The sequence below is a fragment of the Macrobrachium rosenbergii genome, chromosome 2 (assembly GCF_040412425.1).
Source record: "Macrobrachium rosenbergii isolate ZJJX-2024 chromosome 2, ASM4041242v1, whole genome shotgun sequence".
Classification (NCBI taxonomy): Eukaryota; Metazoa; Arthropoda; class Malacostraca; order Decapoda; family Palaemonidae; genus Macrobrachium; species Macrobrachium rosenbergii.
Window position 1 is genome coordinate 75598563 of NC_089742.1, and position 72089 is coordinate 75670651.

Sequence of the window (72089 nt, forward strand, 5' to 3'; positions counted from 1 at the left end):
CTCTTTGAAGGCATTCTTTGTAGTGAGTGGTTTCTCTGGTGGGAGGCAGCATAACTTGAAGTGGTCTAAGGGACTGATTGTCTTGATAAAATGGATGTTGCGTTCTGCAGGTACACTGATGTTTTGACATAGTTCTGGTCTGATTATATCAGGGAACTCCTGTGGTAGGTGGTGTAAGGTTCATGGGTCCTGCCATTGAGATATGTGGCTACCTAGGGCCTGAGAAGAGCAGGGCCACTTGGAGGGAGGACAGGTCCAAGAGGTGGTGATGAGTGATGTCCATCTGCAGCCTGCAGCATCTGAGGAAGTCGGCAACAAGTAGGGGTGTTTGGACATTTGCAACAACAAACTTCCATCTGCATTTTCTTCCAATTTGGCGGAGGTTGAAAGTCCAATGGCCATATGATGCTATGAGGCTGCCAATGGCAGCCACTGAGTAATTGGGTGTCTGGTTGTCATCAGCAGTCTTCCTTTGATGATGGTAGTATGGACATGAAGGTGCCTTTTTCCACTACAAACCTCCTACCGGAGGTGCTTTCGGCAACATAGATTCGGGTAGTTTTCAAGTTGTAGTGGAGCTACTTGAAGTTCACTTTCTAGTATTAAAAACCATAACCAATTCTTGTTTCCAAATAAAGAATCAAAGCAAGTCAAGGCTGGATCCTGCTGGAATGTAATCCCTCAAAAGGTTTTAATGTTTTTTCATTGGTTTAGATTTATCTGGAAGAATCTCAAGGTAACTGCTCTGGGAGGCCCACCCAATTAACACCTTACCCCCCGTGGCTGAAGGGCTGTCATTCCATTGAGACTGGACCTAACATTAATGGGTGCGTGTGAAATATTGTTTCCCCTCACTCAGCCACAGCATGCATCAACCTCCATTTTCCATCAAGGGATCAAGAGCAAAAATTTCCATAATCCAAATAATTTCAGAGTCAAAGCAGCTGAGGTGCAAGACTTCCGGGACCTTGGTGTCCACTGCCTTCAAAGCACTGGAACATTACCTTTGAGCTCCCATCCTCTAAGCCCCCAACAATGGCAGTTAGGTAGGTTGAAAACTGCACCACATCACAAATATCAATGGAATCAAAATAAACCATGACATATCAAGGCTAGATATGAACAAAGGAAGTTTACATTTGATTGACAGCAGTAACATAGAAGAATATTCTGCTTCTGTGTAGCTGAAAGCCATTACAGTACTAATAGCCACAAGTTTGAGTCCTGCTGTCGCACTAATTAAAAGTTAACTAAACCCAAGACTGCAATTTAATCAGCAAATTACGTTTGTTGAACATTATAAGGCAGGTGAAAAAGATTTGTTTGAGTAATAATACTTAGAACAAGAAAACTGTTACAATGTCAGAGAGTTGAGAGAAGAGCACATAATCGTAGAAAGCAATGCAGCTACAGAGCAAAATGAACAGCATGAATTGTGCATGGAATACGATTTGCATGGCATTAAAAAGGGTGTGTGCTTACCAAGCAACAAAAATAACACATGAATGCTAATTTTGTTACAAATAAATCCAGAGGTACATAATACAGTAATCATAGATGTTACTTTCTTTTTTAAACTTAGATACCCACAAAAGACAAATGTTAACATTTAGAGAAAAACTGTGGCAGCTGTTTAAAATTGCTCTATCTACCCAAAAAACCAGCATGGTGCAGATGAAAACCAATCACAAAAGGATGGGAAAGACTAAATATAATGGCTATGTGATACAAACTTAGCATAAAACACTCATGTACTATCTAATGGAGTACAATGCAGACCCATTTCCCAACATGAAAATCAGTGTAACTCCCAGCTTTTAACATTTGCATCATATAATAAGACTATTTAACGGTTGTCTCAGCCACATTAATTTCCTGCCTTACACAGGTTTGGCTTACAGCAGATGATGTCCATTATCTAACCTTACTAAATACCAAATTCATGTTTCTACTGTATTATGATCTGACATGGAATAATCTCTTACTCTGAAGTGTTCACATGTCAAGTTACTTTAACTGGAAATACTAAAAAAATTTTTAGTTTGTCATTTGTCATGCCTAATGATGAGTTAGCAATGCAGTATAAACTTGTATGTTTTTAACATTTTGTTGAAAAATTTCACTTACATTAAAGCACTTCATGATCTACACATTTCATTATTAGAATTTGACTCACAGATTATTTGACTGCTATGTTTTGTTAGCAAGATGTCACTTACATTAGAGAACTTCATGGATTCCACACATTTCATCATTAGAATTTGACAAACAGATTATTTGACTGTTGTTTTGAATGACTGATCACTATTAGTGCTCTGCAGATACCTGTGCTGCAAGAAGGGAATAAACAATGAACTTTATCTGGGGTGTCACCCCATTAACAATGATCCCACAGGCACACATACAAATACTGCCTTACATAAAAAAACTAATTGAGAAGGAGCAGAAATAAGTTTGAAAACCTATCAACTTCCACACACACACAAAACTTATTTCTTAATTGATAAAATTCCTTTGGTAATAAAATGTTTCTCAATCTAGTAAGGCAATCATCTGCAAAACAAAAAAAAAAGGCCTTTGCAGCACCACACAATTCATGTAAGGGGTAATGCCTGATGCAGTGTGCTTTGCAGCATCCACTCAGGCCCAGCTGTGTTGCTTTCTGTCTATTTACTCTTCATGCCTTTGATCTCGTCTCATTCAGCTAACTTCAGCTTGAACTTGTTTCATACTCAATTTTCATTTAAGATAAAATTGTTGTAGCAAGGCCTGGGAGAGCTTAGAAACATAACTTTGTGGGATTGTGATTTTGGGCAATAACTTTAGCTGCTGCTGACATACCTTCAACTACATGTTAGTTGTTCAGCTTGAAATTTTCTGATTAACACAAACGGCATCTTTTAAAGTGAGGGTTTTACTATTGTATAAATTTCTAATTTCGTTTACCAGATTTTTCAGCGCTGCTTACCAGTCATAATTAACATAGTGCTTGAGGGGATGGTTCTACCCTGCCTCTCATACATGTAGGGATTATTCAAAGAGAATTATCATTGAAACCAGTCCAAAATACAAAATTCCACAAAAATTTGTTCTTTTCCTTAAATTTCTTATTGCAATAACTGATGTATATACCAGTAACATTAAATATCTCTGGAAGGCAAATTTATCATACTTTTTCAGATACAAAAAATTTATAAATCTCTACAACATTTTCTTTAAATATTTATTTTTATATAAGTTCTTAATCCATAAATCAGATAGTTGCTTTACCCAAATATATGAAATAAACTTTCTGTTTAGTAGCTCCAAATTTAAATGACTATCAAAATGGTATTTTCATAATAAAATTAAGTTTCATATATACTTACCAAGTAGTTACATACCTATACTGTACTTTCTATTTGATCGGCAGTTAAAAATTTGAAGTTCGTAGTAGCGATTCATTTGTTTTAAGTGTAGGTAACAACCCCGCCCTCTAACGGGGAACGATAAGTACAACAACACAGAGAAAATCACTTCTTTTGTGCTCAATTGTCCATCAGAGGGGAGGAGGAGGGCTCAGATCTGTAATTACTTGGTAAGCATACGAGGTGTCCCAAAAGTAATGAAACTAAATTCACAAAATATATTTTTACTGAAAATTTTTACAAAGGAACATTGCCCCCCACAAAATAACATCCCCTAGAATTATTACACCGGTTCCAGTGATTTTTCCATTCTTTGTAGCAGTGCTGGAAGTCATTTTCCAAAATGCTGTTAAGACTGGTAGTCACAGCTCTTTGGATGTTCTCTAAGCTTTCAAAACCAGTCCCTTTGAGGTGAGATTTCAGCTTTGGGAAAATAAAACAGTCACAGGGGCTAGATCTGGGCTGTGAGCTGGGTGTGGGAGCGTTCCAGCGGTTTTCTTAGCTAAAAATTCGTTGATCTATAAGGCGTTGTGACATGGTGCATTGTCATAGTGAAGGATCCAAGAAGTGGCAATCTCAGGGCAAACCTGCAAAACACTTTTTCTCAAACGTTCTAGAACTTCTTGGTAAAAGGTTTGGTTAACAGTGGTCCCTTGTGGTACAAACTCTTTGTGGATGAACCCTTTTGTATCGAAAAACACAATCAACATCGGTTTCACTAGAGATTTGGTCATGCATACTTTCTTCGGTTTGGGTGATGCTGGAGTGTGCCACTCACAACTTTGACGTTTTGTTTCGCGATCGTACCCAAACACCCATGATTCATCACCAGTAATCACTCTGTTTAACATTTGGTTCAGTAGACAAATGATTGACAATATCCTGACAAATGGAAAGACGAGTTTCTTTCTGTTCCTCAGTCAAGTTCTTGGGCACAAGTTTGTCACAAATCTTCCTCATATTCAAATCCTCGGTAACAATTCGATGGATAACTGTTTTTGGTATTCCTACTTCATCAGCAATGAGTCTGATGTTCATCCGCCTGTCAGTGTCCAGGACAGCCTTCACAGGGCCAACATTTTCAGGATGATGAAGGGCGACCAAATTGTGGTTCATCTTTAAAATTTTCACGGTTGTCCTTGAAGGCCTTATGCCATCTGTAGATTTGTGTCCTTGACAGTGCATGTTATCCATATGCAAAATTAATCATTTCAACCATTTTTGGAAAGGATTTCCCAAGTAAAGCACAAAATTTGAAAGTACAACGTTGTTCAATATATGGCTGCATTTCGGATTGAAACAAGACTGCCAGACACAGCAGCACATCCTAACACACCTACTTCTTCTAATTGCTCGTATTCAACTGACAGTAATTACAATGTCGCCTTCATATCCCTACCTACTCACCCGACTCCCTGATTTCTTTTGCGACATTTCTTTTGCGACACACCTTGTATATAAAACTTAATTTTATTATGAAAATACCATTTTCATATATGTAACTTACCAAGTAATTACATAGAAGGCAAAGCATCCTCTTCTATTTGAGAGTGTGCCTCTAAATTAAGGCTTCTACGAAAGAATGACAATACATTCTTTGACATAGGCTTAGACGGGTTTCTCACAGAACACCAGAGGTTACTAGCAGGGACGCTGATCTTTTTTGTCCTGTCTAAATAATACCTCAAAAGCCCTTACTGGACACAGGACTCTTCCCTCCTCTTCTGGTCCTAGAATATCCACATGGTTTTTAATGGGGAATGAGCGTGGCCAGGGATTAGGAGACCCGTTCTTTGCTAGGAAACGAAGTAAAAAGGAGCAGACAGCATATCCTTCCGAAAAATCGTGTTTGTCAATTGCTGCATCTCGCTCACTCATTTAGCCATGGCCAAGGCTACTAGAAAAAGTGTCTTCATCGTTAAATTCTTAAGAGAAATAGAATGGAGAGGCTCATAAGCAGGGCTCATTAACCATTCCAGTACCACGTCCAAATTCCATAAAACAGACACATCTCACAGCTGCTTAGTAGTCTCGAAAGACCTAATTATATCACTAAGGTCTTGATTAAAACCTAAGTCTACTCCCCTGTGTTTAAAATCTGACCCCAACATCGATCTGCAGCCTCTAATAGTCGATGAAGAGAGCCTCTTATTGTTCCTTAAGAAGAGAAGGAAGTCTGCTATTTGAGATATTGTCGCTGCACCACTTGCAGAAGATGCCCCACTTGGCCTGGTAGACTGCTGTCTACATCTGGTAATAGTTTCCGCAGCTTGCTTTGAAAACTCCTTCGCTCTGACAAGTCTCTGGATAGCCTGAATCCTGTCAGAGCTAGAGCGGATAGGCCTTGGTGAAATTTCCAGAGGTGGGGCTGTTTGAGAAGATGTGAACTTTGAGGCAGAAGCCTTGGAAAGTCCACAAGTAGCTTTAGAAGGTCCGGGAACCATTCCTCGATTGGGCAGGAGGGAGCTATCAGTGTCATTGACATGTTGTTGTGAGACTGGAACTTGTTGAGAACTGCTCTCACCATGTTGAAAGGGGGAAAGGGGTAAAGGTTTGCCCAGTTTACTAGCATGGTATCCGTATCCGTTGCCCATGCCTGTGGGTCTGGAAGTGGGGAGCAATATACAGTAGAGGAAGACGGTAATTCCTCGATGTGGCGAACAGATCTACTGTTGGTCTGCCCCACAACTTCCAGAGGTTGTCGCAGACTGTCGAATTCAGCGCCCATTCTGTCGAGAGGACTTGTCCCTGTCAACTTGGTTCGTCTGCCAGGGGATTCACCCTCCCTTGGATGAATCTTGTAGTGATCCTGACCTGATTCTGGTCCACCAAAATGAAAAGCTCTTTTGCTGCCTCATTCAGGGAGAACGAGTGGGTTCCGCCCTGTTTCCTGATGCACGAGAGAGCTGTGGTGTTGTCTGAATGAACCACCATGGTTCTGTCTGTTGCTAATTTCACAAAGTGCTTCAGGCCTAAATGAATGGCTGAAGACTCCCTGACGTTGATGTGCAACCTCCTTTGCTCTGGAGACCACGTGCTGGAAGTTTCTAGGGTGCCCAAAAGTGGTCCCCAATCCTGGTCCAAGGCGTCTGCATAAAATGAGAGGTCGGGGCTCAGAAGATGAAGAGACTTTCCCTCTGACAGTCTGTCTCTGGACGTCCACCACCGGAGATCCTCTTTTATCTCTGCTGTAATTGGAAACATCACTGTATCTGGTAGTCCCCTTTTGTTTCAGCTTGCCCCAGGAAAAACTGGAGGGGCCTCATGTGAAGTCTTCCTAGCTTCACAAACTGTTTGATGGAGGAGAGGGTTCCCAGCAAACTTATATACTGATTCGCAGAGCAAACTGGAAGAGAGAGGAGATCTTGAACCGACCGTAGAGAGGACTCTATTCTCTTGAAGGAGGGAAAAACCCAAAAACTCAAAGAGTTGATCTTCATCCCTAAATAGAGAACCTCCTGAGTTAGGACTAGTCGAGACTTCTGATTTATCAGAAGTCCGAGTTCCTTGACAAGGAGATAGTACTCACGTGAATACCTGAGGAGCAGTGGAAAGACCTAAACACAGCGCTCGAAACTGGAAACTCTGCCTCTTAAGATAAATTTCAGGTATTTCCTGGATTCTGGATGGACTAGAATATTGAAATATGCCTCTTGCATATCTAGTGTTATCATCCAGTAGCCCTGCTGGATGGAGGATAACACTGACTGATTTGTCTCCATCTTGAACTTCATTTTCTGAATATAGAAGTTCAATGAGCTCATGTCAAGGACAGGTCTCCACACACCCTGATGTCTTGGGGACAACGAACAAGTGGTTGTAAAAACCTCTTGAAGTAAGATCTTCCACCACTTCTATGGCTTTCTTCCTTAGGAGAGCTGACATTTCCTCCCTGAGAGCTATAAACCTCTTAGAGCCCTCTGAGTATGCCATCAATGTGATCGGCTGTAGTTACGAGAGGAGGGTACTCTATGAAAGGAATCGAATAACCCTCTTTTAAAACCTTTATTGTACAAGGTTCCGCGTGTCTGGCACTCCACTCTTCCAAAAGAGATAGAGAGTCTGGCCCCTACAGGTGCAAGAAGGATGGGAGAATCACTTTCTGGAAGAGGGTTTGCTAGAAGTCCTTTTGACGGACCTTGCTGGAAAACGCACCTTGGAATGGGGCCTAGAGAAGACCTGTCTGCCTCCTCGAAAGGGCTACTGCTGTAGAGGAGATACCAACTTAGATGAGAATGGAGTAGAAGGTTCCTTGGGGCACTTCGCTGATTTGAATTAAAAGGCCTTGGGTAGACTTTTTCTGTAAGTCGGTGGCAATCTCCTTAATCGCCGAATGCGGAAATAAGAAGTGCCTGTCCAAAGGAGAGTACAGAATAACAGATTTCTGGACAGACGTAACTCCTTTTGTGGTGAAAGAGCACCACAGCTCCCTCTTCCTGAGAACTCCTATAGCAAAGAGAGCTGCCAGTTCCGAGGAGCCATCCCTCACTGCTTTATCTGCACAAGATAAAACACCTAACCAGTCAAAAGACATCCGTCGCAAGAACGTCCTGTTCTTCAGTCTTCCTGGCTAGTGCTCCTATTGTCCAATCCAGAAAGCTGAACACTTCCAGGACCTTAAATAAATGTTTGACTAAATGGTAAAATTCTGATGAGGCGAGGTATACCTTTGCCGAAGAAAAAGCAGAATGTCAATCAAGTCAATCAATCCCGAGAAGTCACCTTGGGAAGAGGCAGCACCTCTCAAGGGTGGAGCTTCTCCTCTCGAATAGGATAGATATCTCTTGGTTGTAAATCTTGCTGGAGGTAAGGCAAAAGCAGCCTTCCCTTGCTTCCTCTTAATAGGTAACCAATCCTCTACTTCCTTGAGAGCCTTCTTAGCTGAGGAAGAGAGAACCATCTTTGACAGTGGAGAGCTAAAGACTGTCCGATTCCTCATCAAGAATGCACAGTAGAAGTGGGCGAAACTGGAGTGGCTGGCTGGAAGTGCGAGGGGAAAAAAAAAAGACGCTAAAAAGTACTTCAGAAGAGAAGCATAAGCCGTAGGTGTAGGTTCCTGGACGACCTCTTCCTCTTCAGAAGACACGGGAGACAAGGAAGCCTCTTGAGAAGGCTTATGCAAGGATGCAGCCTTGTGCAGCAAGCCAAGCACATCATCTAATTGCTTCTTAATGTGCAAAAGAGGTATCCTCAGACATTAAGGCAGGCACAGCAGAAGAATGTGGGTGCTCGGTTGGTGCCAGGCGCCGGGAAGACAACGAGCGCTTACAAGATGGGCGCTCCGGAGAACGAGATGGGCACTCTGGAGTCAGAGACGGGCGCTTGGGAGTCTGAGACGGGCGTTCGGAGACTGGATGCCGCTCTGGTGAATATGCTGACAGCTCATGGAGGTGCCCAGAAGATGAGCATTTGCTGGAAGAGCACTTAGGAACCATGAGCAGAATCTCTAGCGTGCTTGGGAGAGATGGGAGAGAGCCCTCTTCCACTACGTCTCTTTAAAGGACGAGACTCCCCCAGAAACTGCCACACATATCTCTTCTCCGGACTGGAGAGATCAGAATCCGATAACAGCTGGTGGACACTCACAGCGACGCCTTTCCAATGGCTGTCAGAACTATGCACCACAGAATCGGATGAGGGGGTGACTGCCCGTGGGCAAACCCTGCTGACCTCCCTTGGACCTCCGGTAAGTCTATTCCCAGGTTCAGGGGAGTGTGACAGTGACCTTCATCTGGGAGAATCAGCAGGACAGACAGCCACCTCCTCCACTGGCACTGACACTTGTTTAAAACTGAACTTCGCCCATCAGGACCTTAAGCGACTCGCCTAATTTAGATACAATGTTGGCCACAAGATCAAATTTCCATCGGCATTGGGATCGGAAGCATGGGAGCCAGGAACAGGAGTTGGTGGAAAAATATTTGGAGGACTAAGAATGGGGGATAACACAGGGGCAGAAGAAGGAGGAACATTACAGTCTGGGACTTGAATGTTAGAGACAGGTTCTAAACTTAAAGCTCTACCCTTGGCTCTAACAGCCACCTTCCTCTTCCTATCCCTATCCAATTTATCCAAATGAGACTTTAAAACTTTCCACTTTTTCTCACCCGATCCAATAAGACTTTCCACTTCTCATCCCATTCAATAAAACTTTCCACTTTTTCTCATCTCATCCAACACATTCAGCACACGTAAGATCTTTTGAGCATTCTTGTGATCTACACTTAACACACATCGTATGACTATCATAAGTCACTTTCGTCATACGAGTCTTACATCCTTCTCTACAATATCTAATACTTGATGAGCCAGAATCAGACATATTGTAGGAATAACAGCTAAGCTAAGCTGAAAAGCTACCAAAATCAACAATACTTCACCAATTCCTTGGAAAATCAATGAAAAACACTTCAAACCCAACCACCAAAACATTCGATGTTACGTCGAACGTCGGCAGAAAAGAAGTGATTTTCTGTGTTGTTGTACCTATTGTTTCCTGTTAGAGGGGGGTTGTTACCTACACTTAAAACAAATGAATTGCTACTGCGAACTTTAAATTTTTAACTGCCGATCGAGTAGAAAGTATAGCGATGTAATTATTTGGTAAGTTACATATATGAAAAATAACTACTTTTTCAATTTACCTGATACCTCCAAGCCAAATTTTAAATTATGGTATACATACCCATGTTTTAATCATTGGATATCTTTGAAATTTCTGTTAAACATTAGACAGCATATTTTGTAAAAGCATAAAATTGGACAAAATATAACAGTGACATCAATAAACAGAAGAAAATAATTTTGATAGAATTTATGACAAGAAACTTACACAAAATCTTATACACAATTTATTTTTTCTATTTACAAAATGATTTAAAACTCATTACATACAATTGTTTCAAGTATTTACAGAATATGTATAACTATGTATACAAATGATCACAAAACCAATTTCCCTTCAACCCATGGACAGAATTAAAGACCACATCCACTCACACCTCACACATTCATATGAACAGACAAGCATCCTAAACCTCACTTTCAAACTAACATCTTTATCTTCTCAGATCCACTTCTTTTTTTTTTTTTTTGGCTCTACAACCTCTACCACACTGATGAGGTTATTGAATGGTTTCAGAAATAATATTTACTTCTTTAACATTTTAATGAATATGATGCAAAATCATATCACTCATTTCTAAGGAAATTTTTAGATGTTTTCATGAGAATTCACAATGATTCGATTAACCATTTCATCACTCTAGAATTTATGCTTGCCAGTCTTATCAGTCATTTCCATAAAAACAGACACATCAGTACTTCTAATAAATTAGAAAAAATACACATCTCTTTAGGTTTTTGTCTTAGTACTAATAAAATTTTTATTTCCTAACTTTGCAGAAATATTTTATACATCACAACTGTTAATCAATTTGCCACCAATTAACTCCATTACCATTTGCAAATACTTCATTCTTATGTAAATTATTTTAGAAAATTCACATCATTGTATTTAATAATTTATGATATATATAACAATTAAAATATATTTTACTTCACATACAGACGCACTTGCTTACCATTTTCAAATTGTACATTTGCTTTACAATTGAGATAAATTTTAGTTGTTTAAAAAATAGAAAATAGACCAGTATATATACATATATGCATAATTAATTTCCCTCGTGCTACTTGTTCCATTCATTTTGCATTTCATATAAATACTTTTTTACAAAGTAATTTTGGTTTTTTTTTTAGCAATCAATAACATTTCCATTCGCCAATTTCTCTGTAATTGCTAAATTTATTTTCTACTCATTTATATCATGAACTATCTGACAACATTTGACCAAGTACATCACATTGAAGACTGCATTCAAGAACTTCATAACAAAGCATATGTTAAGTTATGAATTTGCATATAAGTAGTGATGCTGAGGTGATACATACACCAGAAAAAACTTGAAATATACATGTATGTCTTTCCATTTTTTCAGTTTCAAAACTTTATGTACTTTAATTTACAATCAGCAGAAGTCCTTAAATTGGTTTTCATTTACTTTTCAATCACAACTACATCATCATCAATTCCATTATCAGTTTCTGGAGGTGTTTCCACATCAAGAAGGACTCCTTCTTCTCCCAACAAATCAGAACCATTTTCCCCTACAAGATCCATAGATACATCCCAGAGCCTAGCCGAAGCTGCTTCATCCTGCGCAACATCTGCTAGTTTCTCAATTTTACAGTTGGCCAAGAAGGCCCATTCCACTTCATCAAGTTCCTCTGAGACAGCACTGTGGATCGATGTCTGCGCACCCTAGAGAAACAAAATCAAGATTAAAATCTAGATAGACTACAAAGCTGTCAATGAAATTAGTATGAGGCCTTTCCAAAACTATGCAAATTTTCTTTCTTTGCAAAATGAATATTTATCTGCATAGCACTGGTGTCAATATCTTTGCTGAACAAAAAATTAACAGTTTAGTAGTGGGGGACTCACTACATATGTATATTGAATTGAACTGAATTAATATCAATCAGGCACCAGGCCTTGGAGACCATATGGTGCTGTTGTGGATACAGTATGGTCAGAATTATTGGTTGGTAAGTTATATTCGATGAAGAATATATTTGTTGAATGAAGCAGATTTCATGTTTTATGAAGTGTTCTGTTTCAGTGGATGGGGGATAGAGGTTAGGCTGGTAAAGGATTATATGGGATATGGAAAGAAGGATACGACAAGTTGGACACAATGTTGGAGGGGATCCGTTCATCAGGTGGGAGTGTGAGGTTTGAATGGTCAATTCGTAATCGGGCAAGAGCTGTTTCCCATCATCTATTCTTGTGGCATGGTTTAACCATGGTAGTATGGTAGGTTTAACTGTGTGGAACTTGTTATTTGAGATACTGGACCAGAAAGACTGCCAGCAATTTAATAAGAAGTTATGGAAGAATGGCACCCCGACAAGGGCACAAAGTGGGCCAAAGAGTCCACTTGCTCATTGCCTAGCATGCCCACATGGCTAGGGGTCCAGCAGAAGCAGACTTGTTTTTCCTGGATTGAAATATGAAAGAGCCAATCTTGAATTTCTCAGATTACAGGGTTGGATGAGGGATAAAGAATTAGCAGTCTGTGAAAATAATGAAGGACGATGAGGGGTAGATTAGAAGTTGTTTTAGTGCAAGCAATATGGCATATAGTTCTGCTGTAAGTATGCTTACCCATATGACTTTAGGTTTGTATTGTGAGAGGAGAAATCTGAGATTGTGTCTGCAGGATTGGAATCCCCGAATGTTCCACTGGAGTAAAGACATTAAAGGGAATGAGATATATGATGTGACATAGTCAGTATGGTCGAGGCTGTGGTGGCATTTAGAAGTCTGGATTTGGGTGATGAGGTATTTATGTTGTTTTTTCTTTTTTGTTGCAGTTGATTGATGGATGGTAGAGCTCGCCTTTACCTGTAATAGGATTTCTCTTGGCAATTGCCAAATCAGTCAAACAACTGGAGAGGCTGAATCCAGCTGATTACATCTAAGGAACATCACTTCCTTAGCCATTATCAGAAAGCACTGACGGAGTAAGAGGACAAGAGATAATAAGCAGATAAGACATAAGTGGTCATAATATGGCACTAGTGGAAGGATACTGAGAATGATTTTCGGAAGGCTCATCTGTGAATCATTCAGTTTTTATATTTGGATTCCGTTTTCTGCAAGGAAGTGTAATGCTTAGCCAGAAGAAACAGAAAACTATTCCAGAGAATGCAGTGTTAAAAGGAGAAATCACCTCAAAAGAGGGAGACAGAAAAAGAGTAAGACTGAGAAGTTTGAGGTGAATTGAATTAGGTCAAGGTTCTTTTTGATGGACATTGTAGTAATAAGACTGATCAATTAGGTTAAGGTTCTTTTTGATGATCATTGTAGTATTAAGATTGATGAATTAGGTTAAGGTTCTTTTTGATGGTTGTTGTAGTATTATGAGTGACACATTATGTCAAGGTTCTTTTTGATGGTCGTTGTAGTATTAAGATTGATACATTAGGTCAAGGTTCTTTTGACGGTCATTGAAGTATTAAGACTGATAAATTAGGTTAAGGTTCTTTTGATGGTTGTCGTGGTATTGAGGTTAATAAATTACGATAGGTGGATAAGGGTTTCCTTTAACCTCTAAATTTGTTCCCATCATCCTGCACCGTGTAAAATAAACGCTCCTACAAGGTAGGGTTGTTAGATGAGGATGGACTTTCTTCAGTATGAAATGGGGACGGGTGAGTGTCAGAAATAACGGGTGAGTCACATGTAGAAGGGAAGTCTACAGGTGAGGAGAGATAGGAAGAGTGAGTCGCGGGTACAACCTGGTGGTAAAGCAAGGTCAAAGATACTTTTTCTCTGTACAGAAGTCTGAGTGGAAGGTTGGGTGGGAAAGAGGACAGGTAGGGGGAAAGGTGAGGCAGGTGGAGATTCTGCGGAAGTTGTCAGGAAAGTGGGAGGGTTGTGGACCTCAGCAGTGGTATGAACAGTAGCATATTTTGTGTGGGAGGAGGTGGGGACGAGGTTGGGTTTGGGATTGTGATAAAGGGTTGATTTATGTAGCCCTAAATGTCCTTCATGGTTTCCAGAGGAGACTTGGCTATAAAGGTTTCTTGGGTGGAGGGCAAAAGGGAGGTGACGGGGAGAACTTGGATGGGGGGAGTTTGTTATTGGTCTTTGGAGTTGTTCCAAATTGGCGTTTATTTCTTCGTGTGGAGGCTGTGTTAAGGAGAAGAAGCTTTGGGAGTGAGGGACAGGGAAATAGAGATGTGGGTGTTTCTGAACTTAACACCTCAAAAGGGTTTGACAAAGATACACTTAAGATAAGAAGAGGGAAAGAGGTGGCGGATGATGGTACTTTAGATGTATACAGCAGTTTGGGCAAAGAAAGGGATGAGGGATAAGGAAGTATTAGAGGTGGTAGTGGACTGGGGAACTAAAGATGAGGAGGAAGGGGGAGGGGTTGGTTGTGGCGTGATATTGGCAGTGGTTTTGCTTGTTTGCTTTGCTGTTGTTGTGACCTGGGCTAGTGTGACAGTAGTAAAGCCAAGGCGGCGAGCCTCCTGTCTAGCTTCTTTCAGGGTCAATCCATGCTTGAAGCGGAGGCCAGCCAGCTTTGATTCAAACTTGTAGATAGGGCAAACACAGTAAAAAAAAAAATTTTGTTTGCCAGCACAATTGTCGCAAATGTGCTCTTGTGAGTGACAATCTGCTCAATCATGGTCAGGTGAGCTGCAAACAGGGCAGCACGCTTGTGATCTGCAAAATTTGGCTGGGTGGCTGATGTGCCAGCACTTTCGGCATTGACATGGGGGAGGAATGTACTTTTGGACTTTGAAATGTTAACCTCTGATATATACGTCTTGTAGGAGGTCTTGCCCCTTGAATGTGATCTTTGCAAAATTTTTGTGGTATTTCCTGTTGCTTTTGTCCCCAAGAGTGTAACATGTATCATGGAGAACTTCATGGCAGTCACTTAGGAGTTCTTTGAGATCCACTGAGCTGACATTGTCAATTGGGCACTGCTCAGAGGGTATCACCACTATTCCAGTGCACCTGTTGAGGTGAGGACATGGAGTGGTAGGGAAGGCATTACCTTGTAGGTCTTTGAGGGTGGACATTGCTTGAGCCTGAGCCTCTGTGTTCACCATGAGATGTGAGTGGTTGCGCGTCTTGTTAGGAATTTTACCATTCCTACCTGTCTCTGCAGGCACTTTTGAAAGTGGAGTGTATTGTTCACATAAGGAGCTGTTGGGGGGATGATGAAGTACTTGTCCCACTTCTGGGGTCCAAAGAGGGTGACATAAGGGCTGAGTGGGTACTGGAGGACATTTTAAGGTGGGTAGAAGAGGATGGAGTTGAAGCCTAAGAAAATTTTTTTGAGGAAGAGGTGCTGTAGTGGCCCATTGTTTCATGGTAGAACTGCTGTGGTTCATGTGGTTGTAGTCACCAAAGATGAACCAGTGGAAAGGGTGTGTGGGACATCACGTAACAAGATGAAAGGTGACATGGTAAAGGGGCATAGGGATGAGGAGATTTCTGGGGGAGTAGTCTGGCTCGTGGTCTCTAAGCTAGCTAAGTCAGAAAAGCCAAAAAAATTGGGGGACTGATTGTGAGCAGGGTCAGTCCCCAACCCCTAATAATTTGTTTGATTTTCATTATCGGCCATATGGGCATAAGGGCAAAAAAGAAAAAACCAAGGATGCTGTGCCCTATGGTGACCAAGAGGCCGTTAAAGACCGACCCGGAGTTGGCCTTCTACCCTCGCGGCATGGACACTCACACCTAAGGGATGGGGGGGGGAGAGGAAGAGGACTGGTAGGATAGTGAGAGTGATAAAATGAATGATTAAGAAAACACCAAGCCAAAACTGGTTGAGCATAGGACCAAATCCCAAGGCTGGAGGGTCCAGGTGGAGGCCAAATGGTTGTCTGCCCAGCATCAGGCCATGGTCCCTAACCTTGAAGCCCCTCTACAACAACAATGTTGCTTGGTATGGGAGGGGTGTAATGTAACATTACATATATTTTTCAGTTTGTGTATATATACAGTTTGTACATACATAATTATGCATAACATTAAGGTGAAGTAGGCACTTAGCAAATGTTTGCTCTCTCTCTCTCTCTCTCTGTCAAGATTTTCTCTTTTTATCAAGAATAACCCAGAGAGAGAGAGAGAGAGAGAGAGAGAGAGAGAGAGAGAAGAGAGAGAGAGAGAGAGAGAGAGAGAGAGAGAGAGATGCAAATGTACGAATGCAGACGAACACATACACAGGCTGAAAGGAGCATGTAACACTACAATACTATTCTGGTAAAATATTGTAATATGCTGCATTAACGTCAATACAACTACTGTACCAGAGAGAGAGAGAGAGAGAGAGAGAGAGAGAGTGCTTCTTATGTTAAAATAAAAACTAAGATGTTGATGGTCTTTAATTCTCATATTTACCATATTTTGTACTTTACATAACTTGTGAGCATACCCAGCGAGTAGATAATTGCAACTGGCTACAATAAGTCTGGAGTTAATCTTAGTAAGATGCACTTGTACACATATGAAAGTGTGAACATCCACCTACACGCAGTCATCACAGTAGCTGTGCAGTATGTATTTTGTATGGTGATTCTCATTTAAGAATGAACCCACATACTGGGTCCTTCATTTCACGTTCCTGGATAGCTAATACATTAAAAGAGATGATTCCTTTGTTAAAAGAAACTGGAACAAAAATCCATATGACTGTCATCTCGAAAAGAGTGAGAATCTTGGAAGGCCTGAAGTCCTTTCTCAGGAGTCAAAAGACATCATAGCTGAGGTAGTGGGTAGACCAAGAAAGTCTTTACGTAAACTGAAGCTTGAACTAGAAACAAAAAGGGGAAAGAAGAGAAGTTGTAGGTGCTGTATATCGTGAGTTGAAAAAATCTGGCATCAAGCCATTTCATGTTATCAGCAAGCCCAACATCACTCAGCAACAGAGAGAAGACCGTGCATGGTTTTGTGGTTTATTTCCTAAGATTGGGATGAAGCTTACTTTCTCCATGTTGCCACATCAGATGAATTCTTCATTTACACAGTCAGGAAGCCAAATCATAAAAATGACATCATTTGGGCTGCAAAGTTGGATGATATCAGCAATGACGTGCATTATCCCCAAGTTGTGAAATTTCCTGAATGTTTGGGAATTTTCTCTGTTTCACAGCCAAACGGTTAATGTGGATCATCAAAGAAAAAGACAGTCATGGAATGGCGAATACTTCAGAGAAACTGTGCTTACTGGTGGAGTATTTTCTTTCCTCAAAGATCCTGAAAATGTGTTATCTGTTGAAGTCACATTTTTGCATAATAAGACACCATGTTTCAAGGCTCTTCAGACACAGGAGCTGCTTCAAACAGTGGTATCGATTTCTTCTCGTCAAGTGAATTTCCAGGTAGCTCCCCTGACCTTAATGTGTGTGAAAACATTGGTATACAGTATATCTTAAAGGATCGTGTTGAAGCGCGCACAGTGAACTATGATGGTATACCAAGCCTCAATGACCTGCGAAGAGGGGTTACCGAAGTGCTCAGGGAGTCTCAGCTTTTTTGCGATTTGCTGAAATCATACCCCTCAAGAATGCATGCTGTGGTACAGGCAGATGGAGGCCACACAAAATATTAAATACTCAGAGAAACTTAAATAAATACCTGTTCTGAATTACTTTTGTTTTTGTCCATATCAATTTTAGTTTATGTTGTAGAGGGGGGGGGGCTCTAATTTCAAAACACCCTGAACATACACAGACTGAAAAATTAAATATGTGGCTGTGACTCTAAATTACCATATTAAGTTCAATACTCCATTAAATAAGTTTCAATGAAAACACCACTACAGAGAGGGAGGGAGGAAGAGGGAGCCACCTTAGAATGTGTGTACATATACAAATGAACATACATGAATAAAAAATAATTACATATAGCTCAAAATCATACCTTGGAGATGACAAAATATAAACAACAATGCATTAAATACAGTGCATGTCAATCAACATATGAAACCATATCAGACATGTGCCTTATATTTTGTGTTAAGATGCGTAATGAAGCCCCAGTGGGGTTGTGGTGACTGAGGACATTTTAGTTCAAGTCAGAACCAACGTATTGGTATGTAATTAAACAAACAGTGATGTTCCAAAATTATGGGGTGTGAAGGCAGTAGGCTGAGGAAATTGCAGCTGATTTCATCCACAAATCTTAGAATTTCAGAGCATATGCTCACACAATGAAATAAAGAAGCATGGCACAATCACTTTACAAAAATTCTCATGCAGAACTGTTTTTATACTTTTGATTAACTATTCTGTAGCACACCTATGAGCACAGTCACACTTCTTTTGACCAGAGATCTTAGAATTTCAGAGCATGTGCTCACACAATGCAATAAAATCACTCTAATAAAATTCAAGTAAGAAACTGTTTTCTTATGTTTGATTAAAAATGATTTGCAGTAACGTGACTGCCTACTCTGAAGTACAGGTACAGTCCATATATACATGCAATTATAATGTATTTAACCAAACATCTCAGACTTTCTGAGCAGGTGACTGCATGATGAACAAAGTAATTTTCACTTTCGAAAAATTACTTTCCAAGTGTAAATTGAAGAATATACAGCAGGTACATTACATTAAGTAACTACTGAACACTGTACATTGCAGTTAGAACTTTCAACACATCACATACAAAAATAACCACACATACTTTACTTGCAAGAACAAAAATACAGAAGTGCAAAAATATATATATGTACAGTATATATATTTTGCCAGTACAAAGTACTGTTTCGTAACTCACTGCAGCTTTGCAGTTATTGAAGAAATATTATCAAAATTGACTAATGGCACCCTTTTCCCAGTGATACAAGAGAGCCAAGTCACTAAATTGAGCTAAGTAACTTCAAAACAGTCATTCTAAGCAACATTAGTATGCATCAGCCTAAGGCGAGGCCACTCCAACTTAGATGCCCATTTATAACTTCAAACTAATTCTAATTCATTTTTTTAACCAAATTCTTTAATACTCAACAATAGGTCTAATCCTGTTTAAATGATAGTACAAGTTGTCTGCTTCAATACCTGAAAGGATCTCAGTGATAGTAGAAATACAATTACAGAAGATATTTTTTGCATACCAGAAACATTTAATAGAGAATATTTCCTCAGTTTATTACTGTATCTTTATATCATATTAATTCCATCCTTCCTTCAACACTACTCATCTTGAATAATTAAAATGAAGAAAATTGGCTTTATAATTTTTTTTTGTTTCATTTTTGAAAGGGACTAAAAATGAATGGGTGACAACTGATTTTTTGGGGAGTCACCATGATGTATATGTCTTTAATCTTTGTGTAAATAGTCTAACCATATTCCAATAAATAAAGATTTTCACCCCAAGCCTGGCTGTCCTCATAAGAGAACCAAAAATTCTCACTCCCAACAATTTTGGAAAAAATGCCAAGTCTCAAGAAACCAACAAAATAATGCCTAAAAATCCTCTGTCCAATCAATTAATAAAACGTGATAAAACTTTAGATTCCAAGACAATTAACATCAAACAACTTGAGCTGTTGCTGGCAGTACTGGATATGAAATGTGAACATTCTAATACAGTGTAGCCAGACTTCATAAATTTGGAATCCTTAATAAACCCAATTAAAATTTGCAACAGTTTAGCTAATACAAAATAACTTGAAAAAATTTGAAAAATCAATAAAATATTATACTTATGTTAACCCCGAGACTTTACAGTGTATAACTGAATAATGTAGTTTAAACATACCACCTAACTAATTTATTTACCATTCACAGGTCTGTCTCGAAAGATTAAATTTTATTAATAAAGTTTAGATATCATTAAATTACAAATTTTTAAAAAAATAAAAAATTGGATTAATTGAAAAGGATGGAGTTTGTGACAAAAATATTTCATTAATTTATTTGTTTCCAAAACTTGACATTCATTATCACTATATTTTGGATGTTCACACAAATATTGTTTGACGATTAGTGTTACTTAATATAAGGACATTATAAGGCTGTTCATTAAAATGCAGTACAGAAGATGTAACAAATTATAATAAAAGTCATAAAAGATGGTTGTTATTGATGGTGTGACTGTCTGAAGTGGGGATTATGGCATTGGAAAATAATTATTGACACTAAAAACTCAAGTACAATACAAAATTGAAAGTATTATAACACTTCAAGAACATTACTTTGCAGTATTGCTTCATGTCTTACTTATACATTTAATGCCTTACTTTTATTTTCAGAAGTACCTGACCATTTAGAATGTATGAAAAGAAACTGTTTATGTGCTTGCAGTTATAATAGTTGGTTACCATAATAATGCAACAAAACAAACACCCAGAATCATGGATCTTGTTATATAACAAACCAAAACTACTATAGGAGTCAATTCCAAAATACATCATTGCTAGCTCTCCTGTATATATCTATGATTTTTTGGTTTACACATTAAATCAAATTTTGATTACTATTATTCTGTTGTGGGCTAATGAGATCAATCATATTTCTACTCTCAAAAGGCTTGTTTAAACAATATGTTCTCAAATTGGAGCCAGGCAAAGTTAAAGATATTAGAAATCTTTTGTGGGAAGGGAGCAAAACGAATCGAGGAAAAGTAAAGTACTGTAAGAATGGCAACTGGGGCTAAAGGGACCCTATGAACAACCTGCAGTGCATTTCACTAGTTACACAGTAGGTACTGCTCCTAGGGGTACTGGTTCAATACCTCTCAAAACTAAGAAGAGAACTTACGTTACTTTCATCAGTATATCAAGCAAAGCAGACAAACTAGATACAGATACTTCTTGAGTTCTGAATATAATTACATTCAATTGAAGAAATAATGTAATTCTGAGCCTTTTTATTACAAATAATTCATACATTCCAAACTCATTCTATGTCAGCTGACGAGAGGTACTGCAGTATTATACATTAGCCTAACATCCTCCATAGTTTAAATGAATGACACTTACCTCATGGTCATATATACCCTAATATACACACTGCATGCTTCATATACATAAACTATCCACTAACATATCAGTTATAAAAAGAAATCAGTATCACTGGTTTTACCTGCTTTGCTGTGCGCATGAAGAAAAACATGATGGGCAGGAAAAATAGCTTTTTAGCCCAGTTAAATCTAGGCGCAGAATAACGCATCAAGCCTGTGTACACAAACCCAGGACACAGGACAAATGTACCAACACCTTTACCTGAAAAATTAAACGGAAGCACATGAAACTAAAACAAGAGTCCTAATCTAGGGTACACTATTTGGTAAACCTAAAAGTTCCTAACAGTGACCCACAAGAAACAGAAGGAATAAAAAATACAGAGAAGACCAATAATCAGTCTATAGGGTGACTCAAACCCACCTCTAATAGGCAAAGAGGCTGGTACCCTCTGAGAACATAGATGCATAGGGGGAGTTCCCAGGCCTAGAAGGAGAGAAACAACCATTAAGAATGATTGACTCACATTAATGATCACAAAATAGATGTGGTTATATGTACAAGAAGAGCTAAATCACAACCACTCCAACCTCTATCAATTTATGAAAAAGCAGACTAAGTAGGGGTATAAAGAAAAAAAGCATCAATTAAACAAAGATAAGGAGAATAAAAGGGAGGTAAATCATGTGGTGGGATGACACAAAGGATATCCAGAATAAATAATGAAATGAAATAAAGGAAGCAGAATGAAGGTATTTCTAATAGACAAGTACATAAAAACAGGAGCAATGTTCAACCACAAGACAAGAAGGGTTAGGAGAAAACTTATAAACAATTTCATGTTCCATAGATACACCTGTATTGCTTTTACTAATGTGAAAGTGTCTGGTTAAAAGAACTAATTTTCCTAATTTTTGAATTTATACAGCAACATTCAACAAGTACATAAGGAATTCTTTGATAGGGGAGCCCCATATTACTAAATGAAACACTCACTTTGCTTTTGTATCTGTTGCACAGGAATGTTCTTGAGTATCAGTAATAGGTTTGCCTCTATGACAAAACCTACTGCAAAAAGTGTTTTGTGTCCCTAAGAGGTATCCACACTACAATTAAATAAGCCAAGAACACATGTCAGCAGCTTACAACATACATATTACAAGCAGGTTAATAAAAGAGTCAATGATTGTGAGTGGAGAACAATTAGGTGGCAAATTCTGGATAACAGTATGAGACATAGGTTAAGAATACCAGCAAACTGTTCACTAGTATTCAACCTGTCTGTGATGTGTGCACTGATACATAATGTTTATTTATGACATGTTATACTGCAGTGTGGATGCATCCTAAAGTTACAGATTACTTTCACTAAGGTCATACACTTGGCCATTTTGGAGCCATCCAGACCCTGAGATTTTAAGGTACCCATTAGAAATCACCAACATACTGATTTTGGTTAAAAGCTTCCTTTAGATATTAGAAACCTAAAACTTTGGTAGGTATGCCTGGGATTCATCTGATAAATTTTAAATGCTGCAAGTATGCTACTATCAGGTGCTACTCTATGTGACCATACCCACTCACTATAGGTTTCTAAAGCCAAAGTAATTAAGGATTGCTTGGCTGGTGTAAAAGGGAAAAATAAGGAAATAAAATGTAAGTAAATGAGCTGTTTGCTTACCACAGCTACCAAACCACTGAATATTTGTTCATGTACAATGAAATCACATCCCTCAGATAAAATACAGCAAATGTTAATTAGCACCTTCAGCAATCTTCATCAACACCACCGAGAAAGTTTTTAAAAGATGAGCAGTTACAATTACCATTTGAATACTTCACAAAATATGTGCATAATATGCTCTGGCACATGTGGTTTGGTCACAATATCATGTGTGTGACATCTGAACAAAAAATCATTCTGCTGCGGTACGTCACGAAATAGCAAATGGAGCAGGAATGACACTTTTCCTCCCAGTGATCTGCACTTTGGAAAAAAAAATCAAGTGCAAAACATCTTACAGATATCATCCTCTACTATGTGTATTTTGACTATATTTTGACTATTTGGTTGTACTCATGGATTTAGTCACACACCTGAAGGATGGATTATTATTATTAAGATGTTTAACAGAACTACCAAAGACTACACCAAAGATCTGAAAAATTTCTTTCAAGATTTTGTTTCCAATACTTATTTGTTATCATCTCTGAATTGGGCAATCACATAAAATTTATAAGGAATGCAGCAAGCTTACAAAACCTATGAAGAGAATACAAAATACAAGTCCATCCAAGATAAACTCCATTATTTACATAAAAAAATAATATAAAATTTAGGCCAAAGGTCAAACACTGGGACCTATAAGGTCATTCAGTGCTGAAAATGAACCTGACAATAAAAGGGTTTTAAAGGAGTAAAACAACTGTTGGGTGAGGGTGGAAAGTAAGATGGAAGAAAGAGAATATGAACAGAGGTACAATACAGGAATGAAAGGGGGTTGCTCTATGGGCCAAAAGGACGTTGCAAACCTTAAGTAATACCCACACTGCACCATGTGAGGTACACTAATGGCATTTTCCCCCCTACTGGGATAAATATAACAAAGAAAGTATGAAGCATGGCAGAAAGAAATACTTAAGTATTTCAAAGCAGTGAGTGAAATATGAACACATGTGGACTTGCCTTGGGACTGGGCAGGGGCTAGAACCTGTTACAAATAGGCATGATAATCTCATGTTACAAATATGCATAACCTGAATTTCTTAAAAATAAACAGCTTACAAGAGGAGACAAAATTCCCATTCAAATACTGTTCATGTGTTGAATGAACGATTATATTTCATTTGAAAGTGCTCCAGAGAGAAATGATAAATTTAAGAATTTTGTAATTAAAATGGTAATTTCCTTTTTGTACAAAATTAGTGAATAAAATATACATTAATGTATTGCATCCATTCAGGCACCAATAACAAAATTCAGAACAGGCAGTATTATAGCCTACAGTATATTTGGAATGTGACATAAGTAGCCTATATTTTTCAGATGCATGAAGGAAAGTGAGAACACCACATCTCAGCCAGCATACAAAGACTTCTGCTTGAGTGGCAAATTACTATGCTCTATTCAGCATTGCCTATGCATAATCAAGTTGAATTTGCAAGGCAACCATTCTCCTTAATCTTTTTGTGGAAAGGTCATCATCACCATAACTTACCTTCATTAAGAAAACCAGCTTTAATACATATGATTCTAAAGACATGAAAGACCCAAGACCACTGAGGTTACCATTGTGACTATTTTTACACACCCACAGTACAATGAAAGAAAACAGGGGGATGGACTAACCAAGCGCATCGAACCTAACCACACAAGACTACCTTCTCGTTAAATTCCTACTTTATTAAGAGTATTTTCTTGATACTAGGCTGTAAAAGAGCAGTGCTTCCAACCTTTTGAATATTATATTTATATTTATTCAATCAGTGAGAAAATATAATTATTTCAACATAAAGACTTTTTTAATGTGTTAATTTTATACACTAACTTTGAAAGCAATGATTACATAGAATCTCCTTTCTTTGGGATATGTCATATCCAATTCTAACAAATATGCTATTAAGAATTAATAAACACTAATAATATTTATTTATCTCACTACATGAAAATGAAGTTGTCTTTTAGAAAAGATTTAACTTCAATAAACAACTTGACCATTGTAAAACTTCAGATTCTATATAATGTAAACTCCAAGACATGTAAAAACGTATTCAATATACTGTACTTCCACATATGTTTGAAGAATAATCTACTTCGGTCCGGGGCACCTTGTTCTTAAAAAAAAAATCTTTTTCTGTCAGTCTACAGGGAGAAAATCTGGAATAGTTGCCTGTATGCCTTATCCTCCTCAAGTAGCAGAGGATGGCTCCTACTGGCCAAAATATAGGGTTCTCCAAATCACCAGTTAAATACAAGGCTGGGATGCAAATGAGGCAGTGGTATAGTCTTAATACTGGCAGTCTGGGTTTTGGCAGCAAAGAACCACTAAAAAACACCCTCAAGCACAAATAATTCAACCAGACAAGGTAAACAGCTTGCATATACATCTTAATGATGTGAAGGCTAGCAAGAAGGCTATCTCCATTTTCAAGCGCTAAAGGTAAGACTCCTGAAGAAACTTGTAAGGTGGCCGGTAAGACTGGCAAACTACAGAGAGGTCCCACTTAACCGGCTGAATTGATCTAAGCAATAACTCCTCAAAGTGATGGAGAAGACTCCTCAGGTTTCTGGAAGCACAGGCATTATGATGTCCTGTGGTTCAAAAACTTAAAACAAGGCCATCCTATACAGTAATCTATTACTGCAGAGATTGATAGCTTCTAACAAATCTGCTTTTAGAAGATACAAAGGGGCATCGACTTCCCTATGACTGCTTCTTGCCACCACTGCAGATCCTTCAGAAACTCCTCCAAAGCTATAAGGTGAGCATTTTGGAGAGCTACAACTGACCAACTAATCGAGAACAACAGCAGTATGGATCTCGCATTGAAGCCCCTTTGCATGGCTCATTTCTCCAGATTAAAAGTGTATGATCAGGAATAAAAAAAAGTTTGGCTGAAGGACTTAGTCAGCACTGGAACTGCTGGATATATGTCAACAGCCTCCTGCTCCTGGTTACTGAAGGTTGGACTTAAGTCATCGAAGTATCAATTTACATGCCAAGGTACATTACAGATGGAAGCAGTATAGATTTCCTCCAACTGACATGTAGCACGAGGTAACAACACATGCTGCATGGCTGATTTATTTGCTACCTCCATTCTGCTGTTGTCTCCACCAGTACCAGCCAATCCTTAGCGTATGACAGCCCAGGCTGTCAATGATGCAAAAATCCACATGAAGACCTGTAGAGATGTCACCAAGCCAAAACAAGGGGCACAAAACTGAAATAACTGCCCATTTCAGTTCAGATGAAGTGATATTTTGTTGATGTAGAATGTATTAGGAAGTAATAATACAGTCTCCGGAAGTCCAAGGATGCCAGAAATTTCCTGTTCCAGATGGACAGCTGCACCAACTCCATTGTTTCTACCCTGCAGTAACACTCATTGGCTGTGGGTGATGATTGGACACCAACCTCCTGCTGAATTTGGAACCAAAGCTAGACAACAGTTAAAAGTGGGCAGCCCACTGCATGCTTCACTGATCTCCTGTTTTTCCCCAGTGACTTCATCTTGTTGTGCAAGGCCTTGAACTACTTGGTGTTCCCATCATAAGTTCAGCAGTCTACTAGATGTATATTGTGAGGGGGGGAATTGGATTTACTTCAAGAAAGGAGATCCAGTAACTGACTCTGATAACATCCACTAACCATGGCTTTGCCCTTATCTCCTATTGAGAACTCCAAAATTTCTTAAGACTAGCTCCACTGGCTGAAGAACTGTTTATGAGTAGATGACCACTTCATCTCCTTCCTCCCAAAGGTAGATTTTGTTGACAATTGTCATCCCTTCCAAGGACAAAAAGGCGACCAATGCCTCCCTGAAGTATCTGCATGGTTGGAACAATACCTGTACGTCTACCATTGCAGGTGGCATGAAACTCCAAGGACATCCAAGTCCCTCGCAGTGGCATTGGTCTTGTTTTTTCTCTATACTGGAACAAGAAACAAGAACAAAGCAAACAAAAGGATTAATAATGAGCAAAAAATAGGCAGCAAACTACTCATCCAAATCCAACAACAAAACATTGGCACCTTATCAGGGGAGGAGTAATACTGCTGGCTTTAAAAAGGCAACTTCCCTGGGAGACCCACCTAAATATACACCTCACCCTCAGTGACTTGAGGTTTGTCAGTTTGTCAATGTAAGCAGTGACAAGATGTGATTTAATGCTTCCCCTCACTCAGCTACATCATATATGCCCAGTTTACAAGTGGCAAGGCAAGCTGTTCAACTCCACCTTCCACCAAAGTTTCAAACATTGAATCTTTCATATTTCAAATAATTTCAGTCCTTACTGCTACGCATTTTGACATAAAAAAATTAAATTGTTAAAAAAAAATATATAAAGGCCCCTGTATAATTTGTTAGGTCAGCAGCTGTGGTGCAAGGCTTCCAGGGCTTTGATGTCTAGTATCATCAAAGCACTTGGACACTACTTTTCAGCAGCCATAGGTCATGTCCACCAACAACAGGAATGGGTCAAGTCTCTGTGGGGACTATTTTCACTAGAAAAATAAGACATTACGCAGTTATGGCTTGTCAACAGGTTTGGCTTGCCCTTAAAAATATTACATCATTGCAATTTCGACATTTGAATCATTTATCTCCAAAAATTGAATGGACAAAATTATTTCCTTACCATGCAGTCTTTTGGCCAGTTCCTGACCATGGAAGATATTTGCAAGTTTGGAATTACTGTACAAAGCATTTCGTTTCTTGGTATCCCATCCTTTCTCAGCTTCTAGATTATCAAAATCTATCTGGCCATACTTATAGAGAGATGATGACACTATCACAATGCTGAAATAAACATTCTGATGAGCAATTTCAAATATCTGATGTGGCAAAGACATGAGATAAAAAAAAAAAATGACTTTCTGATATAAAAATGATATTATTATTATTACTACCACTATCTGTTTACCCAGACCAGTGAACTACACTTCAAACTTCCACAGGGGGTGATCTGGATGGGTTTGGTATAAACATATGTGTACCATACCTGGTCAACAATGCAGACCTTGGAAAAATTTCATCAAAGGTTAGCTCTCAGAGCTTAGGATTCAATGTATGTAAAAATTAATGCAATTATAAGTAACATGCTGAATTCCTAATGCTTCATGACTGAAAGCATTGCGAAGTTTGCATTATAAATACTACAGCTGAGCAATATGACTTTCAGACCTAGTGCCTCAACTAAATCAATTCCAAAGGTTGACAATTGCATACGACAGGAAGAGGAGCAATCACTGAGAATTGGTACACATGTTATACCATCATGACAGTCAGTGGCAAGTCCATAAGGTCATATGGAAAGAGTACAGTTGAGGGCAAAAGGTTCAGCCAGGAAGTTCTTTCTATATTAACTCCTATTGAATTATGTTTTCCCACTGCTTGATGTTTTTTTTACCTCCATCAATGTTAACTGCTTTTAGATCAGGTATTCCCTTTACAATGGTATGATGTAAATGAGTTCTCCCTGCTCCTTTTTGTCTTGTGAAATTTTGGCCCAAATTCTTACCAAAACCAGGTCTATTTCTATACTCTTTCCCCATAGATTACAAGTGCTTGAAGACAGTACCTGCAATCCCAATTCCAACCTGTAATACTGCTTCTCTCCCTTTCACATTAAACCCTGTAACAATGTTAATCTTTGAGCTCTCTAGCCTACTTACCAGTGTCTGGAACCTTACCTCTCTCCAACTCCAATATTGATAGTTTCCCAAATGTTTGCTTATCACCCCTTTTTATCGATTTTCTATCATTTCTTTTGATATCACTATCTGTTGTATAATCCGTGGCTTCTAAAAACATTGCTTAGCATTTCCCAGTCTATAAGAATTTTCCCAATGTACTCTACCCATGAATCTAAGTAATTTGTACTTAATTTTCCTTGTAATTGTTTCTTTCTCCAAGCCACTGAACCAGTCTCTTACGGCACAAGCATCATAAATCTTACACTGATTACTAGGATACTCTAAATGAGTGCATTAGAGACCCAACTGTCTCCGCTGTGTGACTTGTAATATGATCTTCCCACTACACTCTAGCTGTGAATCTTCACTCTATAACTGAGCCTTGTTTAAATATTCTCTATATTTCTTATGAGAACCAATATTTCAGCTGCATAGAGTGGTACAGGCCAAATGTATGTGATGAAGGTCTTTGCTCTCTATACCAACGAGACATTTTTCTTTACATGCAGTGTCCCTTTTTCACTACATCGTTTCTCAATCCCTGCTTCATATTCAAGTATGTTCTCAAAGTGACAGAAAGGTTCTAAATCTTCAAAAACTTAGTTATCTAACACTACACTTTTCTTTCACATCTGCTTTTCCAATATATTTCTTACTTCATCTATTATATTTGTTATTCTGTAAAGTTCACCCCAAAATATTTCGAATACCAGCCACATATTCACTTTCCTGGCTTTACTTTTTCCAGTCATGAAAAGCTTTGTTTAGTTTATTTAGCTTTCCAACCCTCTCCCCTTCATACCATTTTCTGAACTTTTAAACATTTCCACAACTTCTTCATCAGATTCTGCTGTTGACACTAGGTCATCAATATACCTATATCCAATTCTTCTGACAGATAGACTTACTGTTCACTCCAGTTTTCTGTTGTGAACTTACATCATTACCCTAATGAGTCTTTCCAGTACCCTATGCTTTGTAAACCAAATACAATTGGCGATCTCTACATTCTGTCATATTCCTTCTGAAGTTCCATACATAAACAGTATCATTTCCTCTTTACACAGTACTTCTTGTAGTTGCTTCTTACCAGTACCCTCTGCTTTTGTAAACTCAATACAATTGGTTACTACTGTATTGTCATGCCTTCTGAAGATCCATCAATAAGTGGTATCATCCCCTCCCTACACAGTACTTCATCCTGTAGTTGTTCTATTGTACTGTGTTTCTGTTGTTGATCTTTAGCAAGAAGCTAAACTGACAATGATCAACTGGAACAATTTTTATTAGTATTTACTCCAGTGCCTTCTCCATTATTTACAGACCAAGCTCAAGTAATATTATTCCTCTATATTTTTCACACTGCAGTGCATCCCCTTCCCTTTGTATCTCATTACTAAAAAGTTCTTTTCCCGCTCTTCTGGTCCTATCACTGCCTTGTTCATCATCCACATTGCCTCCAAATCCATATGAAACATAGGTCCTCTGTTAGTTTTACATATCCTGATAAGCTTAGCTATGGGGAAAACAAATATATTTTCATAATAAAATTAAATTTCATATATACTTACCAAGTAATTACATAGCAATAGTTTCTAGCTCGCGCGGCAGCCTTTTATTTAAAAAAAACGTAGTAGCACTGAGATTGTTTAGTGTAGGTGACAAGCCCTGCCCACTAACGGAAGTACTGGAAACAGCTTGGCAGAACACATTGTTTGCGCCCTATGTCCATCCATGCGGAGGAGGGCGGGCTCTGATTCTGTAATTACTTGGTAAGTATATAAAACTTAATTTTATTATGAAAATATCATTTTCATATAAGTAACTTACCAAGTAATTACATAGCAGAATCCCACACTGAATGGAGCTGGGATACATGGACATATTCTACTCCAAAACATTAAGGCATGGTAATGTCTTTGAAATAGAAAAGTTGCTAGCATTAAAATAATGCTTCTTGTTTTCTTAACCTGGCAAGAGAGCTAATGCCAGTGAATACTGCCTCTGGTTGGTGCTCATCTTAACCTATAGTGGCATGGTGGTTGAGCTGTGGGTTACCTCTACTATGTGGGTACCTTGCAGCGGAGGATAGGCCTTATCGCTGACAAGTATACACAACTGCCCTTGCCCTGGGTGCAGTACCAATATAAAAAACAACCAGACAACACTATCACCTACACTGAAAACACCACCACCCATCCACTCACACTGGTGGGTACTCCAGGTACCTTGTACCCCCTGGCTCCCGAAAATTCGACACCTTACTTCAAGGTGAAGAGACAGTAGGAGAAAAAAAAAGAGAGATTCCTATGCTTCCTCCCCCCGTACCATGCCAGCCACTGACGATGACCCCAAGGTACTGCAATTTTCAAACACTGTTTCAACTTCTTTCAAATAGAGAGATGTGCAGATCGGTTTGCACTCCCAGTAGGTCGACTGCAGAATGGAAGTGAGGGAACATATTGTGCCTGAAAGTTAATGAGATAGAGACTGCCCTGACGTAATGAGCTTTCACTATAAAGTAGGCAATATGTCCTCCTGAATCTGAGAGTGCACCTTAGAAATTAAGTCTTTCACTAAGAAGGACAATGCATTCTTAATCAGAGGGTGAGACGGGTTCTTGACAGAACATCAGGGGTTACTGGATGGCCCTCCGATCTTCTTGCTCCTGCTCAGGTAATACCTAAAGCCCTAGCAGGATAAAGAACTCTCTCTTCTTCCTCAAAGACAAGGACATCTGTAAGTTCTTAATGGAGAAAGAACGGGGCCAGGGATTGGATGGGTCCTCGTTCTTGGCTAAAAATCAAAGTGTAAAGAAGTAAACTGCGTCTCCTTGTGAAAAAACCTATCCTTTTATCGATGGCTTGGATCTTGCTAATGTGTTAGCAGTAGCCAAGGCCAAGGCCATAAAGGGCATCTTCCAGGTAAGGTTTCTTTTAGAAGAACAATGTAGGAGGTTCAAAAGAGGGACCTGTCAACCACTTCAACACTACATCCAGTTTCCAGGAGACCGGATCTTCCTTCACTTGCTTGGATGCAACAAAGGACTTGATGAGGTTGTTAGGATCAGGGTTTGATGAAAGATCCAGGCCCCTGTGTTTAAACACTGAACTGAGCATAGCTCGATACCACTTAATGGTGGAGGACAAGAGATTCCTAGACTTCCTCAGATAAAGGAGGAAATCCACAATTTGGGTCACCGATGTCTCAGAAGAAGAGATGTTGTGTCTGAGACACCAGCTTTGGTAAATCCCCCACTTAGCCTGGTAGACGTGGCTAGAAAATTGACGCCTGCATCTTGCAATAGCCTCTGCAGCAGTTCTTGAAAACCCTTTCGCTCCGAGATGCTTCTGGACAGTCTGAAGCCTCTCAGGGCAAGATCAGGCAACCCTTGGTGGTATCTCTGGAAGTGAGGTTGTCAGAGTAGACATGGTTTATGGGGAAGGAGTCACAGAAAGTCCACCCACAACCGTAGCCAGAAAGGGGCTGTGAGGGTTTACGTAACATTGTGATGAGGCCAAAAATTGTTCAGCACTTCCCTGACCATGATGAAGGGCTGAAAGGCGTAGAGGTCCACGTTGGACCAATCTTGCAGCATGGCGTCTGTTGCCCATGCTAGAGGGTCCGGGGCCTGAGAACAAAAGAGAGGAAGGTGATGGTTCCTTGAGGTGGCAAACAGGTCCAATGTCGGCCTGCCCCACAGAGTCCACAGATTCTGACAGACCAGGGATCCAAGGTCCACTCAGTGGGAAGGACCTGCTCTTAATGGCTAAGTTCGTCTGCCACAGCAGTTAGTTTGCCCTGAATAAATTGAGTGACTAGAATCACTTGATTTTGATCTACCCACAGTAGAAGATCTCTTGCAGTCTGGCAAGGAGAAAAAGAGTGAGTGCCGCCTCGCTTTCATATGTACATTAGTCTTGTTGTGACCTAGGGTTGATAAAACACTGAAGCCCTAAATAAATTCTTTCAGCTCTCTGACATTGACGTGAAGGTTCTGTTCTTCTGGTGACCACGTCCCAGAAACTTCCCGGTTCCCCAGGAGGACTCCCCAGCCTAGATCTGAGGAGTCTGAGTAGAAGTCAAGGTCTGGGCTCAGAGGATGAAGGAACTTTCCTTCTGAAAGTCTTCGTTCAGACAGTCACCATTGCAGGTCCGAATTGATCTCCGGGTTTATGGGAAATGCAAAGGTGCCTGGCTGTGTTTCCCTGTCCCAGTTGGCCTTGAGGTAGAATTGCAAAACTCTCATATGAAGTTTACCTAACATGACGAATGTCTTGAAGGACGACAAAGTCCCCAGTAGGCTCATCCACTGATGGTCCAAGGAAGACGGAAGGGCTAGAAACTGTGGACAGTCTGAAGGCAGCTGGTGATTCTCTTGGCAGATGGAAAAGCCCGAAAAGTCTGAGAGCTGAGACTCATCCCCAAATAGAGGATCTCTTGCAACGGAGCCAAATGGGAATTCTGCGGGTTGATGATAATGTCCAGTTCCTGAGTGAGGAGAAAAATCTTGTTTAAGTCCTTCATGTACTTTTCCCTCCAAGGGGATCAAAGAGGCCAGTTGTCCAGATATAGACTGACATATATACCTATTAAATGCAGCCATTGCTATAGGAGTGAGGACTTGAGTGGACACTTGGGGTGCCGTAGAGAGGCCGATTTAACTGGTGCTGGGTGCTTGGGACCTGGTTTAGGGCATTCCGAGAAGAGAGGCATTTGGACGCTGGCGTGAGGTGCCTGAGAGAGCGTCCTGGAAGATGAACCTTAGATACTTCCTGGAGTCCGGATGGATGGGGATGTGGGCGTATGTGTAAAGGCCATTTCTGAGCCTATACTTGATTTAAGTCTCTGTTTTATGAACAGAGGTTTGATCTCGCTTATTCCGAGACATTATGTGTAACGTGAGCCGATATCATAAGTTATATCTTTCCCTAACTAAAATCTGAGGACTACTGGAATGAGATACTAAGCACAAAACTAAAACCCTTTATTGACAAAAATCAACGAAAAATAACTTCTTAAAAATTACGAAGAATGAAATCCAATGTTTCACATAACTATCAGAAAATCTTCTAAGGAAATAATGCTCCAAAATCATAAACACTCAAATACCTAAGGGAATACAGAAAATAACTCATCTGTCAAATCATGAACAGGTCAATCAGTAAAAACAGGTCATCTCAAATGTCATACCACTCTCATCCTTGTAGGAGGGAGAGAGGGAAAAGGAATAGGAATGGAGTGGAACAGAAATACTCCACAAGTCCTCTGGGACAGTCTCCATGTGAAAAATCACTCACATCTTCAGACACACATGAATCGGATCTCACAAGTCCCCAGTTCACATAGAAAAAAGAAGAGTCTGAACTTTACCTTATCCTGCCAGTTCTAAGAGATTGGAACACTCAAAGCTACGTCTTGACGATCTCGCTCTAGCTTCGCTAATGAACGATCAGACTTAGTTTTGGGCAGAATTAGACACAAAATCTATATTTTCTAACGCACAAACTTATGTACTCGCATATCACCTCGGTCGTCTGTTTCACACACCAGAGCCAATATTGTGTGTTCATCAAGCAAAACAGCTGAAGTAACCAAACTATTTGCTGAATGCAATGATTTTGTGACTGATTGCTTGACCTAGTACCATCTTGCAGCTATCTCTCTTTCATCACATCTTATAGTATGGCAGTTGTGAATTGAATATATGTCCCTTAAATATATGCATCCTGCATATCCAAGGCTATCCAATCACCCTGGTGAATGGATGAAAGGACTGACTAGTTTGTCTCCATCTTGAACTTTGTCTTCCTGATGAAGCAATTGAGGGCGCTTATGTTAAGGGTAGGTCTCTAACATCCGATGATTTTGGGAACACAAACAGATGGTTGTAGAAGCCCTCCGAGTTGATGTCCTCAACTATTTCTATGGCTCTCTTTAAATGGAGAGAGGAGACCTCCTCTAAAAGGGCCTAATATTTCTCCCAGCCTCTTGAGTAGACCATCATTACGATCAGAGAAGTGACTAAAGGGGGGGCTCTCCATGAATGGAATGGAGTAGCCCTCCCTCAGAACCTTGATCATCCACTGTTCTGCCCCTCTAATACCCCACTTCTCCCAAAACTCGAGAAGTCTGGCTCCCACTTGTGCACGGAAGACTTCTTCCTCATTTCTTGGGAAAGGACTTGGTTGAGCTCCTTGTGATAGTCCTGGCCGAGAAGCCGATACTGGAGTGGGTCCTAGACTCTGACTTGGGTTTATTCCCATGGAAGGGATGTTGGAGATGAGAAGACCATCTTAGGAACAGATGCAAAAGAATCCTGGGGCATTTGGAAGAATGAGCCAGAAGATCCTGAGTCGACTTCTTTTGGAGGCCCGACTTCTGGATCTGAATGACTCCTTTAGTGGTAAGGGAGCACCATAATTCTCTTTTCTTCAAAACCCCCAAGGAGAAAAAAGCCACAAGTTCAAGACAGCCATCCCTGATGGCCTTGTCTGCATGAGAAAGGAATCCTAGCCAGTCCGAGGCAAAGACTGGTACTAAAAGAGTTGGTGCCAGGTGCTTGGCAGCTGGCGCTGGGCGCTTGGAAGGTGGCGGCGAGCATTCAGGAGGAGCTGGGTGCTTGGATGAAAACAATGGGTGCCTAAGAGAGTTTGTTGGGCGCTTGGGGGCCAAGTAAGGGCACTCAGGGGAGAGGGCCTCGGGCTGTCCCATGCAGAGTGGATGTCAGACAGAGGGATCCATAGCAAAACAACAGGAAGGCTGGGCTGAGATTCGCCTCCTTATACCGCTAACAGGCAGAGGAGAATGGCATGCAACATCATGTGCATGCCTCTTCCGAGGGCGAGAGGCATCAAGATAGTGCTTGCAGTGCCTTCAGGTCAGTGCCAGAATCCTTGGAACTGGATGATAACTGGTGCACATCCATCAAGACGCCTTTCCAGTGGCGTCTACCGATACCCGGGAATGCGCAACAGGCTCAACTGAGGGGGGCAGCTACCCGTGGGCAAACCCCACTGGCCTCCCTTGGACTTCTGGCGTGTCTTCTCCCAGGTTCAGGGGGACAGGACAGAGACCTTCGTCTAGGAGAAACGGTGGGACGAGAAGCCACTCCTTCACTTGCACAACACTGTCACCTGTCAAGACGCCTTTCCAGTGGCTGTCTGCCGATACCTGGGAAAGCGCAACAGGCTCAACTGAGGGGGTAGGTACCCATGGGTCAACACCACTGGCCTCCCTAGAACTTCCAGTATGCCTTCTCCCAGGTTCAGGGGAGCAGGACAGTGACCTTCATCTAGGAGAACAGGTGGGACGAGTAGCCACCTCCTCCACTTCACTGTATTTACTAATAGATTAAATTTCTTGTCAAACCTAGACTCGAGACTGGCAATGGGAAGAATTGGAAGCAAGGGAGCCAGGTGCGGCAGCAGGTGGATTACAAGTAGTTGGGTTAATAGCAGGAGAAAAAGCGGGATGGATGGAAGAAGGAATAGTAGGGCTATCTTCTAACCTAAGCTTAGGAATAGATTCTAGGCTAAGAGAAGCACATTTCTCGGCTATAGAGGTCGCATTCTTCTTCCTATCCCTTACTTGTCTAGGTGAGACTTAAGTACCTTCCACTTATGCTCATCTGGCGCTCAGCACTTGAGAGCTGGTACTGAACACTTGGGAGCTGGCACTGGGTGCTTGGGAGCTGGTGCTTGGTGCTCGGGCCAGTCATGAAATTCAGCACAAGGTCTCTCCTTACTACATTACTGTTCCCTACACTTACTGCAAATTATATGAGACATATGAAGATTTGATAAACCTGGTTTTGCAACCTTCAGTACAGTAGTGAAAACTAGATGAACCTGAATCAGACATAATACTACAAAACTAGAAAAACTGATCCTGAAAGCCATCAAAGCTTGAAGGCTACTAAAAATAAATGATAATACTTTACCGAAATCCGCTTATTCAACCAAAAACCAATGAACAAAGACTGCTGCAAACCCTTGATGTTTACTCAGGAGCTGGCATAAACAGAATGAAGTGTTCTGCTAAGTCGTTTCCAGTACGCCTGTTAGTGAGCGAGGCTTGTCACATACACTAAACAATTGAAGTGCTACCGCGATTTTTTAAATAAAAGGCTGCAGTGCGAGATAGACACTATAGCTATGTAATTATTTGGTAAGTTACTTATATGAAAAAAAAAAAATTTCCTATAATTGGTTGGCAAGTTATTTATATGAAAAAATATATCTCCTATGGTGTGTTAAGAATGATTTAATAAATTACACATCTTCCTCTTTGCTCTGGCCACCTGCCTCTTGGCATCCCTCCTCTTATTCCTCCAAGCTTCTTATTTTCTTCCTTGCTTGTCTCCTGTCAAAGGTTGAATGTTTTCTTGTTTAAACTGCTCTCTTTGTATTTTCATTTCTTCACGTTATCTCTTTGTCTATGGTCCTTTCTAAACATCATTCCATACAATTCTGTTGCCTTTGTATACCTTCTTCCAGTGATTTCCATCTTCCATAATTTTTATTGTATACCTTTTTCCAGTGATTTCCATCTTCCATAATTTTTAATATATGTTCACTGGCTTGATTTTTTCCTTACAAACCTTCTTTACTTAACTTCACCTCTTCATTTCTGTTTTGTTTTTTATCCTTATACCTTTACTTTCATATTCCTGCCTTCCCTGTCATAAACTTAGCATCGAGTAATCCCAAATGGGTTAGGCATGCTTTGCTTAATTTTATAAACGCTTTCATTTCTCTTACTGTTCTTACATAACTTCTCTCAAGGTTTATTAACCACTGCACCTGTACATATTCAATATCCTTAATTATTGGCTTCTGCAGAACTCCAGCAATGCTTTAACATTAAAATTTCTGTCCAAAAGCCATATCTTCCAATCACACCTAAGAACTAGTTTTGTTCCTGCATGTATATCATCACTGCAAAAGCACCAACATAGATAACGATAAATCAGAATGCTATACAAGACCAGAAAAAATGCAAAACAGTTAGCTGGCTGAGAAAGAATCCATCTATTTCTGCAACCTCCCATAACCTAACACCTAGAAATATAACTGACTTCATTATGTAAGGCACTGAACTTGTTTAAAGCAATTACTATTTATATAAAATTCATATCTGCATATAGTCATGTTGCTTTAGAAGAAATTAGGAAATATAATACAGTCGACCCCCAACTATTCGTGGTTCAAGATTCGTGGATTCACTTATTTGCAAATTTTTCTGTGGAACATAACTCTTAGTAGCTAATTCATGGAACATTCACCCATTCGAGGTTTTTTTCATATTATTATTATTATTATTACTATTCAGTCAGTGAAACCCATTCATACGGAACAAGCCCACTGGAGTCACTGACTTGAAATTCAAGCTTCCAAAGGATATGATGTTCATTAGGAAGACGTGCGAGGAAGCAAAGGGAAATACAGAAAGAAGAGATAAAACTTATTAACAAAGAAAAAATAAATTAATAAATAGAGCATATCTAAAATATTTGCTAAATATTTTCATTTGATTTTTGTGATAAAAAAATTGATTTACTAATTTTCAAATATTAATATCAATGTAAGCACAGCAAAATATCAGTAATATATATATATATATATTTTTTAAATGTTCTCCATGCGATGTACCAGTGTTACCCCTATCTACATTAAAAGAAAACAGTATGGCTTGAATACTATATGAAAGAATATGTACATGCCTGAATGTAGGGGTAACTTGATTAGTTTTTGCCTAGGTAAGAGTAACAGTTGTAGAAGTGTTCACTCATAGCTGTAAGCCATATATTTTTAAGGGTAATGTTGTAAAATGACATTGAAATGATATTAAAGTATTTTAGGATGATGGTTTATGGTATATTTGGTGTCTGAACTATTAAAATGGGCAGTTATAAGCATTTTTAGAGGGGGGGGGTCTCACGTAAATTTTAGTTATTCACGAGTGGTTGTGGTCCCTAAGCCCGCGAATACAGGGGTCTACTGTACAGTATATCAATTAACTGCATGTTAGAACGTGAACTGTTCTGTATTGGTCATTACAATTTTACCAAATAAGGGATTATATTTTTATCTTCCACAAGACAAAAGAAAAACTAATGAAAAAATGCAAGCTAAGTTATTGAAACAGTTACATGAACTAAAGCTCACCGTGAATTTGGAGTGCTTTCTATACGATTAAGCAGTAAATGTGTAAGGAGAAAATGACCTAGGTGGTTAACTCCAAAGTGAATTTCAAAACCATCCTTGGTTTTCTTACGTTCATCTGGAGGAACATACACACCAGCGTTGTTCACCAACACATCAAGTTTATCAAATTTTTCAAGGAAATTTGATGCAAATGTCCGGATGGATGTCAAGTCAGCCAAATCTAGGTCCATAAAAATCTGTAAGATATACAAAATCTATAATTATTGTCCCATAACACACTCTTTTATTTAAAATATGAAAATTTTTATGATAAAATTACAGTATTTGGATACTTACCTACTGCTCAAATTTGCTTATATCTTTGTGCCGTTAGGTGTGACAGGCATTCAAAATAAACAAAATAATGCTTGGCTAACCTGCTAGGACTGTCTCTGTAATCACCTGTTTCCCACCAGGTGGTGTTGGAATGTTTATATTCTTGTCAGAATTCTTCATGACTACCTGCTAAATTGTGGAGAGGCTGGGTGGGTTTCCACTTAAACAGTAGGTACCGTATATAAGACTACCTTTAGATAAGATGAGGTAAAAAATTATGACAAATTTTCAGGAATTTATCTCATACCTGTAGTATACGATGACTGCTAAATTACAAAACCATCTGCTAAAGGCTAGCAAAACCATCTGTGTAAATACTGGTATGTAAAGATGATGTTATTACAAATGCTTTTTACACTGTACAAAATTCAAAATAAATGTTCTATATAATTTTTTCCTACAAATGTCGCCTAAAAGGGAAACCATTGTTTTGTTTGCATTGCATCGCCAATCACAAACTACCCCTAACAACAATACGATAATGTATGATAATTATCATACATAATTACCGTTCGTATGACTGAGCTGTTCTACAAAGTTACAAACAGCCTGGTGTATTAATGGCCATCTACCTACACTTCATCAACAATCACAAACTGTCTAAGTCAGTTAAAATTTCCTATTAACTTATCGTGTACCCATATCAATCATGGAACCACCAGTGAAAAGAAGAAAATATGAAGCTAGTTCTAAATTGAAACTTATAGAAGTAGCCAAGATTTTGAACAACTGTGCTGCTGCTAGAACATTCAATATGACTGAGAAGATGGAACGAGAGTGGAGAAAGAATGAGGATAATTTAAGAAAAATGTCCAAACAAAAAATGTGCAATGAGAAGAGGAAGCACTCACTGGCCGGAGTTGGAAAATGTTGCAGAACAGGTAGTCCAGCAGAGACAAGATGGCTACATTGTAACCAGAAATAAAATAAGATCATATGCCCTAAAATGGGCTATGTCAAACAAAGAAGGAAATAAAGATTTCAAAGCAACAGCAGGCTGGTGTGATCATTTTATGAACAGAAAAAATCTAGTAATCAGAGAGAAAACAAAAATGGCCCAAAAATTCCCAAGAGATCTCGATAACAAAGTAACCTGTTTTCACCAGTTCGTCATTTAGCTGAGGAAAAGGCATCACTTTCCATTGTCACATATTGGAAATATGGATGAAACCACATTAAACTTTGACATGCTGGGTAACAATATGAATTTTCAATGAAAAATGAATATTATGTTACCCTAAATGCTATTACTACCGTAATTACATTTTATTTAAAATTTCTGAAAGGTTACTGAATGATAAAGGTTGCTGTGATCGCAACCATAACTTGATGTTTACATTTTCTCTGCCTGCATGCTCAGCACCACTCTCTCTCGTCAGGCTGGGCCTGGGTCCATAGACTGGGGACCCTAAACCACCCAGGAAGGCGAATTCTCAGTACCGGTGCACTGGGGGTCCATGGAATCTGGGGCAGCAGTTGCTCCCACGCCAGTAGACAGATCAGGAGTTGCAGTACTGGTAGTACTGTGCCACAAACAAGAAATCCCGTAGCCTACCCAGTGGAAGAAGACTGGCCCTCAGAAGCCCTATGGGGCTTCTTATGGCTGGGAGAGGCAGCCTTCTTCTTCCTCCGCTTGCTAGCTTTGGAGGAAAAAGCGGAGGAGGTGGAAGCACACAACAAAGATGACAACAACGACTTCTGATTCCTCTTCTTCAACTTCTTCTGATAGCAGCAGGCCTTGAACAACAAGGTGTGGAGAAGGACATCACCCAGCGAAGACGATGTCAAGGGAATCACTTGAGGGCACACTACCAGAGGCATGACCGTAGGAACCACTGCCATAGTGGTGGCTCTCAAACCAGTAGACATCATAGTCACAGTAGCAGCAGTCACAGGAACGGTCTTGGAGGTCCTCAATTGAGAAATCAAACCCTCCACATTCGGCTCCCCTGGGAGGCCTAGGGAAGGCCATAACTGCCTAAGACCCTCAGGCTCCACAACACCTGAAACATAAGTCAGGTTATGGGGGATAATTTCCCCTCTGAGTAAACGGAGATCCCTGGAGAGGAGTCATACCGGTCAACCACCCCCATGCTAACTCTCTACTGACAAAGTAGTAGAAGGCAGTGAAAGGGAGACCGCTCCCTTAGGAGTAGCAACAGTAGGACGAAGCTTGGCCGGGGGCAAGAAGGATCCAGAGAGAATCCTCTGCATCACTGGCGGAGTATTCCACTCTGATGACACCGGGAACTTTCTACTCTTTCTTCTTTTTCCGGCCAAACTGCGCCCACTGTTTGGAAGGCCAGAAACAACACTCACTGCACGGGCTTGATTGATTGCAGTTATACTTCCTGCACAATGTGCACAGGATATGAATGTCTATTGTACAGTATTTCCATTGAGGAGAGGAACCAATTACTGGGCTTGCTTAATTCCTGGGCAGTGCCTCACAATGCATGGTTTCCTCTCCTTAGGCTGATGTAAATCAGGGATGTGCAGTATTAAAGTATAAGGCAACAAACAAACACTCATATAAACACAAACAAAACGACAGAAAAAGTCAAATGGCAGTTGGGCAGGGAATATATCAGACATCTTGACAGGACGGAGGCCGAACAGTGTTACCATTTTAGCGCAAAATGGGCCAGATCTAGTGTGTTTTGGAAAATTCTAGCGCTTCTTTTTCGCATCTGACGCGGTCACGCTTTTTAGTGCCTTTTGGATATATCTAATGGGAAATCTAGCGTTTCTGTATATTTAATAACAATAATAATAATAATAATAATAATAATAATAATAATAATAATAATAATAATAATATAATAATAATATTCCAAAACAGAAAAAATAAGCAAAAATACTTTGAATGATCTGGTATTTGAAATTTGTCATCTGCAGCATGAATACTCTCTCTCTCTCTCTCTCATACTTAATTCGAATTCCGATTTCATGTACTGAACGGTGACGATGGGGGAAGTGGGGCTATAGAGAAGATAGTATTGCCTCACGGACTGTTCATCAAACACCATAGAAAACGCGTTGCAATTGAAGTCTGGTTACATTATGCTAATAGGAAATTACAGACTCGTCTGGGGAAAATCCTCTTGGAGAACTTGCCAATTTAGCTGTGTCATTGCTGTCCTTACCTCATTCTAATGCTGAGGTGGAAAGGACATTTAGTCAAATGAACAATATCAAATCCAAGATCCGCAATAGGATGAATCTAAAGACTTTAAATTCAGTATTAGCTACTCGTTATGGCCTGAAGCGAAAAGGAAAATGTTGCTATGATTACAAATTGCCAAAAGAAGTTGTTGATACTAGTGGGGATTCAGCTAAATACAGGCAGTCCCCGGTTAACGGCGGGCTCGGTTAACAGCGATCCGGTTTTATGGTGCTTGTCTAGTGACGAAAATCGGCAATTTTCAGCGCCGAAAATCGCCGATAATTGGGTATTGGCGCCGATAACTGAAAATCAGTGCTTTTCGGCACCGATAGCCCCTGAAAATCGCCGAAAAACGCCAATTTTTGGTTAACGGCGATTTCCGGTTATCATCACACCCTCAGAAACGGAACCCCGCTGATAACTGGGGACTGCCTGTACAAGACTCAAGACGAACCTGGAACTTCTCAAAGCTCGGAAGCATCTTCTATAATAAACTTTGAAGTGGAGGATGATCTGGACATTCCAAAACTTTTCTTATTGGATTTTTGAAATACAAGTAGGTAAACTAGTATATTCCTTATTTTACTTATTAGTACTTAATATCTGTTTTCATTGTTTAATTTTGTTTGATTTTTTTTACTGAATCGCCATGGATGACATAGTAATTAAGTCACTTTGGTAACTGAAAATAGTCCTAGCACTTTTTCTAGCTTTATATGAGAATTATTTAGTGCGTTTCTAGCGTGTTATGGAGGACCCTCTAGCGCCTTTTGAAAATAGGAAATGGCAACACTGAGGCCGAAAGCAAAGTAGATTGCAGACCATTGAATTGGCAGGGCTTCACCCCTACCATCGGTAACTAATTACTTTGTTTGAAAGTTAATGGCCATTCCAGCTTGGGTTCACAGGCAATATCCTATGTAAAGACTGAAGGTTTGTATTTGTGTAGGAACAAATAAGCACACCACTTCATATATCAAACATAACAACCAAAACAAACTGTAAACAATTCTACATTAAATTTGAACACAAAACACATGCCAAGAGTGCTCTACAAAATAAACTCCTTGTTAACAAATTTTTAAGAAAACTTACCAGATCTCCATCACCTGTAGTTGTGCGAATGTCACGAAGTGCCTCCAAGGCTGCCTGACGATTTCGGCAAGCCATTATCACAATTGCTCCACGACTGGCAAGGTCTCGGGCTGTTTCTTTTCCAATGCCAGAATTTGCACCAGTTACAATAACAATCTGTAAATAACATAAGGTACAGAAACAGTAGGCTGACTTATTTCTGGATCAACAAACAGCAGAAAGACAAGCATCGATAAAAATAGCATGAAATAAACAAAATAAAATACAGTACTGTTAATTAGATTAACAGCTCTGGATGACAATGAATAGCTTACAACTCAATTATAAGCAGTTTATTACAAGTCTAAAATGACAAAATATACAATATGACAAGTTTTGCTTTATAAAAATACAGATATTGGACATGGCAAGCAAGTACATTTACTGTAAATCAACCAATCAAAAGTTATCTGACTCAAAGGAAGACATGATGAATTAGGATGGTCATATCTCTTGTACATTCCTCCAAAAGAATACCACGTCCTTGGACTGATGGGTTAAGGAGTTAGTTATTTACAAAGCCAGGAGGTAGTAGGAGGAAGTTCCTAAATAACGAGTTCTTTAAAGTGAGGGCCAATGATGACAAAAATATAAAGTTAAAGAGGATACATATGTACCTGATCAAATAAGACTCCTGATGAGCTGTGCCCAACTAGACCTGCCACATGGAAGGCAGCTATGCTAACTGTAATATCAAACCCATGGAAAAGGTTGCTGGAAGACACTACAATCCTTAAGACTTAAATGACTTTAAATATCACAATTTTTGAAAGTAAATTGTATTTTTCCCAACTACTGTATACAAACCTGAGGTCCTTTACGTTAGGGATTACTTACGGTGAAGCTGGACACGGCCGTTAAACTCTTGAACAAGGTGGTTAGGCAGTAACTACTGTCAGGTAGGCAGGGAATACCCACCTGCCCAGATGTAAACATTCCAGTTTGCCCTTCAGTCCAGGTTCAGATTGAGGGGTGGCACGAGGCGGGCATAAAATGTAATGTCAAGGATCTCAGGTTTGTGCAGTTAGGAAAAATGCAATTTACTTTCAAAAATTGTGATTTGTTCCGACATGATATAAAAACCATTGGTCCTTTACATTAGGAAGACTCACTGGTTGGAGGGAGGAATCTGAGTGAGTCTCTTGAACTGACTGGAGTTCTGCACACCTGGGCTATTCCTCCTGGTTGAAAGAGCAAGGATGAGTACTGTGCCTCTGATATATTGATTGGAGTGTAGGAACCGCAAGATCAAATGTCAGATACTGGGACCTTTTTGCATGAGTGAGGAAACTAACTCATACGAAATAGGCTGGGAAGAATCTTAGAGTTGGAGGCAGTAAGGACAACCCAAGATAGGGATTCCCTTATTGCCAGTCTCTCCTTCCTCCCCTTGCTAGAGGAGGGAGCAGAATTGCTTCTATGATTCTAGAAGAAAAATGGAACAGGTGCTCGATGTGTAGTCTTACCGCATCAGATGCCAGATCCAGCAAGTATTGGTTCGAGTCCCATTCTCATCCCGAAGGAGGAGAAGTAGGAGGACGAGGAAGGAGGAGGAGAGAGCCAGTCACTCTTGGAATCCTTCTCACTTCCGAACCAACACCTTAGGCAAGATGCTACTAGTCCTTTGGAAGGAGCTGGGTAAGAAAACACAACTTGTTGAGCAGCCACCACAGGGCCAAGGAAAAAAGGTTCCAAGGGCCTGTGGGCAAGACCACAGGAAAAAGGCAAGAGTGTGGTCTATGAGATCACATCTTGCTTCCAGACCGACAGAAACTTCTGGAATGCAAGGGATGGACCAAGCCACTGACTTAGTGAGCTCTCGGGTCGAAAGTACCGGTATCGTTGTCGCCAGCTGCCGAGTACCTCCTTCAATTGCTTTGCGAAGCCGGGAGAAAGATGTGTCCTTAGACACTTCTTCCTTGGGAGAGATAGTACTAGTGAAAACGTCAACGATATCCAGGTTAGGAATGTTGAGCCTTCAGAAAGTACCACAGCTCCCTAACTGGACAAGGTAATGATTGACTGGATCACCGATACAAAGTCCAAGGAGGAGGGGAACAAGAAGGACTCAAACCCGACAATAGATGTTGATGGATTCGGAGTCCACTTATGACATCCGAGAAGGAGTCGAGGTATTGATCCCCTTCACCTGTTCTTCCATCTTCTACGCCAAGGCCAGAGCGAGATGAGAGATGGTCCTAAGAGGGCACATCTCTGTCCGACGACTCTCATAAGGGCACGTGCAGAGCACAGGGCAGGAACCCTAAACGAGAGTCGCATGCAACCCAGGGAACAGTTCCCTGGGACAGCAAGACTGGAGAAGCTTCTCATCCATAGCTAAATCTCGACTGAGGAGAAAAAGACTACTTCAGATAGAAGACTAGGTCGCAAGGGCCTACATTCTTCACAAACGAAAGGGAGAGAAGCAGCCCTCGGCAGAGAAGACAAGGAAGTCTAGACTTGAAGAGCAACTCTGACCAAATAAGAATTTCTGTCAACGACACCAAGCAGCGAAGACGGATCCGGTCCCTAGGACAGCGTTGCAGAGAACTTCAAGAGATATCCAGCTATATCCACTGCTGCTCAGCGAGAAAGCCTAAGCTTGCAAGGAAAGCTGGAAGGTCTCCCAGTCCTGAACACACTGGGATGTACTGCCTGAAGAACCGCTTCTTGTGTAGCTGCTACAGGAGGTTGGGTCAAGCTGAACTCTTCTCGATGCCTCGGAAGCAGAGCTATCCGGTTGGGCGAAAGGCGAAGTCTTCCAGCATTTGTCTGTAACTCGGGGTGAGCAATGCTTGTGAACCCCTAATGAAACAAACAAATACAGAGGGGAAAATGTAGATATCGATTTTTCCCAAAAGACAGCATGCCTCACTGTAGTGGCCAATGGGTCTGGTATGAAGGAGTGAGAAAACTACCGACTTTGTTGTGCCAGGAGGCAACAGAAAGATGGTAGGGATCTCTTAGTTGAGCAGTCTCTTCGTGAATCTTCGTGAGGAAAAGAGTGAAGAGCACGTTCCATTCCAATCACTCAAACCCGAGGCTGAGCTCGCCTACCAATACATCCCCACTGGTAATGTACCTGGCTAATTGAGCCATCGAGTGTGCTACAGAACACTCGAGTACCTGCAAATGTTGACAGATGAAACAGCAGGAAAAAACGATTCCCACGTTTGTCGATGCATGCCACTACTGTGGTTTTGTTTTTCAACAAAACCACTGAGTGTTGCAAAACTCATCCTGAATTCTCAGAAGGCCAAAAGGTTGCCTTGAGTTCCGGATGATGAGAAGGTACTAATCGTCTCGGTCACACACCTTCAAGACAAAGTCTTACAGGTGTGCGCCCATTCCTCGATCAGTGAATCGGGAAGTAGACACACGATGTGAGGAGAATATGCAAGTATATTTGAAGGTTCCTTCAATCAAGCATTAGCCTAACTTTCCTCATACTTCAAAGAGGGAAGAAGGATGGAGGAATGGAAGCAGACCTCCTGCATTCTCCACCATGGGGAAGCTTCTGCAAGATAACAGCATACCAAGATGATTAGCTCTAGTCGGGCTGGCATTTCCCGAGTCAGGAGCACGGGAGAGGAAGTGGGATGGAAGTCTGATGAAAAGAATTGCCGAGACCCAAGGGAAATAGATACTTCTCCTGAAGGAATCCATTCCCATGTCTTGGCAATGTTGCTGCTGGGTCCAGAGACTCGAGAAATTTCATCCAGGCATCTGCATTAAGAGAACTTCTGCCTGGTTGATAATTCTTTCTCTCTTCCCTTCCACCCTCCTCCCTTATGGAAAAGAGGGTGGAAAGAGACATAATTATGCACACTTTCCCAGAAGGGAAGAAGAGGGCTATGTGTTCTGTGATCATCTTCCAAAGCCTGGGACTTCTTTTGAGGGGGGGCTGGCTGAACCTGAGGTTGAGCTGAGATGACTAAGACCCAAAGGTCTTGGCCACTGTCCAAAGGACAAGGTAGTGCCCTGATACGAACTTTGATTACTGCGATATCTGGCAAATCTCTGAAAGAGAAAGGTAGAACCAAGTAAAGGTTCGTTCCTAAGGGTCGAGCCAACTTGGGACTTAAGAAACCAGAGATCCGAATTAGGACAAAGTCCTTCTTCTTAACACCAGAGTTGCCCACAGATTGCTGTCTGGTATAGGAATTACCCACCCCCGGACAGGACCAGTCTCCAGAAGGCAGGGTTCTTTCCAGGAATGGTTGTATCCGAGGAGAGAAAGCTTAAAAGTGAAGGATTGTGGATCCATCAGGAGACTGCTTGGAGGAAACCAGCAGGTGTCCTCCAAGATCGATGCCTCTCGTTGTGGAAGAGAATGCCCTTCATGGCAAGAAGAAGCAGAGAGAGAGAACCTGGTCTGGGTGAAGTAGAGTCAGAACAACCTGCAGTCGGCAAGACCCTGCGAGGCAAGAAGAATTCGTACTCTGTTGAGGCAGGGGAGGAGCTTAGTGTCTCGACCTGAATGAACTCCTTGTGTGAAGAAAAGTATTCATCTGGTCGAGAGTGCTCTCGCAAGCAAGGACCGCGGCTGGCCCCAAAACTCTTGGCCCCTTTGGGAACTGCAAGGGTTGCGAGTGATGAAGATTATTTGTTGGGGGAGCCGTGGTCCTGTCCTGGGGATCCTCGCGCTGATGAATCAGTGCAAAGTTCTCCGAGAAATGAGGGCGATTGCAACTTGAAGAGGAAGACCCTTGCTGCTTCCAAAGCATGGAGCTCCTGAACCTCTCTCCTTGGAGGGAAACCTTGACAGACCCCAAGAAACCCTCCTCGGCTACCTTGTTGTACTATGAGACAATCGGGGAACCAACAGCAAAAGTACGCCAAGCAGCCGAACTCCAAAGAAAGACAAATTCGTTGGAGCACTCTCTGTCCATCTCGCAACTCTCAGAATAACCATGAGGAAAAGAGAACAGGTGAGAAGAAAGAGTACCCCACCTGTCCTGCCAGTAAGACCAGCAGGAGAGGTGGACCGTGAGCAATAATCAACCTAAGGTGATTATTGCCACACGGGGGAAGAAGAGTGCTTGTGCCGTGGCAAAGCACTTTCCTGGGAAGAGCAGAAAGTTCACTCAAAAAGTGCTGAGAGCCCAATTCGGAAAAACCGAGAAGACTGGGTGGTAAGCGGTGGACTGGGAGGCAAGTGGGGCGAGCTGAGCCAGTCTTGCGAATGCAACCAGGGGCTGGGCGGGGTGAGTAAGCCGATCCCGCAAACGCAATTGGAACTGGACAGGGAGGAACTCGTCTGCTGTGAACTAGCGCTAATTTTCCGAACTCTAAACTCCTTCGAGGCTGAGGCCCCTCAAGAAGAAGGTTTAAAGGGGGAATTCTCTGTCTGCTATCCTGTATGCTTGAACCTTAGACAAGAGGATGAAACCCGACCAAGCAACCGAAGCAGCTGGCGGGCAGTATCAAGACACCTGTGCCGCTCACCAGAAGAGGTGCTAGTGATTCATAGAATTCGAGTGACCTATGAGATTCCCAAAAATCGGTAGTGGCTGCTTTTGGATTCCTAAGAAACTGAAAAGAGCCAGGCACAGAACCAGTCTTAGACGCAAACTTCTAAGACTCACAACGAGGGCGCGGCCTCTAGAGGCCGTGCTCTTGCAGGGCCAGAAACGCGAGACCCCACGGGAGAATGCGAACTGGTTCCCACCCAAGGGTGGGAAAAGCCAACGAGAGAAACTTGTCTCCCAGAAGGGAGTCAGTCCCTTAGAAGTCCCACAAGACTACTGAAGAGAATCTTTTCCCTGACTCTTCTGGTGTTCAAACCGATAGGGCTGAGACACCAGGCTGGGAACCAACCAAGCACTAGTAAGCACTCAGGGAGCGCTTGTAGTGCTGGTAGGAAGAGCTGAGACACCTGGGTGCCTTGGCTCTTTCTCTCGCACTGCTCCCGAACTGGGTCGGGGAGAGTACTCTCCAGACCAGATTGGGATACTCGATATTCCACAGAATCTAGAGCACGCAGAGTGGCTCGCGAACAAGCGCCCGAAAGCAGCCCGTCTTAGAAGCGGAACCTCTAGGACTGGGAACGGAAGCATAAACCGAGGTCTGCAAGCCCATGGCTCCCGACATTCAAAACCCAGGGGTATGCAAATTGGTTCCCTAACCTGAAGGTCGGAAAGAGCCAACGAGAGACCCACTGCCTCCTCGGAAGGAGGTAGTCCCTAGACATCCAAGGGCATCAAGGGGAAAGAAGCAGCCTTCCTCTCCTTCGGCCGATGGGGGTCTATCCGGTTTCCGAGACCTGCTTGAACCTCGGGAGAGGCAGGGAAGAGGCAGCAGAAGACGAAATCGAAGATAATTTGAAGATGGCGGCTACTTCCACAGGGTGACTTCCTTCACCTTCACTCTGACATCTACAGGATGGTGGACATGAAACATCGTAACCTCCAGGCCAGCTAGGCAGGATCAAAACGGAAGCAGCCCAGGACACGACCACCAAGAGAAGCAGCAGGCATGATCAGGACAGCCGATGTGGGAGCTACAGAAACGGTTCGGAAGGCAGGAGCTACAGCAACGGCCAGGAATGTCACATGAACATCACCAGCAGTGACAGGAACGATCAGGACAGCTGTGGCAGACCACGAAGAGCTGCCAGAGACTGTCATCGAGTCAACAGAAGCATAACACAGGAAACAGCAGGAGCAGATGGACCACAGATACACCAGAGGCAGTGTCACAGCATATATGAAGGCCAGCAATGACAGCAATCGATCCACATCGGTGGGAACAGAGTCGGAATGATCCCGACATGGAACTAAGCCACTGTATGAACGTTGGGACTCCTTCAGGCAAAGATATCCCAACTGAGATATCCAACCAACTACTGATGTGCCTGCAATGCTCACTGTCAACCTGAAAGAAAAAGCAAAGATGATTAGTAGAGGGAGACTCCTCTCGCTCACAAGGGAACTGCCCTACGCAGCAAGAGGAGGCCCTAAAAGTGGTCGCCCAACCACCCGCGCGGTCTTCGTGAAGAGAGCGAAGGAGAGAGCTCTCTACCAAAGGACAGATAAGGAAGAACCTACAGGGAGAGAGAAGGAAGGAGGGGAGGCCACCAAGGGCGCTGGGAAAGCGAAACTTACTGACGACGCCCGCAACCCCCCCCCCACCCCTCAAACAACTCTCCATAGTGCAGGCGGCAAAAACAACACTCAGCACAAGTAGAAAGGAAGTAGTCATGCCCTTGTACAGGGAGGGTGGGAGCCCAAGAAGGGGAGCAAACTCTTTACGTCCCGATCAGTGTAGGGGAGCGAAGATATTATGTCCCAATCTAAAATCTCCGAACATACAGGGGAAAGCCTTCAGTATCTACTGGAAGAGAAGCATTACCACCACTTGGTTACGCCCCTCTAAATACGCCCTTGGCTGTCAAACCCAAGACACAGACGCAGGGGAAAATATCAAACACACGTAATATATTCACAAAAATACAGAAATATCCCACCAGGATAGTAAAGAGCTTAACAACAGTCAGGCAAAGAGATCCCCAAACACATCTGCAATGCATGCTGGCCTAAAGCAAACTGGAATGTTTACATCAGGGCAGGCAGGTATTCCCTGCCTACCTGACGGTAGTTACTGCCTAACCACATTGTTCAAGAGTTTAACGGCCATGTCCAGCTTCGCCGCAAGTAATTCCTAATGTAAAGGACCGATGGTTTGTATATCATGTCGGAACAAAATCAAATTTCCCGCTGATGTTTGGGAAGTGGGACATAATGCTGATGAACCAGCCATCACTGCTGAGTTGGAAAAGGACTAAGAAGACTTGGCCATTAACTACTGTCAAACAAAAGCAAGTTTTATATGTGGAGGACCTCTTAAGGATGAAGAATGCCCAAAGGTTCTCAAAAAGCTCTTCACATTTGTCAAACTCACGGAGAACATTATGAAATGGGCAGATGATATACAAAACAATCCTGTATGGGTGTACCATGCTGTAATATGAGGTTTAAACATTGACTGTAAATCTACAGATATCCTTCAGCAAGTAGACTAGGCTCCTTCTATGTTTGCCAATTATGCCTCGCTCAAAGACTGGATCCTCTGTCCAACTTCTAAACTATGATACTTACTCAACCCATGAACCCAAGTCTCACCTTCCCCAACTATAAACTTCAGTGATCCCTTCACCTTTTATATCTCCTATGGAAACTGTCTCTCTATCTCTGCCTCTCATTGTCCCACACGAGAATAATCTCGATTCATATCAATCATCTTCCAATCACTGTCAGGTGATAGATGCATCCATGCTCTAGCAAAAGTTGTTATAAACAAACACTGGCAACTAATTGCAAAAATACCACAAACAGGTCAAATACCTAACTTCGGAAGTCCTAACCAGTGCTTCAAATGACTTCCCAGAATTTAGTAAAGATCTGTTCTCAATTTTAGGATGTGTATACAACAATTTTCCGTGTTTATGACATGTTTTACTGAAGTGTGGACTCAACCCTGGACCACAAGATAGTGTCATCATTACTATACCATAAAGTAACTGTCATAGCTCTTAAGCAAGGGAAATTACTGTCTTGAACAACCTATGAGACAAATTATGACTGATGCAATAATGATTGCTTTTTTGCAGGAACCTGGTGTTTTTTGCAGTATTCATTAGCTTACCAATCATGGAGTTCAAGAGTAATAATTTTATTATTAAAGCTCAGAGTTGGAGATTCTATTATTAGACAACAAATCCCCCTCTATGAGACTAATAAATTAGCATTCATGCATCAACACTAACAATGTCTACAACAGCAAAACTTCAAGCTCATTATAGCCTACACATGTCCACTGGCTGGGTTTGTAGAGCAAATATGAAATTCAAATAAACCAGAAAAGTTAAGTGGGAATTAAGCACACTGTGTGTAGGCTTGCACTCATGTGCAACACAAGTGCAATGTGAGAATCCTTCTGCATATGATTACTAACTCTCATTTGATGCAAAGGACACCAGTGAAATTCTCATACTTATCTCCAGCCTCCCGTTTGGTCTTGATCCCAATAAAACTGGGTGTTCCACTTTCCAGCTACCAAGAGGAGCACAATCAATTATACCAGTTTCTAAATGTTATATTAATCTGCACAGATGCATTTCACTAGCTCAAAATGTACATTAAATTTTATGTCATATTACATGGGGTTCAAGGATGCCTGACTCAGGCCATCCCAAATTAGACTAAGCCTATGACTAAAACGTCCTTTATTACTAAGATGCAGATGGGGGCTAGGTTGTAAGTCCTATTCAATAACTGTAGGATATATATAAAAAAATTGTAATATAATTAAAAAAAAATGAACAAACAGGCGGATAAAATTTAATTTCACTTAGGCTAGCTGGGCCATAACTGGATACTACTGCAGTTAACACGGCCTACAGCAGTTAGAAAACAATGAAGCCTTGACCTTAGGCTTAGCCTAGTACCCATGCATAAAAATCTTTTTGAACTAGCCTAAATTTTGCTTAAGATCATTTGAATAGGCTTTCCCTGCCAGATCCCAGTGCCACGGATCTGACTGACACCATGAAAACAATCCACTATCAAGCAAATACCAAGTGTGACTAGCCTAGGTCTAACCTGGGATAGGCCTATAGGCTACTAAGAAAGGCTAGGCTTAGGCTACCTGCAATGGCTAGTCTGGGCTATATTTGACCTACACCTACTGGTCTCGGTATTACTTTATAGGTTGCCAATACACGATATGAAATTGTAACCTACATTTTTGAAGAGAGAGCTTCATTCTCGTTATATTGAACCCCATAAACACTATGCACAAATGATAAATAAAAAATTAATCAAATTACGACTCGTAAGGCAAGACAACACCCGGCCCCCTTCACAGCTAATGTGGCAAAATTGTAACGTAGCTAGGTTACGTTAGGTTGATATCTTTAGGTTCTTTTAGTGGCCTATCATTTCCTAGCCACTTTTGCATGAAAAACCCAAAACTGTTTTTCATGCAAAACCGGCTGGCTGGAGTCTTACTGGCAACTTGTAAAATTTTACCCTGGTCTCTAGCTTATCGCTAATGAATACTGCTTCCCTTGCCTTTGGATAGTTGCTTTGGCTCATTTTGGAGAACATAGGCCTAAGCAAGTCTGCAGTAGGCTAGTTTAGGCCCTTCACAAGACTGAATAGCCTAGGCCCACTGTATGACATGGACAAGGTTTCCTCTAGGTTTGCCCCGTGCTCCTTCTACATGTTAGGCCTAGTTCATTAATGCTACACCTTCTTAGATTCGCCAAACCAAATTAGTTGAGCCTAGGCTGATTCGTCCAGGCCTAATCAAATGTTTTAAGCCAAGACCTATGGGAGGCTCATAGTCCTGGTAACCTCAAAAAATATTACGATATTAGGCCTTGAGCCTATTCTATAATAGGCTACGATGGTCATGGCAGGGATGTGATGCTGTTCTAGGCCTACTGCTGAGGGGTAAGGATGCCAGGTACACTACCGGCAAGTGATAGAGTCTACGGTAGGCAACAAGTCAGGTATACTGTGAGATATATAACAGCATATTTAGTGATAGGCAAGGTAACTTTACTCTTGCCTTAACGTTATGCTACCAGTTTCAGCCTGTTACAGCCATTCAGGCAAAGTTCCCACGGAAAAATGTTCTGCTTGGCTAATCTCCGACTAGGCCTAAGCTACCCTTGGCTCTCAGCCTAGGTAAAACGACGAAGGAAATCAAGTACTTACTTTCCCTTCCATGCGACGTTTGCTTTTGCATTTTCCCCATTTACTTTCTCTGTACTTTCTTATCAAGTAAAACCCTACAACAATACCAACTGCCACTGTAACTGCGCCCATGCTCCACAATAAAATAGGGAACCACAAGGATGAATCTCCCCTGTGTTGTGAACTGAAGTAGAGATACATTTGTTCGGTTGTGTTACCGTGCAATAGATTTATAAAATTTGCTGACTGCCTTACAATGGAGACATCATGTAGTGCCTTAAGTACAATTAATACAGTAAATTAATAATCCCTTCTTAAAAACATTCATTTTTTGTTTAAAGATGTTTAAACGTGAGGCACACAAATTTGTTATGATTATCATGAGAAGGTAATCGGATAAGTGGCCTTGGCTCTAAGATACCTTGGTAACCCTGTTGTTAAGTAAAGATATTTTGCACGTAATTCCGCTTCTAAAATTCTGAGTAGTACCTGTGGTGCTGAATATGGCCAAAAAATTATATACATAAAAAAGCTTTGCTGCTTAGAAATGACAACAACGCTGAAACAAACACCACCAAATGTGTGTTTACATTACGTAACGCCTTGGGGGGCCAGACGGGCCCAATGACGTCATTAAAAATGAAGGCCAATGAAAAAAACTGAACCTCACCACCGACTACATTTCACGTGCAGTACCACGCCCACAAGGGCAATTGAAATTCCACATTTTTATAAAAGAGATGTTACATAACATATATTGCCATCCTTTTATTATTCTCGAATAGTTACGTCACGTTATTTCGAAGTTGAGACACACAGACACACACACACACCCTTGGCATGGTTTCTTGTAAATTAAATTGTCTTTTCCAGTAACTGAGAGTGGAGATTGTGTTGCGATGACACCGAACAACTTTTTAAAAAGTATGCTTACTCAAAATCTGTATCTACAATATTTAAGTATGCTATCAGGCCGCGTTTTCGCACACACCTCTCACAAGAGTATTATCAACAGTGTATGGTTATGAGAAATTCTTTGCCTCATCCTTGTTTCAACTATGCTTTTTTGGCTTTACTGTGATAGGTTTGCAATAACTGGTTTAATTAAAATATGTTACCGTTATAATTCCAACGTTGTCAGCACTTGTAATGATTACTGTTTTTTATATATTTCGTAAATCACTTGCCCTTATTCTTCTGGATCTTTAAGCCAAACAAACACTTGCTACAAACTAATGAAACAAATCTCTCTCTCTCTCTCTCTCTCTCTCTCTCTCTCTCTCTCTCTCTCTCTCTCTCTCTCTCTCTCTCTCTCTCTCTCTCTCTGTGATCACCCGATTGTTTATCACTGTATCTAAACTCAAGTCCCAGGAGGTTCGAATCATGCACGGGGCAGAAACAACTTATAAATTATAATTCCCCTCGCGTAGAAGTTATTCACAGAATTAAGCAATGAATTCGATAATTATTAAGTGATACTTGTGGCTTAAATCACTTTATAATTATAAATATATATATATATATATATATATATTATATATATATATATATATATATATATATATATATATATATATATATATATATATATATATATATATATATTGTTACAAACGTCCTTTTCCTTTTGATCGTTTGTTCTTGCCTTTTCCGTATTAATAATTCGATACGTCATAAGATAACAGAAATAGAACTATAAGATGTTTACGGGAACCTAACTAACGTTTCCCACGCCACTCCCTTAGTCCCTATGACTGTTAGGTATCAAATGAACAGGTAACTTGCGAACGTTCCCGAAGTAATTAAAAGCACCTGGCCAAATCTGATAATCTTCACATGGGGGAAAGTTGGTAACCTTTCTCGCACATTAAAGAAAAGCCCTTTGAGATCTCACACCCTCCAAATATTGCTAAAACAATCCCCAGCCAGTTTCCCCGAGAACCACTCGAGGTAAAATTCTCCCTGATCTGTGACCCGCAAACACTACTACTGCGGGTCACTTCCTTGACCTGTCCTACACCTGCATCTCCACTCTCATAAGCTCGACGCTCGAATCTAATTATCTCACTATTATTATCTCCATTCCTCGAACGTTTAATGGCCGGCTTTCAACGACCTTTCAGGTAACTGCCGGGATTATCTAAGTGCCCTGAGAAGAGGACAGTAGATGACCCCATTAAGATGGAACTGTCAAAACACGACCACCTTCGATGCCGATTTGGTATAAATACTGGCTCTGACGGGACATCCTTTGCTAGTGTATTCTACGACGTATCTGTCACGTATCCTGTTGGATAGAGCCTCTGATCAAGTCCCCACTAGACGTCTCTGTAATGCTGTCACCCTGAAGGTGGTCCTTATGTAACCGCCTTGGACCTTGAGCGCTGATGACTCTGTAACCCAGAAGCGCCCTTCTGCTTTTCATCTGATCCCTCTATGGTGGGGAACTGTATGCGACACTGCTTATATTCCTGCTACAGGAAACTGGCTCTGATCTACTCAAGTCTTGTCCAGGGACCAAGGTAAAGTGATTGGAAGTTTTTATCTGGCCTCACCAATTTTGCCTTTTACTTGAATTTTCCACCTGTACTCCTGTTCTCATATCCATTCCCTTTTGAATTCTCCCTCAGAGATTCTCGTGATTTTGACCGGCGTGTTTGTTTCATAAGCATTGGAATACCAGCGCTAGTCTTATTTATGCTTCGACTGCAGTATTAAAAGTTCAGTGATTGATTATTCTCAGTGTTAAAGATCATTGTTTTGTTGCCTGCTTTTCAGTTTGCTTACATATTCCAATTTGATCTTCCCTCATAATTCCCTTGTATGTTACAACATCCACTGCATTGCAGATCCATGTTGCGAGTAACCTGTTGTGTGAAATCACCTATATATCAATAGTGCCATCTTCTTGCAAACTGCAAGTGCCATATCCGGTCAAGGTTTTTGGATTCTCACTGTGAACATTGCTTTGCCAACAGGCTTTCATATCTTGTTTATTTCCCAGAAAGAAAATGTTTATGCATCTGATTAGTTCTGTTCCTATAAATATTTCTCAGTTTAAACACTACATTGTTTCCTAGTGCTGTCCTGCGGTTGTATCGCGTGGCCCTTACCTTCAGTTTCGGAAAATGTGAAAACTATGGATGAAATGACTGGTGTGATTAGTTATTTCCGAGCCTTTGTGTGCCTTCGTTATTCCTCAGAAGTTTCATGATTAGAAATTCTGAAAGGAATCGGTTTTGGTTCATTGAACCTCCCAGTCATATCCTGAATGTGGGGAAAAAAGGATTTATTTGCTCATCAGTTTTTGCTTAGCCTACGGGGTAGGAATTTAAAGGGGAATCTACCCAGTAGCCGGGTAGTGTCGTCAGTACACCTCACGTGTCGCACTGTAAGCATTACAGAAGGGTGTCGGCAGCGTCCCTTCAGCCCCTAGCTGCATCCACTTTTCAGCCTGTTACTTACCCCCATTCCCGTTTCCTCTCGTCAGTCTTGCTGTCGAACCTCGCTAGCTATTGCTTCTTAGTGAAGCTGTAGGATTTTCCCCAAGTAACAGACTGAGTCATTTGACTTCATCTCATGAATTTGATGGATTTCTTTATCAGACTGTCCAACCTCCCGTTCTCTCTTTCTCTCTCTCACTCTTTCTCCTTCTCTCTCTTTCTCTCTCTCTCTCTTTCTCCTTCTCTCTCTTTTCTCCTTAAATGCCCAATGGCAGTGCCACAGCTTAGCTTGAAGGCCTCAGTTTCATGAAATAAATCTAAGAAATCTAAAGTCCACATCATTATTTATATTTGAACAAAACCGAAGTCTTTCTCAACAACAAGATTACCTTTCCTAGTAACTGTTGAAGTTAAGTATGGTAACTGTTGAAAGAAATGATCGTCGTTATAGTATAAAACAAGTCTTTCACAACCGCGCTAAGTTTGAAAGAAGGAAGCCAGTGATACACAGTGACTTCAAAGGCGCATGTATAGATATTCAGTCGGGAAGCGCTCCAGAATACTGCCCGGTTCTGGAAGCCCTTGGCTGTCTCATTTCACCACGACTTCAGATTTAACAGATTATGTGGAAAGTGAGTTTTGTAAGACCGATATAGCTTGAGATAATATATATATATATATATATATATATATATATATATATATATATATATATATATATATATATATGTGTATGTGTGTGTGTGTTTGTGTGTAATGTATGATAGGCAAGGTGATAATCATTTTTTCTTTTTATGCTTAAAAATCTTATTGGTGACTCAAAATCCTACCACTATTCATCCACGGAATATAAATTAAAAGAACAGAGCTGATGAAAGTGCTTTGGGCAACCATAACCTATTACCATTTCCTTTTTTTCAAGCTTAAATAACTTATAGAGTCAGTTAAATCTCACAAAAGGAAAAACCTCGAAGTCATATACTCACATGTGTAATGATTATGCTTTGCACACTAAAGAGGCGTTGCAGGTCAAGTTGGTCAGTTCTGCCTTCATGTTCTGGAGTTACACATAATCACAATCATTATTATCATCATCCACGCTTACTTACGGTAGTCCTCCTATTGGCCTTCGTTCAGTTCCAACAGGTGGACTACTTTTTTTTTTGTCGGTTATAACTTATATTTAACTTGAATAATAAGCAAACTTTTCTATACTAAGCTTTATTATAAATTCATATCTTTGATTTATTCTTGGATATCCTAGGGATCTGGTATCATTTTAATATCCTTCTGGCTATTTTAAACTCTTTCCATAATTGCTCCCCCATAGCGATGATGTACCTTAGCTGCATCACAGAACCGTGTATTAAAGAACTGCGAAATGCCACTGTATTGAAGAGACAGGGTGGTAATTAGTTGTACAGAGTAACATTTCAGTCCAGGCCTTTTTCACTATCAAGGACCAGATTTTAAGCACTGCTAGACCTTCTCACTTTCCTCTGAGTGAATCAGAGAAAATTCTGTAAGGCAATGAATTTCTAAGGCTTCCACAAAGTTTCATGCTCGGCGTTAATTCCATATCAATCTTGCCTCTTATGATGGCCTCTGGGTCTCCTAACGGCTTGAAGGTCCCGCTTCTTCAAAAGTAACAGTGAAAAATACTGTGAACGTTGTTGCAGAATGAAGGATGCGGTGGTCTCTGAGGCTCGGTTGAAAACTGAAGCCTTAAGGTAAAGTTGAAGAGGCTGGACAGCTATGTGGGAGTAAGGATAGAGTGGAGGAAGAGTGAAACGCAGAAAGCTTGGGGCTGGTGGGACTGCAAAGAACCTTCAGCACTGTCTGCGATACACAGTGCAAGACGCTCTGCAGGCAGTAACCTCTGTGGTATAGTAATAGTGTTAATCCTAATACACAAAATACAACGTGAATCCATATGTTTAGTTTTGCTTTGAGTAACGACGACTGGCTGAGGATAGGCTACTGAACACCGCTCTTGGTCTGGCCGGCGTCCAGCCCAGGACCAGTCTCTCTCACCACTTGTCACTTGCATATAAGAATGCAGTATATAAGAATGAAGTACCTTGGTCCCACTTTCGGGACGGTACGTAACATCCCAGTAGTTGGGACTCGCTGTCTCGATCCTCTCTTATATAACCGTCATTTTTCACTACTTAGGTTCATTGGTTTCCAGCAACCTTTCTAATGGTGTCAGAACAGATTTCTCGCAGGTAAGAGATTTAGCAGTTTGGAGCTCGTATGCTATTAGAGGTTTTAAGATGCGTTGACATTTCTCATGCCTTTTGTGAATATCATAAAAATAAAACAATGTACAGACGCCAATTTTTGGATGAACCTTGAAGGCCAGACAAAATTTCTTGCTCCCCGAGAAATGACCTGATCGGAGGAGAAAGATTTGCCTTCGTCATCACCACATTTTCATCATCGTAAGTTTCGTTGTTTGTCCTCACCATTTCCATCATCGTCATTGTCGAAAGTTTCATCATCATCATCATCATCACCATCACGGCTTTTGAGAGAGAATTCCGCCCTGATGAGATGTCAGGGTAAAGCTATTCTAAAGTAACTTCCGACATTCTGATATGACTGGTGGCTTCTCGCGGTCTCTAAGTGCGGAGTAAGAAGCCTTCCTGACAAAAGTTTCCTCGTAAAATGTAATGGTCTCGAAAATCCCCAGTTTCATTGTTCATTTATTCATTATCTCCATTTTACACATTTAGGCTAAATACATGATCTTAAGGCTTATTCCTGCACAACCTACGTCCCGCATCTATAATGATCATCACGTATTTTTTGGCCTGGCAGCCTTTCGTGGAGATATAGAGGGATGTTCAGGATAGTTCTCGAGCTGAACTTCCACTTTCTTTTTAGTGCTCGCCTATCTTTGAAACCAAGCTTTGAATTTAGGCATGTCAAGAAAATGTATTTGAAAAAAAATTGGGACTGTTTGCCTTATAATGAATAACAGCACTAAAACAGGAGTGTGTCTGGGCGCAGTAAAAGATATACTTTCAACTGATAGACAGGTATGCTGAACATTAACATCCTACAAAGTTCCTCATTGGGAGGGTGGGTTCCGTTCTCAGCTAGCATTCTGCTGGCCCCGCGTTCGAATCTCCGACCGGCCAATGAAGAATAAGAGGAATTCATTTCTGGTGACAGGAACTCATTTCTCGCTAAAATGTGGTTCGGATTCCACAAAAAGCTGTAGGTCCGTTGCTAGGTAACCAATTGGTTCTTAGCCACGTAAGATAAATCTAATCCTTCGGGCCAGCCTAGGAGAGCTGTTAATCAGCTCAGTGGTCTGGTTAAACTAAGGTATATTTAATTTAGCATCCTACAAACACACCCATACAAAAGGACGTCTGTATACAAGGGTTGATTAAAGCTATTTTTTTTTTTATATTTTCATTAGAAATTTATCTACTATCTATTTTTCACGTGGGACAGTACAGAGCATTACAAAGCTTCAGTTTTTCCCTTTTATTTTAGATGTCCGTTGAATTTTGGGGTTTTGGTTCTTATTAGAAGAAGAGGAAATGAAAGTGTTAGTCAAGAAGATAATATCGAAGTTATACGCAGTAATAAGTATAAACATGTTATGAGAAACACGAACAATAGATTGAATAACACAAAGAAAAACAGGGATGCAAGTAAATGGAAAAAAAGAGAGAGAAGTGTAAACCAATGAAATGTTTAGGAGTGAGAGGAAGTCGGACGCGACGGAAGACTTTGTGAGCAGCGCCATCAATAATGACGGACCTTGTTAACTGCCCGACTTTAGTTCTGCATATGGCATTTGAAATCGCCATCTCGTAAACATAGTTTTCACTAATGGCCATTAGAACCATTGTATATTAACTTAATGGAGAGTCACCAAATGTGACGTCATTATTCACGTAAAGAGAAGGATGGGATGAGGGTGCAGTCGTCATCCGGATTAATAGTTACTAGTTATTCAGTTGTCCTGTTTAATGGTCGCTGCGCTGTCTCTATGAGTGTTCAAGTTATAGCAATGAGCTTACACTGAGAGAGAGAGAGAGAGAGAGAGAGAGAGAGAGAGAGAAATACGACATTTAGCGAGTATTGTTTTTGGCACTTAACGAAACCGTTGATGTACTGACTTTTGTAATTTTGACTGCAAAGAAAAATGCTGACAGTAAACTCTGTTTACCATTACCTTAATTAGAATAATACCACTTTTTTACCATCACGCTGTGCTGGAGAGAGAGAGAGAGAGAGAGAGAGAGAGAGAGAGAGAGAGAGAGAGAGAGACTGCCGAAATACGACATTCAGCGAGTATTGTTTTATTACCTAACGAAACGGTTGATTTACTGACTTTTGTAATTTTGACTGCAAAGAAAATGCTGCCGTCGTTATTCAGTAAACTCTGTTTACCATTACCTTAATTAGAATAATACCACTTTTTTACCATCACGCTGTGCTGAGAGAGAGAGAGAGAGAGAGAGAGAGAGAGAGAGACTGCCGAAATACGACATTTAGCGAGTATTGTTTTATTACCTAACGAAACGGTTGATTTACTGAAAATGCTTTTATTCAGTAAACTTTTGACTGCAAATTAAATGCTGCCGTCGTTATTCAGTTTAGCGACTCTGTTTACCATTACCTTAATTAGAATAATACCATTACTTTACCATCACGCTGCTGAGAGAGAGAGAGAGAGAGCTGAGAGAGAGAGAGAGAGAGAGAGAGAGAGAGAGAGAGAGAGAGAGAGAGAGAGAGAGAGAGAGAGAGAGACTGCCGAAATACGACATTTAGCGAGTATTGTTTTATTACTTAACGAAACGGTTGATTTACTGACTTTTGTAATTTTGACTGCAAAGAAAATGCTGCCGTCGTTATTCAGTAAACTCTGTTTACCATTACCTTAATTAGAATAATGCCACTTTTTTACCATCACGCAATGCTGAGAGAGAGAGAGAGAGAGAGAGAGAGAGAGAGAGAGAGAGAGAGAGAGAGAGAGACTGCCGAAATACGACATTTAGCGAGTATTGTTTTATTAAACGAAACGGTTGATTTACAAATTTTGACTGCAAAGAAAATGCTGCCGTCGTTATTCAGTAAACTCTGTTTACCAAATTAGAATAATCCACTTTTTTTACCATCACGTTTGCTGAGAGAGAGAGAGAGAGAGAGAGAGAGAAGAGAGAGAGAGAGACTGCAAAACATTATTGTTTTATTACTTAACGAAACCTTGAAACTGGTCTTGTAATTTTGACTGCAAAGTGCTGCCGTCGTTATTCAGTAAACTCTGCCATTTTAATTAGCTAATGACAAAGAAACTCATTTAGCGAGTATTGTTTAATGAAATGACGGAAAGACTGCAAAGAAAATTCTGTTAGCCGATTCAGGAAGTTTGGCCACTTCGTTTACCATCACGCAATGCTGAGGAACCTGGTGGCGACGTCCACTTTTACGTGAGCAGAGGAAAACCCTGGTTCCAGTTTTGAAGACGGAGCTGAAAAATTTTCGTGAAAGAAAACTTGCATTTATTACTGACAAAGAAAACTCCAGTTAATGAAATGACGGAATCTTAGCAATTTCTTCAGTTACCCCAGAACATGGTGGCGACGTCCACTTTTACGTATCAAAACTGCAAATATTATTGCATTTATTACTGCTAAATAGCTAAGCGTCTCAATTTCTTCAGTTACTTGACACACCTACGCACACATATCAATCTATTATATCTGTCTATATATATATATATATATATATATATATATATATATATAAATATATATATATATATATATATATATATATATATATATATATATATACTATATATATATATATATATATATATATATATATATATATATATATATATATATATATATATATATATATATATATATATATATATATATATCGTGTACTGTATATCATACATTGGGAATAAATTAAACCCCGAGGGGAAATTATAATTGATATATGCACCGGCAAGGATTTAACCAAGGGCTGGCATAGTAATAACAATGGACAGTGACTTTGACCACCCGGTCATCAAGAAAGATATAAGCTGACATCAAGTCTGCTATACGTGTGCTTGTCTAATTCAGGTTCTGCACTTAAAATCGGTATCAAACCATCTCCACCGTGACATCTGCTTGGTAAGTTTGTAACACTTGGCTAATTATGAATTTTTTTTTCACTCATACAGGCGTGAATTTGTTGCGTTAGCAAATACAAAGCCACAAATATCGTTTAACATCGAATTCGCTGTATCTTGGGAATAACATACAGGCCAGGGAAATTATAATCGACAGGCATATGTTCGACAGAGTCGATATGTATGAAATTATATATATATATATATATATATATATATATATATATATATATATGTGTGTGTGTGTGTGTGTGTGTGTGTGTGTGTTTTTGCCTTGGAGGGATGCCGTTGGAGAGTGTTATCTCTCCTGTTTTTGGGGCAAGTAGTTATGGGGTGAGGTTGCTAGTCCTAAGCCGAACGCAATAGCTTATAAATAAAAACTCGTTCAAAAGATATCCCATAATTCTGAAAAGTCAACAGTTTCGGGCCACACTAGGATCCCCTTCAGGTGAACGTAAAATCAAGAATGCAGATACGAAAGACAAAAAGAGTAAAAAAAGTAAAGATAAATATAAAATAGAAATTGATGTCTCTTTCTTATATTATCAGTGACACAGAGATCACCCAAGTCACACCAAACTGGCCATTTAATCTTTTAACATTGCACAGGAGCCATTACAAGGAGTCACGGTTGCATGTAATGATCTGAGTACGACAGGAAAGTTTTTAGTCAAAGATTCTCCGAGAGTTGACTGCACTTCAGTTGTTTGTGTCCCTCGTTACTATTGTTCTAACGTTTTTATAGGGGAATCAGGTCACTCTGTAAACTAACATAAGAGAACGTATGAGATCAATTGAGGCATCCAACCCTAAAACCCACACTCACCACATTTTTAAAAAGTGGAGAAAACGAGCTTTAAAGTTTGAAGACTCAAAAAGCTTATAACATCTTACGTTGCTTCTATGGGATTTTCAGCTCTTCGTTGGGCGAGTCGGTAGAGTTGTGGCCTAGCACTCGCTAGGCTCTAGTTCGGCTCTCCGGCCGGCTAATGAAGAGTTAGAGGAATTTATTTCTGGTGACATGAATTAATTTCTCGCTATAATGTGGTTCGTATTCCACAATAAGCTGTAGGTCCCGTTGCTAAGTAACCAACTGGTTCTTAGCCACGTTAAATAAGTCTAATCCTTCGGGCCAGACCTAGGAGAGCTGTTAATCAGCTCAGTGGTCCGGTAAAACTAAGACAACTTAATTGTCAACCATCTTCCTGACCCAAATTCCACGCTCACTTTACACCGTCGGAAAGAAGAAGGATAGAGCTTTCCAGATGTACAATAATCTGGAAATCGCCAAAATATGGCGAATGTCAGCTTTAGCATTGCACGCCTCAATTAGAATTAAGAGCCGTTCAAAAATTACGTAACACTTTTTTTGGTAATTTTTGACAACCCCCTCCCCCCTTTGTCTCGCCTCATAACACATGTCCAGACCCTCCTGGAAATTTATGTAACATCAGCTAATACCCTCCCCCAACCCCTGAATTCGTATGCTTCACATTTTTGATGCAAAAATATATTAAAGTCTAGCCAATTACCTGGAAATTATTACCGTTAGGTTTTCTTAATACTTATGATATTAAAGAATCATAGATAAATTTGAAATGAAAATGTTCTCTCATGCCATGTTTAGAAGAGGAGTAATTTAATTTGTGATATTTTTCCAAATCATATTTATGCATAAAATAGCTAATTTCGGAGCTCAGAAAAGGGATGAGATTGTGATATTATTGTATGTCATGTAATACGTATAGCAGAAAATGTTGAAGTACAAACAAGGGTTGTGTTTATGATATTTTTTAAACATGTAATTATGCAAAAAAAAAAATCAGTACCATATTCTCAATATTACTAAAATATAACAAAAGTCTATTGCAGAATCTTTACTATCCCTCTTTTGTACAAACCTTCTACATTTACATCTTTTCAAAAGAAACAAAGTAAAAAATCTGAAAATGTTATGTAACTTATGGATGCACTCCCCCCTGGCCACCCCCGTCACACTCATAACACTTCACCATACCCCCTGCCCCCCTTAAGCGTTACATAATTTTTGAACGGCCCTTTAGAATTAGTGATGCAAAAATGCTCTGTTTATTCATGTGTCTGGATCAAAAGTATATCTTAGTTTAACCAGACCACTGAGCTGATTAACAGCCCTCCTGGGTTACCTAGCAACGGAACCTACAACTTATTATGGAATCCGAACCACATTATGACGAGAAATGAATTTCTGTCACCAGAAATAAATTCCTCTAATTCTTCATTGGCCGGTCGGAGCGTCGGACGCTGGGCCAACAGCGTGCTAGCCGAGAGCTCTACCCACCTCCCCAACATGTGTCTGGAAATACTATTTACTGGAATATCTGCTTTTAGTAAAGTAACCCCCAGTATTGTTCTGAAGGATGGTTGTTACAAATTTAGCAGTGTTATTACCACTTCTCATGTATTGAAAGCGGCCAACCTTAGTAATGTTACAAGATTAAACGGCGAGTTTGGTGTGAGTTAGGAGATCTATCTGTCGTTGATACCAGTACTTATTTTTATATTTATTTTTCTTTGTACACTTTTTGCCTTTGATAGGCTATCTGCTTTCTTTTTCTACGTTCACCTGAAAAGGAGTCTGGTGCGGCTCGAGAAGGATGTCTTTAGAGCGAGTTTTCTTGTTTGTAGCTGCTTGACGTGTACAGAGTGCAATTCATCCATGCGACAGCTCATGTTCCGAAGGTATCTGCCCTTCCTTGGTGGTCACCCATCCGATTACTAACCAAACCTCAGCGTTACTTAACTTCATAGGTCGGAGTACCAACGGCATAACAAACGGGCGGGTGTTTCTGATTGACTGAACATAGAATTTAGGCCAAATGCCAAGCACTGGACCCATGAGGTCATTCAGCGATGAAACGGAAATTGACAGTAAAAGGGTTGAAAGGTGTAACTGGAGGAAAACCTCGCAGTTGCACTATGTAATAAATTGTTGGGAGAGGGTGGAAAGTAAGATGGAAGAAAGAGAATATGAAAGGAGGTACAGTAAAAGGAAGGAAAGGGGTTGAAGCTAGGGGTCGAAGGCACGCCGCAAAGAACTTTAAGTAATGCCTACAGTGCACCGCATGCGGTGCACTAGCGGCACTACTCCCCTCCGGGAGGGGTGTTTCTTTGCGTCTACGCAGAAGGTGAATACAATATGTTTCACGAAAAATGTGCTGATCAGTCAAAACCAACATCGTTTGCAATAATGAAGCAAACGATTTAACTACTGGAGATTTTTCGCACGAGATATTCTCTAGTCACTGGAAGCCTGGTTGATATAGGCGAGGTGGTCATTGTTCAAGAATTTCGCAATGGCCATCAGCCAAGAATAAAAATTCTCCTCGCAATTCTCTCAAAAAGGAATGACCGAAATTCGAATCGCAGCTAATATCCATAGCGACGGAAATTCTTCGGAGAATTTCGTCTCTCGAAGAACGTCGGGACTTCGCAAGAATTTTCCATCAGAAGAGCCATCTATGGGTGGGCTGGAGACGGGGGGAGGTATGAGGCTTGGTTACTTGCTGGAACCAAAACAAATGACCGACAAACATCTTTTATTGAGGCTGCCTTGTTTATTGAAAACGTCCACCGTATCTTTCCTTCCATTGGAATTTCGTCTTCTCTCTTGCTTTGCATTAGAATGGATAGTTAACAAAACGAAATAAGTAAAAAATGCGCCGAAGTTGCTTCGGCGCAATCGAGTTTTCTGTACAGCGTATAATGCTGTATGAGCCGTGGCCCATGAAGCTTTCAGCCACGGCCCGGTGGTGGCCTGTCCTACAGTGTTGTCAGACGCACGATCATGGCTAACTTTAACCTTAAATGAAATAAAAACCAATGAGGCTAGACGGCTGCAATATGGTATGTTTGATGAGTGGAGGGTGGATGATCAACATACCAATTTGCAGCCCTCTAGCCTCAGTAGTTTTTAAGATCTGAGGGCGGACAGAAAAAGTGCGGACGGACAGACAAATAGCCATCTCAACAGTTTTCTTTTACAGAAAACAGAAAAGGAATCGCTGGCATTAAATGACGCTGTGAAAGATGTAATTTGTATACTGTTTGTGAATTTTACTGTTGAAACATGACTTCATAATGGAGAAAAAGTTCAAAAATGCCTATGTGAGAGACAATATCTGAGCAATAGTCGACAACAAAAACTATAGTATTAACTGGAAAAATTACTTCTGCTTTCAGGTATTAATTTTCAGAACTAAAAAAAAATTTTTTGTATTTTATTTATTCATTTATTTACTTGTTTATTTATTTATTTTTTCTTGCAAATGTTCCTCATGATTTGTCCTCTTCCAGCTACTCTGGCCATTCGGATTAAGGTAGACAAACAGGATAAATTTAACTTTCTCATAACTGTTTGAAGTTGCAGAAAGACGCATTAATTATACTTCACTTAGAAAATAAAAGAGAGAAAGAGGACGAGAAGGCAGATAAAAGAAAGAGAGCAGAAAAAAAAACGGGAAGCCGGACTGTAGCCTATGCCTTAAAATGTATGAGCGACTGCTACAAAAGCTGCCTCTGGAGCATTTTAATGCATTGTGTCAGTCTAGTGGCCACTAGCGTGAAGGGCCGAAGCTCCACCATGAAATTAAAGATCACTGAACGGAAATCCAAAACAAAAGGCTTTGTAGAGGTTTATTGTCTTACCCTAGTTAAAAAAAAAGATATTTAAAAAAAGCTGGCTGGAATAGTTGGGGAAAAATACAGCCGATTTTTTTTTGTCATCAGAAAGGCCAGGATATTTTTGCCCTTCTCTTTCGACGTAAACTCAGTTTCGTTTTCGTTTGTGGACGCAGATATGCCAGTTTGTCTTCCAGAAAAACGTCGGGTTTTCTATCCCATTGTAACGTAAAGGTTCATTTACGTTCTGTGGAAATTCTGCTTCATTTTTATGAGGCAGCAAACTTACGCCTCGTGTTAAAATATTTCTTTCATATTCAAAGGTCAAACGCTACATTTCAGTAGTACATCAGAGGAAAATATTGCAATGAAAGCATAAAATCTGTTGTGCGACAATGCTATTGTTCTCCCTCACTGCATGGAAAAAGTTAAAGTTAAGTATACCTTAGTTTAACCAGACCACTGAGCTGATTAACAGCTCCTCTAGTGCTGGCCCGAAGGATTAGACTTATTTTACGTGGCTAAGAACCAATTGGTTACCTAGCAACCGGACCTACAGCTTATTGTGGAATCCGAACCACATTATACCGAGAAATGAATTTCTATCACCAGAAATAAGTTCCTCTAATTCTTCATTGGCCGGTCGGAGAATCGAACGCGGAACCAGCAGAGTGCTAGTCGAGTACGATATCGACCCATCCAAAGCATGGAGACCGAAATGATGGTTGTCAGGTCATGTTGATGGAAGTCATGATCAGGCATTATTGTCCTTGTCTCGTCACTCTGGGGCCGCAAGAGGCACCAACTCCTTGAATATGATGCAATATACAGCGTAGTAGCTTTGCCTCTATTCATTATCTCTCGTTGAGATGAAATTTCGTTTAGGAGCGAAAAGACGACAATGCTGATAACGAATATGTTATGTAGCGCAACTTCCAAGGGAGGTTGACTACGCTTAACCAGGTGCCGTGGTACGAGTTTATCAAAAGGAATTGCCAAAGGCACGGGCAACCTGTTGTTGTAATCTTGTCTAAGCCAGAAGAAAAAAAAAAAAAAGATAAATAAAAAGGAGGAAAGGAGGGCGTGGTTTAACTACGAAAGTAGGGGCAGCCCTGCCCCTTCGAGAAAAAAAGGGCTAAAAAATTCCGGAGGAACAAAAGTGGGAAGAGGATTCCAGAGCTTGGAAGAAGGAAAGGAACAATTGCTGAACCGGGAAACCTTAAGAGGGTAACCAGGCCTACGGAATCATAATGAATGGGCTGATGCCTTCTTGTGAAGAATTTGTAATATGTTATGTCGCCCCTCTTGAGATCCACACAAGACCCTTCAACACTTTATATTACATTTAGGGGTGGCCTCAGGGCAAGGGTCATGCAAGCTCAAAGTCGGTTTGATTTAAACCAGCCAAGCCACATGCCACGACTGGTAAGGCTGATACATAGTTTTTCCCATCTCTCACGAAATTTAGCCTTTTCCTGGAAAATTCGTTTTGTCTTCAGTTCTTCATGGTTCACTTATAGGTCATGCTGTCGCATTCTCGTATTTTGAATTCCCATGTCTTGATGAGGAAGCTTTTATGCGGTATTTATTCACTATGTATTTGTATGTATAAGAGAGGTGAATTTCTATGGAATTTTTTTCTGGCCAATTTTTAGTTAAACAAATGATTTGCCGAAGGAAAAATGATTGAGTTAGGTATTAAAGTGAGAGTAAAAAGTTTAAGATAGATACAAAAGGGTGATTTAATATCAAGATGAAATTACAGTTAAAGTTAAGTAGCAGTTATGAGTGTGTTAAGGATGAGAGTGGCTGAAAATTGCAAAAAATGCAGTGGACAGTTTAAGGTAAGAGGGGTCTCGAAACTTTCAAGAATCATTAACAACCTGCGGCCTGCATAAAAGAATGAGATGTTAAAATACTTGTCGGAGGAAAATGATAATCGCTTATTTTTAAAAAGTTTAGGGACAGCTGCTAAAAGTATGGCATGTGCTTTTTCAAGTGTACCTTACTCAAATTAACTGAATATAGGATTTAGGCCAAAGGCCAAGCGCTGGGACCTATCAGGTCAATCAGCGCTGAAACTGAAATTGGCAGTTAAAATCTAAAAGGTGTAACAGGAGGAAAACCTCGCAGTTGCACAATGAATCAATTTTAGGAGAGGGTGGAAAGTAAGATGGAAGAAAGAGAATATGAAAGGGGGTACAGTAAAATGAGCGAAAGGGGTTGCAGATAGGGCTGAAGGCACGCTACGAAGAACCTTAAGTAATGCCTACAGTGCACCGCGTGAGGTGCACCGACGGCACTGCCCTCCTACGGGGAAGTGTACCTTTTAATGGTATGGCAAACGCAGAAGGTAGACGAGTAGGTTGCGTTCCAATAGACTTGGCTGTGTTAGCCACCCCACCGCAACTATGAGGAGACGTCGGGATGCTACACTATGTCGCTGTCTTCCAACGCTTTACAGAAACCTACGGTCCAGGGCCTGCAGTCGAACAACTGATGATGACAAGATCTCAAATCGCCCAGTGTGCCCAGCCTCCTTCCTCCTCGAGCACCTTAACACAAGAGCAAACCATCTTATTTTCGCCCTCTTATCACATCCTGCACGTCTCATAATTTCTTTATCTTCCAGCCTTCCACTTAACCATATCTCCAAAATCAACCTTAGCATCCTTATTTCTGTTCCCCCCAGCTTCTGTTCCTCCTTCCTTCTTAACGCCCATGTTTCGGAACCGCACATCGCCACTGATCGGATTACGGTACAACAGACCTTTATCTGAGTGTATTTTGTATTATTGTATCACGCACTATCCCTGCAACCCGACTCAATTTCCCCTAAGCTGATAGTATCCTGTTTTCCACCTAAGCTTCACCCCCTTTCTCCTGGGTATTTGAAAATCTCTACCTGTTTTAAATCTAGGCATCTTCTGTTTTTTATAGTAACGTATCTTCTCCATGCTTGCTTGTTTTTACTGTTTTTGAATTAGCTGGCATTATGCCAACATTGGCTCTTGCTCTAAGAGAGGCCCGTAATAATCATTCGATGGATTGAGATTTGATAATATGGTCATTATTAAGGATGAGTTTTATTTCACGGTACGAAAGTGAAAAACGGTCAGATGAAATGAAAAGCTCAACGGGTAGGATTACAAACCCATTTAAACCCTCAGATACACGTCAAAAATGATAGCAGCGAGTCTAGGCGAGTCGTAAATGGTCAGTAAGGAAAAACGAAAAAGTTATTGTATGAGAAAAAGCGGAAAATGCAAAAATCTACGGGGATTCCACACAATGATTTGTTACAGCAAAGTTACGAAAGTAAACAGCATCGATCTTTTGGAGTAGAAATCGAAAGAGGACAGGGAAAGGTTTTTAGTGGGAGGAAAAGTGTTTTTTTTTTACCTTGACCGAAGGGAAGACGTGTGTTTGTGTATGTCTTTCGAGGGGAACCGTGTGTTGTCAGTATGTTTAATGACATTTGAGCTGTGTTTGCCTTCCTAAGGAGGACGGTAGAATGTAAGTGCATAATTATGTTTTGTTTATCCTCCTGTGGCAGCTTAAATGGAAGACAGAGCGACAGTTGAAGAATTCGGTCGATAGACGTTAGGCGGCCGAACACAGAAAGGTAAAGCATTAGTAAGAGAAACAGAGCAACTGCCAATCAAGATGATTAACATTTGCCAGAGTGCTGTTCACTGAGAGTCGTTAGGGTTGGAACTGCAATGCTATTTTTCTGCCTGCGTGAGAAACTGGCTGATGTATTTCATTGCAACCCAATGTCATACCCCAGTTATTCTAGTGATAGCATCCATGAAATTGCTCATGAAAAAGAGTAGTTCATATCAGACATTACAATATTTCCCTTTTTTTTTTTTTTGCTCCTGAGGTCGAGGAGGG

At 40.5% G+C, this 72089-nt stretch overlaps 2 protein-coding genes across 3 annotated transcripts; both read right to left on the reverse strand.

The window, feature by feature from the left end:
• Positions 1-6158: 6158 nt before the first annotated feature.
• On the reverse strand, positions 6159-6611 carry LOC136843300 (uncharacterized). Its single transcript, XM_067111507.1, has one exon. It carries the CDS (start codon positions 6609-6611, stop codon positions 6159-6161), a length of 453 nt encoding a protein of 150 aa, XP_066967608.1.
• Positions 6612-10244: 3633 nt separating this feature from the next.
• Positions 10245-54153, reverse strand: LOC136848777 (retinol dehydrogenase 11-like). Of its 2 annotated transcripts, XM_067121372.1 has the most exons (7): positions 53958-54151; positions 43195-43350; positions 38559-38794; positions 27333-27493; positions 21392-21454; positions 21090-21229; positions 10245-11730 (listed from the first exon to the last, which is right to left on the reverse strand). In XM_067121372.1, the coding sequence occupies exons 1-7, from the start codon at positions 54135-54137 to the stop codon at positions 11467-11469; spliced, it is 1200 nt and encodes a 399-aa protein (XP_066977473.1). In that variant the 5' UTR covers positions 54138-54151; the 3' UTR covers positions 10245-11466. The 2 variants fall into 2 exon arrangements, with proteins under 2 accessions (XP_066977473.1, XP_066977481.1); XM_067121380.1 differs by lacking the exon at positions 21392-21454 and having other exon boundaries at positions 53958-54153.
• Between the last annotated feature and the right edge of the window lie 17936 nt (positions 54154-72089).

Bases quoted from the DNA above. Each gene is read 5' to 3' on its own strand.
- LOC136843300 (XM_067111507.1), bottom strand. From the start codon at position 6,611: ATGTTTCCAATTACAGCAGAGATAAAAGAGGATCTCCGGTGGTGGACG.
- LOC136848777 (XM_067121372.1), bottom strand. From the start codon at position 54,137: ATGTATCTCTACTTCAGTTCACAACACAGGGGAGATTCATCCTTGTGG. The intron at 43,351-53,957 runs GTAAGTACTTGA...TGTTATTTACAG, and splicing joins AACGTCGCATGGAAGGGAAA to ATTGTTATTGTAACTGGTGC. The intron at 38,795-43,194 runs GTAAGTTTTCTT...TATATCTTACAG, and splicing joins CTACAGGTGATGGAGATCTG to ATTTTTATGGACCTAGATTT.